At 44.6% G+C, this 72,089-nt stretch overlaps 3 non-coding genes across 3 annotated transcripts; 1 reads left to right on the top strand and 2 right to left on the bottom strand.

Annotated features, from left to right (window-relative positions):
* Window positions 1-19,912: 19,912 nt before the first annotated feature.
* trnae-cuc (transfer RNA glutamic acid (anticodon CUC)) lies at window positions 19,913-19,984 on the top strand. Its single transcript has one exon. It is a non-coding gene; the product is annotated as a tRNA-Glu (tRNA).
* Window positions 19,985-34,075: 14,091 nt separating this feature from the next.
* Window positions 34,076-34,158, bottom strand: trnas-uga (transfer RNA serine (anticodon UGA)). The gene has a single exon. It is a non-coding gene; the product is annotated as a tRNA-Ser (tRNA).
* Window positions 34,159-39,659: 5,501 nt separating this feature from the next.
* Window positions 39,660-39,749, bottom strand: trnap-cgg (transfer RNA proline (anticodon CGG)). Its single transcript is given in 2 exon segments — window positions 39,660-39,695; window positions 39,714-39,749. It is a non-coding gene; the product is annotated as a tRNA-Pro (tRNA).
* Window positions 39,750-72,089: the final 32,340 nt, after the last annotated feature.

Raw genomic sequence — 72,089 nt, 5'->3', positions numbered from 1 at the left:
TTTCCTCCAATTACCTTACAATTATACCCCCATAATGTCAGCTACTTCCCCTTGTAGAAAAATCTCTGGCTATCCAGTCGTTCTTCTTATCATCTCTTATCATCTTGTATACTTCTATCAAGTCAGCTCTCATCCTCTGCTCCAAGGCGAGGAGCCCAAGCTTGCTCAACCTACCCTCATAAGACAAGCTCTCTAATCCAGGTAGCATCCCGGTAAACCTCCTCTGCACTTGCTCCAAAGCTTCCACATACTTCCTATAATGAGACGCTCAGAACTGAATACAATATTGCAAGTGTGGTGTAACCAGGATTTTTAAATTTACATTACCTCGTGGCTCTTGAACTCAAGCCCCTGACATATGAAGGCTGACATCCCATAAGCCTTTTTAGCTAACATTTCAACTTGTGAAGAAACTTTGAGTGACATAAGGATGCAGATCCTATTTTCTATCTGTTCCTATCCTGCCATTATTCTGCCTCCAAATTCATCCTTCAAGAGTGAATCACTTTGCACCTTTCAGTGTTGAAGTCCATCTGCCACTTCTCATCTTGTAACCTACAACAATCTTCCGAACAATCCATAACTTCAACAACCCCCATATCATTTGCAAACTTACTGACTCATCCCTTCCACTTCCTCATCCAAATCATATATGAAACTCACAAAAATCAGGAGATCCCACAGCATATCTCTGCAGATCACCACCAGTCACCAACCTCCATGGAGAAAGTACATCAAACACAACTACCCTTTGCCTTCTATGGGCAAACCCGTTCTGAATCCACCCACCAAATTTCCCTGGATACCATGCCAACTGACGTTCTGAAAAATCCTCCCATGGTGAACCTTATTAAATGCCTCACCAAAATGCATTTACACCATATCAACTTCTCTACCTTTTATCAATGTGCTTTGTCACATCTTCAGCCAGACTCGTGAAACAAAGACATGCTGACCATCCCCAATCAGGTTCTGCTTCCCCAAATTCTCGTAAATCCCATCTCTAAGAATCTTCCCCAACAGTTTGTCCACCAATGAAGTAAGGCTCACTGGACTATGATTTTCAGAGTTATCCCTGCTCCCTTTCTTGGATAAAAGAATAATATTTTTCCATGGTTCAATCCTCTGGCACTACTGTGGCCGGTGATAATGCAAAGGCCATCACCAAGGGTGCAGCAATCTGTTCCCCTGCTTCCCGCAGTAACCTGGGGTATATCCTAATCACGTAGAAGGACATAGCTAGAATAATATTTTTCAGAAGATCCAGCACATCCTCCGTCTTAACATTGAAATGTTCTAGCACACCAATGTGTTTAACGCTGCCCTCCCAAATGCTGAGATTCCTCTCACTGGCGAATACTGAAATAATGTCTTCATTAAGGACCTACTTCACCTCCTGTAACTCCAGGGGCATTTTTCATTTTCTGTCCCTGACCAGTCCTACCCTCATTCTCGTTATCCTCTCCCTCACGTAGATCTAGAACGCCTTGGGGTTCTCCTTAATCCTACTCGCCAAGGCTTCTGAACACCTTCTAGCTGTCCTAATTACATTTTTCAGTTTCTTCCCCTCTTGTAGCTCTCTACAGCCCTGTCTGATCATAAACATTAAGTCAGCTTCTTTCTTCCTCTTGACCAGATTTTCCAAGTCACTTATCAGCCAGGGCTCCTTCACCCTACCAGCCTTTCTCTGCCGCAGTTGGACAAACCTATCCAGAACCATGCAAGTGCTGTTTAAAATACCTCCTCGTTTCTGTTGTGTATTTTCCAGAGCAAAATCCGCTCCCGATTTATGCTCCGAGGTTCCAGCCTAATGGCATCATAATTCCACTTCTCCCAATTAATTACTTCGGGGGCCGTGCAGAGAGAGCACAGCAGAAGAATTGTAAATGGTTTTCAATCCAGATAAATAGGATGTACCACCCATGTCCTTTTGGAATTACTATCACCGTCTCTACATCGGAGCCTGTCTTTTCTTTGCACTTGGATTCCGATATTGTCAGCGCGCATCGTGACATAGATGCTGCAAGTAATGAAATCAAACCTGAGTAGGGCTTGTGAACGCAACCAGGTCTCTCTCACGAACCAGCCTCCCAACCATTGACTCTGTCTGACTTCCCTGCTGCTTTGGACAGCAGTCAACGTAATTAAGACCCAGCCCACTCCAGTGATTCTCTCCTCTCTCCAGTCTCTCCCCTCTTCCAATGGGAAGAACACGTACCACCAAGTTCTTGAATGATGTTCGTGTCTGACAAAGATGACCTTTTGATCTCCCAGACTCCGTTATCATGGCCCTTGTACCTTATGTGTTTGCATAGACTACAGACCGCAGTACAGTGCAGGAGCAGGCCTTTTGGCCCATGATATTGTGTTGAAGTAATCAAATACATATCTAAATACTGAATGAAACTAATCAAATCTGCCTACACATGGTCCATACGTCTACAGTCTCTGCACGTCCAAGTGCCAGTCTGAGAGCCCGTAGCGCATTTTCTCCCTAACACCCCTGACAGAATATCCCACACATCTGCCACTATATGCAAAAAACTTCCCCGTACATCATCTTTGAACTTACCCGCTCAAGCTTGCAGTGAATGGTAGAAACTTCATCTATTTATGTTTTGATTGAAATGCCTGCATGTTATGCAAGCAAACCTTTTCACTGCATTTTAGTACATTTGAAAATTTTATACTGTGCCAATGACAGCAAGCAGTGTGGGGCCAGGAGCATCGCAGAACAGAGAGACCTCGGAATGATTGTCTGAAAATGGCTTCACTCCAATACAATTGAGCAATGGGTCCGTGAATCTCGGGTTGGGAACCTCTGGGTTAGAGAAATATGGGCCAAATGCAGTCAAATGGGACCAGCACATAAAACGTCGGTCAGCATTTATGGGCTGAGACTGTTATCACATAATGTTCCATTAATACCCCTTCAGATTCACTGTGCATATCACCACTCTCCACTTTCAATATTGTTCAGAAATCAGTTTACACATATTTACACTTCTTTCACATGCAGCATGTGGAAGTTCGGATAAATACACAGAGAAATAAAACTGATCTCTTTCAAGTTATTAGTGAACAGCAAACTTCGCTCTACATCACTCCCCACACTTTGTCTCCCAGCCTCACTTAATCCCAGGTCTGTGCGCTGAGCGCTCACGGGGCACGGGCACACACAGGGTGGAGCTCTCTCTACTGCCAGCTTTATCCCGAATGTGGGCGCCGAACGCTCCCAGGGCACAGCTTAGATACATATGCGACTGAGTATTATATGTCGCATGTGCTCTTTGTTACCACGCCCTTATACCGTTCTCCTCTTTTCTTCCCTCCCGTATCACTATCTCTTCCCACTCCTCCCCCTAAAACACTCTCCCTGCTCTCTCTCTCACAAACCCCCTCTCGATACCGCACTCTCTCCCTGTCCTCCCCAATAATCTCCATCCTCTGTCCTCCCCCACCCTCTCTATCCACTCAGCTCTCGGTCCCTCTCTCCCCCTCTCTATCTCGCCTCCTCTTTCCCACATCCCCCTCTGCAATCTCTCTCCATTTTCCCTGCCCCCACACTTTCTCCCGCAGTCGGGGGTAGTGTGGAAGTTGACGACTTTGTGGAACCGATGGTGCCGAAACCCCAGGTGGAAACGGTGGACATGATCTGAGAGAAGGAACTACGGCAGGCTGTCCTAAAGATCAGAGAGGATGAGGAAGAGGTTTATGGTCGTATAAACGTCTGTCCGGTCTCCCCTCAGTCTCTGCGCTCCAAGAGAAAACAGTCCCAGCCCATTTAATCTTCCCTTGTAACTCAAGCATTCCGACACAGGCAACCTTCCTGTGATCCTTTCCAGCCGTTTTCCAGTTTAATCACATCCACGCAGTCGTGTGGTGACCATAAAGACACAGGATACTCGGTCCGTGCCCTAACTGGTGAGTTGTGCAACTGTAATGTGGCTTTGCAACTCCTCCTCTCAGTGTCTTTGCTGACACTGTGACTTACTGCCGTAAGAAACAGTCTCTGAAAACTCCATAAATTCTTCCCCCACCGTAGATTGCTAGGTTTCTTTAAACCACTGTTGCTAATTCTTGTTGGTTTGATGTGTGACACGCCGAATAAACGCGCTAGCCCGAGGGTGCCAAGCGACTCCAGCCGCCTTCTCTTCGGTCAAATTATACGGACGGAACAACCTTCATGTATCGATTTCTGCCCGGATCATACCTCTGTAACATTTTACAGCTGAAATAAACCAGATTAAAATGACGTTTCGTCTCGGCGTTTCTTTGTCCCCAGAACTAAACCGAAATATAGCGGCGAAGAATTAATATCAGAACAATACTATCGCACTGGTCACACACACACACACACACACACACACACACACACACACAGAGATGTTGGTCGAAGGCAGCGGGTCCGGGACCATCCGGGAAATGGAAAGTTGACGTTTCGGGCCATTAAGACTGGAGAGGAAGAAGGGGGAGGGCAGAATAGAAATGTATGATGTCGGGAAATATGAAAGTGAGCAGCGGGGAGCACAAGTCCGCAAGTATACTCCTGGCATCCACGCAATCAAATGTTACGGATGTGTAATGCCTTGTCAGAAATGCAGTCACCACGGTGAAGCGTGAAATGAGTTAAGCCTCTTCTCTCACAAGCGAGGGCGATGTTATGGCCTCATTCTAAAAAAAAGTAAAGATAAAAGTTTCCCATTGCTCTGTTAAACCGAGTGAATGCCGAGTGGTAAAACAGAAATTGGTGAATCGGGGTTTATATACGCGGACTTCACATTGTGATAGTCGTTAGTAAAGATTACAGTGATCATCGCAGCTACAAATTGTGCTGCTCTCTATCCCTCGACAGTTTATTCTGGTTGTCCTGAACACGTTAGAGAAACTCTATCCCATCTGGTTATTTTACAGTATGGGAGTCCCAGCCAATCTGTGGAAAGTTAAATTCAAACAGTTTTGACGGGCAAGATTTCCCCCTGAGTAGAGGAATCGAATGAAGGCGTTCAACAGAACAAGAAATTATGGAGGGAAAACTTTTCCCGTACACATATAAGCGGCGAGGTTCGGGAATTGACTGCATGGACAGTCATGAAGGAAGTGCGACAACGGTGTTCCATGAAACAGCAACGCGCATGCCTGTAGGGTAAGGGCAAAGGAGTGAGACAAGTTGTTTGCTGCGGAACGCGGTCGGAACTGATTCAGCGGGCCGAATGGCCCACGAACCTGTGACCCCGCGAACAGCGAACAGCTCAGCAGCATCACTAATCACAAAAGACAATTGTAGAGAACGACAGGCCACGCCAAACTCACGGAAGTTCAGAGCTGTCCATGGACATGGCATCGGTTTGCTCTATGGGACACGGCTGCTTGGGTCATCTGTTGCGTCATGGCGTCGGCAGGGATGAAGCACGAAAGCTGAGGGTGAATGCAAGGGGCGGGCTGCGGATGTGAGTTGAGAGGTATCGATGCAACGGAGGCTGTGCTCACAGTGAAATAGATTTTTTCCCCTTTTATTATTTCAATTTACATTTTCCACTGGAGCAGAACGCAGTTCCAGAACCGCAACCCAGTGCATAAGCGGGTTTATCCCGGGACAGACTGCTTCAGTGGTTGCATTTGTTTCACCAACGTCGGGATGAGAGTTAAAGGAAGTTTCAGCACAGCTTTCAGCTGCTCCCGAAATTTAGACTGGGTCGCTACGTAAACGCAGGCGTTGCTGCAGCAGCTCAGGTACATGAGCATGTATCCGGTTTCAGCGGCGACGACTTCCCGGGAGTTGTAGTCCTCTCGCCGGTACACCGACAAACTGCCGAATACACCTGCGCCCACCCATAGAATTACGTAGCTGCCCGAGACAGCGAAAAGTAGAGTAATTGACTTCTTCCTGTTTTTAATCTCTGGGTCGCCCCCATTCGCACCGTCCTTACACCGCAGAGCCCTCCGGGATTTATTGGCCACGATGATGTATTTGACCGTCAGACAGTTACTCAGCAATATCGCAGCAACGCTAACCCAGGAGAGTAAAATGGACTTGGCCTTCATGTACACGGCACCAATCGGCGAGGAATAAAACTCCAGTCTGGGGCGGGTACCGAACCACGTATCGTTGATCACAACTCTCGGTTCATATGCAAACAGATTTGGAACGAACCATAGGAAGACCAAAATGGAAACAATTATTAGAACAGTTTTCGCAGTGCGCTCTGTGCAGTACTTGGATTTAAATTTCAGACCACTGATGGCTACAAATCGGTCGAACGTGAAGAAAACGGTATAATACACCGACAGTCCCACACTGGCGCTACTGATATACAGAGCGACTATACGAACGTAAGTGTGCGATAAGATCTGAACTCCAAGACTTTGCATGAAAATCTGATATAACATTACGTTGTAAATCATGACCAGCAGGTCCGCCGCCGCCATGGCCACCATGTAGACAGAGATGCATTTTGAGAGAGCGCAGTTTCCCCTGGAGAGAACCACGATGGTGAGGAGATTCGCTGAAAGGAAAACCGCTAAGAATTAGTAATGGCCGAAACCGGGAGGAACGGTGGTCAGATATTTGCATAAATTACCTCGCTAAAAAAAAGAGCCTCCTTTCCATACTTAATATTCAAACGAAGACATGAAAAACGAATGTATGAGACATGTCGAGTGGAAAGTCTTTCAAAAGATGTCGCTGAAATATATCAGTTAGCCATCGAACATGAAAACTAATTGCGCGCAATTTCAAACACTGAGGCAAAACAAGCATTTCCGCTCAACCCAGTACTGTTACTTCTGAATATTCCCGAACACTTTTGGATTCTGCCCGTTAACAGAGTGAAACGGTGACAGTGTTTGCAGCCGAGGGAAGGGGAAGAGTGAGACGTGGTTCTGGTCGTTTCTCTGCTTGCATTTATGACTTGACTTTCTGATAATCCAAATGAATTATTGGCCGAAATTCAGCAGGGAGTATAATCTGGTACCCCTGCCACGGAAAGGGTTTTAATCTTTCTCATATATATTCCTATCACGTCTCTCATCAACCCTGTTTCCAGAGAGATAACAAACACAGACTGCATCCCGATAACACGCTATACAACGAGCTGGTGATTCGCCACGTCTGTCTCCCATTCCAACCACCTCCTTCCTTTTACGTGGTGACCGAAACTGCGCACAGTTAGGTTAATCCCACTGATTCACAACTCTTTATCATAATCTCCCTTCGTGGTTTCTGCGGACGAAATTTAATAGTGTTTAATCCACGAGTCTCCCTTGCACCACCAGAATAAAAAATACTGGAGGCCCACGTTAAAAATATACCCAGGAGGAAGTGGAAAACTACTGATAGGTAAGAATAAATAAACTCCTTGACCATCATGCTCGGCCAGCCATCGGATAGGACTTTAAGGGTTATTCCAGGGAGACCGAGATAGATGTGCAGATTACGTAATCAGCCGCTTCGATATCACACCAATTGCTTAACACCAACTGTTGTGATCGATACGAGCGTTAGTGACGGAGTTCTGGTGACTCATACGCATTGGGTGCGAGGAGCTGAAGGTGGGCGATAGTAGTTTGTATTGCCGGGGTAGGAAGCATGGATCGTAACTCAGCCGCCCTGGCACTCAGCTTAGAAAACATTACTGACCTGTCGCATTCGCCGTCTCACAGAATCACTGCAGTACTCCTGTGGGGGGGGGGGGGGGGGGCTAAAACGGGAGACAAGGATATCTGCGATGAAAACGTGTTAATCAATTTGTTACACTACGAATAACAAAAAAACCCTCTATACCATATGAACAAATCCGAACCATAACTTACCGGGAATGCAAAATGCTGCCAGGAAGGGATAGTAAACATCTTTAATCTTGTGAATTAGGGCACGTCCCATTTCCTACAATTGCGCGCAACTGTCTTCTAGTTTAACACCGCAGTCAAGTGTGCGCCTGAGATGAATATTAAATGCACCGGTTTTGGAGAAGAATTGCACTCGCGGTCAGAGAATGTAAAAAGCAGGTCCAAAGTCAACGTCGTTTGAACAATACTCGATGTAGTGAGGTATTTTTGTCCAAACCTCTGATCCGCTACATCTATAAATGTTCCCCAAAGCACAAACTACTCAGAGGAAGATGTCACTAAGCGTTTGCCTTCAACCCGATGTACCCGACCGTTGTGTAACTGCTAATTTGTCCATTTATATAAGGAAGACGATGCATGATGCAAGCAAATTAAAACAAAAACAAAATGGATTGCAACAACACGTGACGTTATTTCCAACCTCTTAACAAACAAGGAGTAAAATTGCACTTCAGTGCACCGCCCCCACCAGAGGGACGGTTCCAATCTGTATACTAATATCGATTAACGCGCGTTGATTATCGATAATCTCGGAGGCAGAGCCTCACCTGAGCATTATGTTAGTGCCTCGGTGTTGACAAGATGTTTAGGGGCATTATTACGGGCGGAGTTTCGGGGACCTAAAGAGGCATTCGGCATGATAAACTAGGGCGAAGTCAGCATGGCTTTCCTAAGGGTTGAAATATCATTTTGAGTAGTTTGTGAAAACAGCAGAGACAAAGGATAGTCAGCCGAAGCTGCTTTCTTGGTTTTTCAAAAGTTCCCTGACGGCCAGCCGCACGCGAGGCCGCTAAACGGTGGCATTACAGGAAAGATTCCTAGCATGGGTGTAAATTTGGCAGCCTGGCTCGAGGCAAAGGGTGGGTATTAAAGGGACCTTTTCTGGTTGGCTGACGGTGATTAGAGGTGTTCCACCGGGGTCGGTGTTGCGATCGTTACTTTTCACATTCTCTGCCAATGATATATGTGACGGAATTTAATGGCATTGTCGCCAGGTTTGCGGTCGATACGAAGATAAGTGGAAGAGCAGATAGTGTTGAGAAAGGAGGGGTACTGCAGAGGGCCGTGGACACATTAGAATAATGGGCAAATAGGTAGCAGATGAAACGTAGTAGAAGGGAAGGGGTGGTGATGCATATTGGTAGAAGGAATAAAGGCGCAAACTATTTTCGAAAAGTGGAGCAATTTCCGAAAACAGAAGTACAAGGTACTTGGGAGTCTTCATGCATGTTTCCCTAAAGGTTAACATCCAGGGTCAGTCTCCGGTAAGTCAGGCAAATGCAATGTTATGGAGACGTTGTTACATAACTCTGCAGCACAGAAACAATTCCTTCTGCTCGGCCAGTCCGCGCTGATCTTTCAAACGTCGTGGTACCATCGACCTGCACTCATAACCCCCTCCCCCATTGCCTTCACATCATGTACCTATCCAAATCTCTCATTTAAACCTACATCCAACACTTCGGCTGGCAGCACATTACACACTCTGACCAAATTCTTATTGAAGATGTTTCCCCCACCCCCCCCCCCCCATGTTCCCCTTCACCCAAACTTAACCCATAAAATCTTCTTTTAATGTCACCCGAACTCATAGGAATCGCCCGCTTGTATTTGCCATACTTATACCCCTCATATTTCTATACACCTGCAACAAATCTCTCATTTTGTTATGCTCCAGTGAATAAAGTAGGAGCCTATCTAACCTTTTCCTAGAACTTTTCAAGAATCAGTAGATTATAGAATAGTTCCAGAAGACTGGAAAATTACACTCCACTCTTCAAGAAGGGAGATATTCGGAAGAAAGGAAACTATAAGCCAATTAGTCTGGCCTCAGTGGTTCGAAAGATGTTGGAGTCGATTATTAAGGATACTTGGGGATCCTTGGGATACTCAGGGTAATTGGAGGCACGTGATAAGATAGGACGTAGTCATCATGGGTTTCTTAAGGGAAAATCTTGCCTGACAAAACTGTTTGAATACATTGAAGAAATAACAAGCAGGATAGACGAAGGAAATTCGATGGATGTTGTGCACTTGGAATTTCAGAAGGCCTCTGAGAAGGTGTCATACATGAGGCTGCTTAGTGAGCTACAAGCCCATGATATTACAGGGAAGATTTTAAGATGGACAAAGCAATGGCTGATTGGCAAGAAGCAAAGAGTGGGAATAAAGAGGGCCTTTTCTGGTTGGCTGCCGGTGACTAAAGGTTTGTGCTGTGACCGACTTTTTTTTTAGCTTTATATGTCAATGATTTAGATAACGAAATTGATGGTGTGTTGCTATGTTTACAGAAGATTTGAAGATAGGTGCGGGCAGTTAGTTTTGAAGAAGTAGAAAATCTACGTAAGAATTTAGACAGATTAGGAGAATAGAAGAGGAAATGGCAGATGGAATACTGTGTCCGGAAGTGTCTGATCATGCACTTTGCTAGTGGAATTGAAACAAACTGAGCTGCAAAGGGACTTTCGAGACCTTGTGCAGGATTCCTTAAAAATTAAATTGCAGGTTGAATCTGTGGCGAGGAATTCAAATGCAATGTTAGCATTCATTCTGAGAGGAAGGCAAGGATTTGTAACGTTGAGACTTTGGAAAGCACTTGTGAGGCCTCACTTGGAGTATTGGGAGCAGCTTTGGGCCCCTTATGTTGGAAAGGATATGGTGAAACTGGAGACGGTTCATAGGAGGCTCACAAAAATGATTACAGGATTGGCTGGCTTGTCATATGAAGAACGTTTGATGGCTCTGGGCCTGTATTCGTTGGAATTCAGAAGAATGAGCGGTGAACTAATTGAAGCCTAACGAATGGTAAAAGACCTTGATAGAGTGGTGAAGATGTTTCCTATGGTGAAAGAGTCTAAGACCAGAAGAGATGAGGAAGAGATAAGATGACCAACCTCAGAAGAGATGAGCGTCCCTTCAGATCGGAGATGAGGAGGGATTTCTGTAGCCAGAGAGTTGTGAATCTGTGGAATTCCTTGCCACGGGCAGATGTGGAGGCCAATGATTTACGTATATTTAAGGCAGTGGTTGATAATTTTTTAATTGGTCAGGGCCAATTAAAGGGATTCGGGGAGAAGGTAGGAGATTGGGACTGAAAGGAAAATTGGGTCAGTTGTGATAAAGTGGCGGAGCAGTCTCGATGGGCCAAATGGCCTAATTCTGCTCCTATATCTAATGGCCTTATGGTCTATCTCAGGTCAATTCCAAGCAACAGAGTTGTAAAGTTTCTCTGCGCTCTATATCTTATCTTTCCAGTAGGACGATTACCAGAACAACATACAATTCTCCAAATTCGGCCAACCAAACATCTTATACAACTTTATCATAACAACCCAACCCCTGTATTCAATACTTTGCTTCAGGAAGGACACCGTCCTCTCTTTACCACATTACGTTCTGTCCTGACCCTTTCAAGGAATTGTGGATCCTTGTTCCCAGAACTCTCTGTTCTACTGTACTCCTTAGTGCCCCACTGGCCACTGTGTAAGCCTCACCCTGATTTGTCGCCCAAAATGCAACACCCTACATTTGTCTGCAGTAAATTCCGTTTGCCATTTTCATCCCATTTTGCCAGTTTGTCCAAATATCCCTTTGTGTTCTGATAACTTAACTCTCTGTCCACTATGCACTGTTAGATGCAAATTTGATCATCCAGTTTACCACATTATCTTCCAAGTGGTTGATATACGTTTGTAGATGATTAAAAAAAAACAACGGCTCAGCATCAGTTTCTGTGACAGACAGTTTCTTGCTCCTTCGTCCTGACTGCCAAGGGGCTGAACTTCCGTGAGCAAGATCCAATGAGTGACCTTGTCTAAGTCCTTGCTCTGTGTTGACGCCATCTACTACCGCTAAAGTTCTGTAATGTTGGTCAGACACGACCTGCCATCATAGAATTATGTTGAGTATCCGCATCTGTATGTACAGATACTTATGTATCCAGTCCCATAGAATATCTTCTCATAACTTACTCGGTGCTGACTTCTGATTCACCCAACTATAATTTCAAGGTTTATTCTTAAGGAATTATTCTTAGAGAAACTCGGCTTCCTTGGCACCGTCAGTACCAGCAACACACCAAAACCACACAACCCACCCTCCCCTTACTTGTTGTGGAGTGGCATCGCAGACGCGTTTATGGTGCCGCTGTTTCAGCTGTCGTTCAGAACCTACCTCCTCTGAGAGTTTCCGTTAGCGGTTGGATATGACTTCTTACAATTTCATCCAAGAAAGGCTTTAATGAAGAATGAAATCGCCGTGAATTCGGCTTCATCCCTGAACCCTGCCAGCATGGATTGATTGGAATGGATGACTATCAAGTTGCATTCAGAGGGGCAGGGAATGGTATTAAATTGTGAAATCGTAAAAGAGCAACTGGTGACGTCACAGGGGGTTCATTTGTCTCTAGTGCCCGCCTATTATTTTGAATGGCGGTGAATATATCAGTTCTCTTCAACATTTGATACAATGGGCTCGAAAAACTAAATGTTTCTCTCTCCTCTAATCTTCCCATCAAATACTTCAATTTTTCTCATTCCTCTTTATTGTCTTATTAAGAAAATGAGTATATCTCACTTTCTCACTCATTGTCATTCATAATTTTAATCTTTGTGCCCACTCCGTTCATTTTCCCCCTAAGACAACCACCTTTGATTATCTAGTACTAATTTATCCGGGTAAAACCGTAGTCATAGCAACTTAGTCGGTCAATTCCTCTATTCCCTCTCCATCTGGATGACATCTCCTTTGTACACCATCCAACCCACCCCGCACCCCGTGGAGCCACCTCTTTCTGATAAATTAATGGAGAGAGATGTGTGCAAACATGAAATTGCCATTAATGCAACTAGTTCTGGCATCATATGTCTGGTGAGATGTTCCGTTTCATGTTTATAAATGGGAACACCTTACGTATTTTAATCATCTCACTGTATCAAGGTGCACGCATGAACCAAAGTAAACGTTGTTGGTATCGATGGGTCCAAATTCAAACCCATTGGGATTGTTTGAGAGAAAACCCGAGATCGAAACATCTGCTGAAGATCAATCCCAGTTCTTACTATCCGTTAATTATATACTGTGTATAATATAATACAAAATGGTTCTTTTTCAATTTTGACCTGTTTTGTCGAATCTTCGTCATGAAATAAAAATCCATTTAACGCAAATTAGTCTGTGCAATGTACCGACAATTCCAGAGTGAAACTACTACGGAAAGTGGCTGCATGGAAATAATTTTGGTGCTGAAATAGATCCGAGCACTTTATTTAAAATTATAGGTAAAGTAACGTTGAGGATCATGCTCGGGTGATCTGTTGATTCCATTACCACCATAAGGAAAGATATACATCTGAAGGTCCCGCGTTCCTCAGGAGAGAAGCTCAATTGCTAGTAGAATAGACCATAAGACATAAGAACACACTTAGGTTAGTTGGTCCATCGAATCTGCTTAGTAATTTCAACATGGCTGATTTATTAACGTTCTGAACCCCATTCTCCTGCCTGACCCCGTAATCTTTGACGCCTTGATTAGTCAAGAGCCTATTAACATTCTCTTTAAATGCACTCACCAACATGGCTCCGTTCGTCTCCTGTATTTGCTCTACATGACCTTATCTCTTTCGCTACCCTCTGGATAAAGAAATTCCTCCTCATCTTTGTTCTAAGTGGATGCCCCTCTATTCTGAGGTTATTCTCCTACAATAGGAAACATCCCCTCCACATCCATACTATCTAGTAGTAGGGAGCTACTAAGCCCAGCTGGATTTCACCGTCGACACTGACGGAATAGTTTTTCCCAGTCTCTTGTTTATCCGTTATTAACTGAGTCAGATTTTTATTATTTATTCTGCCACTCTAAAGTTGTCTAGGACAACCAAATGATTTCTAGGGTCATGAGACCTCGGGAAAAGTTTTATTTACTTGTGTACTCACATAGAGGCTAGTGCAGCACCGGCTGACAACCCTTCCTCCATAAATGACGGTACCGAACCTGGTGGATGCAGGTAACGTCAGACATCTTAAAATACGTAGTGGATCTAATAACTCCACGGAATTTGACTAAAAACTCTGATGGGATGCGAAGCGGACTTGAGATTCAACAGTCCAGATATACAGCCACTGCACTCACAACTCCACACTAAATACAGCGAATGTGAGGGGAAAAGATTGCCGGAATCAGCATTTCCCAGTGATGTCCACCTCAGTCCGGTTTACAGCTGACGCCAGGGCTGTTGGACACATGTCATAAATCAAAGTCTCCGTTGCAGTGTGGAACTCTGTGAACGTGAGGGAGGTTAATCACTGACGCCGACGGAAAGAAAAGGTTCTAGGATGGATATGGGAAAAAGCGCAGGAAAATGGGACACACTGCGGCAGACATTTTGGTCGGCACCATTGAGCTGTGTCGAAGGTCCTTTTCTACACTGCATAACTCTGACTCCACTCACTCGGGTCTCGCAGTTGAGCACAATGCATACTGCAGAAGGAGACTCTTGGATGGTGGTATCCAACATCAGTCCTGGGAACCTAAATCAATGCAATCAGTAAATAATCCCGGCGCAAAACTCCAGTAACTGCAGTGGCAAGAATGATATCAAAACAGTGTTGGAAATCTTATTTCCCCTCCTTCCTGACACCTCTTACTTTTTACATCGCCTGGCCCCTCCACTTACACTGCAGTGTTGTGTGGATTTGTAAAATATACTCATATTTCTTCCCGATGTGTATTATCGGTGAGGGCAGAGCCCTCTGTAAGTTTTTCCGTTTCCATGAGCCCACTTCCGCCCCTCGCTTTCCCACACGCTCACTTCAACCTCTGGAAAGTAAAAAGCGTGTAATGGACAGCCCAGATCCTCCATTTTCACCGGTGGAGAGACAAGGAGATTATATTTTCCCCGTTCCCTCCCCCAGGGCAAGGGCACACAGAACGTGGCGTAATATAGGTAAGGGTAAAAAAAAGCTGTCGTTTAACTCAGCGCAGACCTCGCTTTCGACGGCAAATGAGAATTGAGTTCTGTGGCAACATCAATGCGGGAGGACGGAGATCCATTCCTTAATCGCTGTTTTAGAAGAGCTGGTGACTCCATTCCAGATATTATTGACCTTAACGTCTAATATTTAGCACAAATTTACTGTAATCATTTGAATATTTCACCTGCGTTGGCCATATAGGAAACATGGAGTTTTACAGCACGGAAACCGGCCGTTCGGCCCAACTCAAGCCTGGCATGTGGTCGACATTTGACCGCGTCTACCGCTCATCTCTCTGAACCACGACACATAGGAGTATGCAAGGCATTCGGCCTATCGAGTCTGTTCCGCCCACCCTGTCTGCTCCATCTGCTAAATCTTTCCAACCCACGCAACTTCCTGACTCTATTTAACACAATATAATCGATTTTGCCTCGATCCCCTTGCGATCCATTCCATATGCTCCCCCTCTTCTGTGAGAAGTTGCTCTTTAGATTCATTTTCTACCTTTTCTCCATCTCACTTTAAACTTGTGCACGCTCATTTTAGACCCCCCCCCCCCACACACACACACACACTCACAATACAAAAAGACAGTGATCTTCACCCTATTTATACGCCTCCCCTCCTGATATCATACACCTCGTGAATGTCACCCCTCAGCGTCCTCTGCAGCGGGCAGAAACCTCTCAGCTTACATATTATAGTCCCAGGCCACAGACTCCTGGTATCATCCTCATTAAAACTTCTTCGGCACGCTTTCCCGTTTAGTGACATCCTCCCTCTGCATTGTCTACGTGTATAACTAGCTCCAGCGAGCATGCATTGGCAGCCTTGGTTCTTCCAGTTTTACAAGACTTTGCAGTGTCACACCATTTACTATGCAGGCCTTGCCCGCCTTAAGACTACAAAGTGCAGAACCTTGTCAAGCTAAGTTCAATCTCCCATTCCTTGAGTCAGTCTCTAAATTGGACTAGATCACCTTGGAAACCAATCTTCTACCTTGACCACTGCAACACCAATATTGATGTCCTCTGTTACCCTAGGAACTTTTATTTTATTTACTTAGCCTTCTAAATGCTGATATATCGAACCCTCGCGTCCCGTCCTGTAGCGCTTGCTCCAGCGATGGTAGACTCTGTGACAGATCATTTTAAATCATGATGTTCGAGGAGGTGCATTTCGTAGGCTCAGAGTGGGATGGTTAAATTATTGATAACGCTATAGAACGTATTGAGGTTTGTGTATAAATCCACAGCTCCAAGGTGGCACTGGCGACACACGTGATGTATTGCCGACAGCTCGCAAAACGTCGAGGTGTAATTTTTTTTTTCCTGGACCACTGTTGCTGAAACCTGCAGCCTGTGACCTTCCTTTAAGAAACGTTATCTTACACTGTCTAAACGAACACTGTGAACGCTCTCCGGAAGGACCAGGTGGACGTGACTGTCAGGAATGCCGGTGCGTCAAGTTTAAGCAATGGACGAAGGTCAGCCATCACCACTGCAGAAAAGGAGGTCGGTATGGAGGACTTCAAATCACACTAATGCAACGGGGTATGAAGCCTCCTGTACCCCGCATCTTTTTAACAAAGGCACCGTTACTAGAGGCACTGATAAATGGAATAAGTACAAGATTGCTGTTTCGGAGGGAAATGAGGGATTGATGTCTTCTCTGTCTCACGACACACGGCTCACTTCTAGTGGAGCAGCTGGAGGTCTTCTGAATCCACCGCTGGAGAAGGCAAGAAGCGGTTGTGGTTGTTGGGGAGTGTTCTTACATTATAAAGGACTTGCCGCACCCTTGTTCTCCCGACCTGGAACACCCAGAGATTAAGTACCGTCCGTGCTACTTACCCAGAGTTCACTCCGTGATCCTAACCGGACCTATCATACTGGCAAAGCAGATAGTAAGCAAGCATACGATGCATTGAGTGTCGTGATAAACAAAAAAAACAGCCCTACACCGAAGATTTTCAAGTCATTTCAGAGATCTTTGTTAGGCTTATTTAAAGAAATAAGCCAATTATCATCAGCGCGCCCGCCGGAGTAACGGGTCTCCAGCACACCCAACCACTGTTACACTACGAGGAGGAATGCCTTTCGTTCCATCCCGAGACCATTCCGAACATCTAGCAGATGAGCTCGATGCATTTATCGCTTATTTTGACCGACGGAACGTTGACACAACTTCGCAAGATTCCACACTTACCAACGACCCTGAGATTTCAGACTCTGAGGCCGGCGGACAACGTCTCTTCGGTCTCTGAACCTTACATAAGCACTTTCCTTCAGAACACTGCTGGCCTAGACGGCGAACCTGGTCCAGTACTGAAGACCTGTGTGCAGTATCTGGCTGGAGTGCTGACTGATGTCCCGAACGGCTCGCCTCGACAGATTGAAGTACCCACCTGCGTTAAGCGGTGCCCAGGAAGGACGTGGTAACCTACCGCAATGACGAGCGCCCGGAAGCGCTTACATCCATCGTGTTGGATTGTTCTGAGTGCCTGGTGATGAAACTTACCAGCTCTCGGCTGAGGGGCGACTTGCATTCGCTACAAGTTGCCTGCCGTCTCGATTGGTCAACAACAGATGCTATTTCATTGGCGTTTCAGTCATCTAGGCAGTGAAGATCCAGGTACAATGATGCACACCGTTGACTCTATCTCTGCATTCCTCGATTTCCGGTCAGTTCGCACTGGAAACAAGTTATGAAGGCGCTAAACGGAGACTCCTTTGCTTTCTGCTGTTTCCATCTTTAACATCTTAATTTTTTCCCCTTTCGGGGATCCTTTGAAGACTCTGACCCGGAGTTACACGCTGACTTCGGTTCTTTGCGGAAATGAGATCCGTATTCGGGTTTTCAGGACAGGCCCTTGTTGTTCGGCCTGCCAAGGGTTCGGCCTGAGAGTTTCGCTCGTATCTGGAAGCCTAAGATCTCGGGGCTCTGGAGGCGGGAGGATCTAGGGTCAGTGTCACGAGAGGAGACCCGGGTGTCGGCGGGAGAGTTTGGATATCTGCTATGCGCCCGAGGACGCGGGATCTTTGCGATTTTCAGGCACAGAGCACGGGAAAAAAACGGCATAACGGACTCTTAACATCGAAACACAGCGAGTTTTTTTATTATGCCTCCTCGCTCGCTGGGTAAATGGAGTCATCACTTTCTCCCCTACCAGGGATAGAGACTGCGGTATGTCGAATACCGGATGAAACGCGAAGTCTTTGGGGCATGTTTGTGTCTTTGCTATTGCCTTGCTCACGCTTGTGCTCGGTAGCGGGTACCCTTTTTTCCGGTGTGGGGAGGGGGGATTGCGGCTGCCGTTTACGTGCGGAAGGGAGGGAGGGGAGCTGGGGGGGCACTTTGGGGTTCTTACATTTAACTGTCGTTGATTCTTGGGGCACTTCTCTGTTTTAGTGGACGTTTGCGAGGGAAAATTATTTCAGGATGTATATTGTATACATTTCTCTGATATTAAATTGGACTTCTGAATCTTCGAACATCTCCTCCACAATCTCCATCAGCATGGGTCACCGAAGGGTGCTCTGCACGCTTTATACCAATGAGTGAGGCATAGTAATTCCCTAATGCCACATTTAACTTTGTTGACGACATCACTATTGCTTCCTGTACCAAAGGTGAGGGGTGAATCAGCAAAAAAAAAGCAGCGAGATCGAAAGTCTGCCTGAATCTGTTCCTGGGTGTCAAGATCTCTGAGGACCTAACCTGGTCCCAACATATTGATGTAGTTATAAATAAGGCAAGACCGCGGCTATGCTTCATTAGGAGTCTGAAGAGCTTTGGAATGTCAACAAATACACCCAGAAACTTCTATTCTAAGAGCATTCTGACTGGCTGCATCACTTTCTGGTATTGGGGGGTGGGGGCGGGGGGAGGAAATTACTGCACAGGACCGAACGAAGCTGCAGAGAGTCGTAAATTTAATCGGCTCCACTTTGGGTGCTAGCCTACAGGACATCTTCAAGGTGTGGATTGTCAGTAAGGCAGCGACCATTATTAAAGACCTCCAGCGCTCAGAGCATGCCCTTTTCTCACTGTTACCATCAGGTAGGAGGTACAGAAGCCTGAACGCACACACTCAGCGATTCAGGAACAGCTTCATCCCCTCTGCCATCCGATTCCTAAATGGACATTGAAAACGTGAACGCCACCTGACTTTTTTTTACGATATATTGTTTCTGGTTTTTGCAACAATTTTTAAGCTATTCAATATACGTATACTGTAATTTATTTATTGATTATTATTTTCTTCTTCTTGTATTAAACTGCTGCTGCTAATTTAACAAATTGCACGACACATGCCGTTGATAATAAACCTGATCGCTCCAACATAACAACCTCTCATTCACTTTCACAGCACTAGAGAGCTGATTATTGACCTCAGGAGGAGGAAACCGGAGGTGCATGAACTAGTTCGCATTATAGTACCGGAAGTGGAGAGGGTCGATACTTTGAAGTTATCATTATCAGAGCATCTCTGCTGGAATTAGCACGAAGGTGCCATTACAAAGGAGACACGCCTGCCAGTTCCCCTCCTGACTTAGACGTTTACGAATGTTCGGCTTTTGATCTAACTTCTATGGATGTGCCGTGGCGAATATGTAGAGTATTGCATCACGGCCTGATATAGAAACACCATGACCCTGAAAGCAAAAGTAAGGGATGCGGGCCATTTCATCACAGCTAATTCTCTTCCCTCCAGAGAGTACGTCTACTAGGAGCGCTGACTTATGGAACAGCATCAATCATTCAGCACACCCACCGTTCAGACCATGCTTTCTTATCGCTGCTGCTATCAGGAATTGGGGGTGGGGGGCAGAAGCTACAGGTCGCCCACGACTGGGGCCAGGAAAACAGTCATTCCCTCTCAACCATCAAGCTGCTGACCCAGAGTGGGATAACCGCTCACTTCAGCGACTTCATAACGTAGAGTTGCAGTCTTAAGAATCTCACAACTCACGGACGCAACATTTATTGCTTCTTTACCGGCTGTTATACTGCCACAAACTTCTCATTGCGCTCGTACAACTTTCTGTCGATTAGTTATCACTTTGTTCTAAAGTATGCAGCAATTTCCCTGGTGGTCTAGTGGTTAGGATTCGGCGCTCTCACCGCCGCGGCCCGGGTTCGATTCCCGGTCAGGGAATTACTTTTTTACTGTGCTTTATAGTATTTATTGCTAGGTATTACAATGACCTGCTGCCACAAGACCACGAACCTGACGACAGATTTCGATTATGTTAAAACTCTTGCTGATGCTCATTCATTGCTTCAGTCTTTTTTTCTTTTGCTTTTACTCTGAATGTCGGCAAGAAAATGAATCAGGCTGAAATACGTTGAAAAGTATGCCCTGTTATGATAAATTTACTTTTGAACTTTTGTACATTTGAAGATCACTGCAAGTGGCAGCATATGTAGACCACGAGGAAAAGGCGACAAAATACAAATACAGGGAAGCTTGTTACAACTTCGTGAGATTTTTTTAGTCAGTTAGACGAGCGTCTGTCGTTCTGCTGATAATAATGCAGAAACAACGTAATTGTACCGCATAAGGTGAAGGGGTGTTTTTTGGGATTAAGTTTTCAGTTACAGAAGACTAAATTGGATGATTTTTTTTTTGTTGAGAATTTCTACCTGACTCGTTGCGTGTTCATTTCCCTCCATAGATGCTGCCTGTCCTGCACTGCTCCAGCATTTTGCGTGTTAATGTCTCTGGCTATCCTCGTGTTAGAATATATTACCCCAGTCGTCAAGGACGTTTCCATACACCATTTTTTCCCTTTGAAGTTGTCCATAAGTCTATAAGATATAGCAGCAGAAACAGGCCATTCGGCCCATCGAGTCTGTTCCGCCATTCAATCATGGACTGATCCAATTCTTCCAGTCATCCCTACTCCTCTGCCTTTACCCCATATCCTTTGATGCCCTGGCTAATCAAGAACGTATCTATCTTTGCCTTAAATGCACCCCACGACTTGGCCTCCACAGTCACTCGTGGCAACAAATTCCACAGATTTACCATCCTCTGACTAAAGTAATTTCTCCGCATCTGTTCTAAATGGACGTCCTTCAATCTTGAAGTTGTCCCTCTTGTCCTAGACTTCCCAGCCATGGGAAATAACTTTGCCATATCTATTCTGTTCAGGTCTTTTAACATTTGCAATCCAGCCCAAAAGCTGCCAGACTTTCCTCATACAATAACCCTTTCATTCCTGGAATTATTCTCATGAATCTTCTCTGAACACTCTCCAATGTTAGTATATCATTTCTAAAATGCCCAAAATTACACACAATAATCCAAGTGTGGTCTCACGAGTGCCTTATAGAGCCTCAACATCTCATCCGTGCTTTTATATTCTATATCTCTAGAAACGAGTGCCAACACAGCATTTGCCTTCTTCACCATCGACTCAATCTGAAGGTTAACCTTTAAGGTATCCTGCACAAGGACTCCCAAGACCCTTTGCATCTCTGCATTTTGAATTCTCTCCTCGTCTGAGTAATAGTCTGCCTGTTTATTTCTTTCAAAACCTGCATGACCATACGCCTTCTTTATGTTTATCAAAGGTCCCGTCCCATTTCAGCGTCGAAAGATCAGAGAAATATTTTCAGAAACCATTTTCACCATTGGTCCCAAGACCAGATATTTATTATTGCGATAACACGTCGGAACAGACCACAGATCTATGTACAATGTGTTGCACACTGCTTCTCGGGGATTTCCACCACTGGAAATAATTTTGTTCAGCGCTGAAAACTGTGCAAACCCTCAGACAATCAGCGGGAATTTGACTGCTGTCCTTTCAATATATAAACTGTACCCATGTCATGCAATATCCTCACTCCCGAAATGCTCCAGTAATCTGGCGCTGCTTGTTATACATGGGATTTCAAGGAGTCCTCCACATCCGGGCGGCCACGGAGTGAAAGAAACCCTGCCTATTCCCTGGTCTGTCTCATCACCCACGACAACCGTTTCCGTATCCCCGTCGGTCTATAAGTAACGAACAACTAATGTCCCGCTCCCGAACTCTGTGGCAGAACACAAGTCTCCAGTATCCAGCTGCCTGCTACACCTCCCTACTTACACTCGCCAGTTTCTTCACAACTCCTGCTCCACAAACCCCCTCCCATACTGACCACCTACAGTGCGCCGACCCGAAATGAGTACGATCCATTTCCATCCACAGATGCTGCCTGACCCGCTCTCCCCTGTTCTGACAGTTTGTTCTTTGCATTACATGACCTTTATTAAACCGGGAGAGCAAGACTTCGCACAATGTCCCAGCAGCAGTCTCAATAAAGCCCGACAAAATCGTGCGAGATCATAGTAACTCTTGCATTTACCTTTGATCTTCCTCACTATTCACTGCACCTCACTCCCTCACCATTTAAAAAGACAAGCGATGTCTCTTCTGCAGAACCGTGTGCCCTCTCGTTTCCCACATTGAACTCCAGTTCCCACGCAGCTTTTCCACGTCAACTTCGACCCCTCTTGCCAGAAATGTCAGCAGCATCATAACAGACACGTAGGTTTAGACAGTACGCAGAACATAAAGTAACAACTCTGCATCATTAACAAATGTTAGCTACACATTTTGTGCCATTTTCAGACTTTAAAATGCTTCCTCGGCCAAACTGATGGCAAAGATCGTGAACAACAGGGCTGCAAGCACGGGTCCCTATTACATCCACTGATGTAGCGTGCCGGTCCAAGTAGGGTCTGTTATTTATTTTCTGTAAAAAGAAACAGACAACGGAATGAGGAGCAAACTACTTGCTTTCTCCTGTCCGGCCTGATATTCAATAAGATCTCGGCTGGATTAAACTTGCTCTCAATAGTAAAGCCCACGCCACAGTTGACGGTCAACAGAAAGTCCATGTCCTTCACCAATGCTTTTTCCTTCCCCCTAGGTGAGAAGAGATAAACTCTTGTCCTCCGCCTTTAATACGTCGCGCCGACAATGCTCCCAACTTCCCTCAGAGGTATGTCGAAATAATTTTAAGAAAACAGGACATTCAGAATCAGAATCAGAATAAGAATCAGGTTTGCTATCTGAGGCATGTGATGTGAAATTCGTTAACTTAGCAGCAGCAGTTCAATGCGATACATAACCTAGTAGAGAAATAATTATAGGTGTATAATAATGATAAACAATAAGTAATAATAAATAAACAAACAAGTAAAACAATTTGATTTGTTTTGTTCAGGTTTGGACGCTCTTTTGGAAGACAGAAGAAGGCGGGATCTGCGGCAGGTAACAACCCTTCGGTGAAAACCTTTTCGCCATTGTTTAACACGTTAGATCTTGTCACACCAACTGGATCGAGGAACGCCATCTTATCCGTCATTTGACGACGGTTGACTGATGACGATCGCGTGGGCGGCCGTTAAACCGCGTCTGTGACAACAGGCGGGGTTGATGGCTGGACGGAGAGTGTGGAGCAGGCGGTAATCGTGCGCTCTGGGTGGAAGTGAAGGGCTGGTGCATACATGAATGTGGTTTGGAACGTTGAGGGAAAGAGAGTGGAGAAGGAGCGGGATAGGGATTTGGGATCAGAGGTAGGTAGCTGGGGAGAAATGGATTATTGTGAAAGGAGAAATAAAGGGAATAAGGAGATAGTGAGGGGATGGATGAATGAAAACACGGACAAAGGGAATAAAAGAATAAGAAATGACAGTGGAGAGACTTCTGAAAGTGAGGAAGATGAACAAGTTCAGAGAGAAGGTGCTATAATTAGGTTTAATGCGAAGACTCAAGGACACATGAAGAAAATTAACCCGTTTGTGCTAGCAACAACTCTGGGAAATAGTATTTGCAAAAGTCCTTAATGATGGCAATCTATTGGTAAGATGTGCGAATGAGGAACAACTTGACGAAGCACTCAAGCTAAAAGAGATAGGAAAATGCAAGGTGGAATATACAGGCAGGGCGGGACCACGAAATGGTGGTTGTTAAGGAGTGATCACGGGTGTACCAATGAGTATAAACATGGAGGAGTTAAAGAGGAATATCAAAGGGGGGAAAGTAATTAAGGTTCTAAGACTGAAAACAACAAAGGAGGGAATGAAAAAGGAAAGTGAATCAGTATTGATTAAATTTGAAGAAGAAAGAGTGCCAAGGAAAGTGTTCCTGGGTTTAATGAGTTATCCTGTAAGGGTATATGTGCCAAAGCCATTGAGGTGCTATAACTGTCAAAGGTTTGGACACATAGCTAAAAACTGTAAAAGGCAGAGGAGATGTGCTAGATGTGGGGATGATCGTGAATATGGAAAGTGCGGAACAGGAGTGCAACCAAAATGCTGTAATTATGGAGGTGCTCATAATGTGGCATATAGTGAGTTATGAGACGGGAGAATAAAATTCAAGAAATAAGACTGAAAACAAAAATCACTTATGCAGAAGCTGTAAGAATGTCAAGAGAACAGAGTAATGCAAATAATGAACAGGGAGCAATAGGGATGCGAGAGATGCAGCAAAGAAGAAATGACAGGATTTATGTAGACAAAAAGGCTCTGGTAACATTCTTTGCAGGAATGATTAATAGTACGGCTGAGGTAAAGTCAAAAAGTGACAAAATTCAGCTGGTGGTCAAAGCAGCAGTAAACCATTTAGGGTTTAGGGATTGACATGGGAAGAAGTGAGGGAGAACCTCACTAATCAGTCAAGCCAGGAAGTGTCATAGGTTGGTTAGTACTCATTATGGTGATTCTTTTGCAATGGAATATAAGGAGCTTACTGGTCAATGGCCAGGAATTCAAGCACTTTATTATGGAAATGGTTGTAAAACCGGATGTAGTGTGTATCCAGGAAACTTGGTTGAAAGCTGTTTTAGAATTTGTAGTATATGGGTATACAATGTTAAGGAAAGATAGAAATCTAGGGGGAGGAGAGGGTTGTGCTATGTTAATCAAGCAAGGTATACCATATAGGGTACTGGAAAAAGGAGATGATCAGGAATACATAGTGGTGGAAATGTGGGAGAGAAGAGAGGGAGTGGTGATAATTAACTACTACAATCCATGTAAAAGGTTGGATTTGGACAGCCTATTAAGGATACAAGGACAAAACAGACATAAAGTAGTGTGGTGTGCAGATTTCAATGCTCACAGCACAATATGGGGGATCCGATTCAAACGGAAAGGTAATTGAAGATTTGATGGAAGAAAGGGAGTTGGTGTGTATGAATGATGGCAGAGGAACAAGGATAAACACAACAGCAGGAACTGAAATTACGTAAGTGTCTAATGTCTTGGCTGGCATTAGTATCTGGGGAGTTTGGACTGCTTCAACAGTAGGCAGTGATCACTACCCAGTTTTATGTTCAGTGGGTGAAAGTGTTGAAGTAAGACCAGGTGGTGGAATCCCAAAGTGGGTGTTTGGAAAAGCAGATTGGGGTAAGTTCTAGAAGTTAAGTGAAGAAGCATTGACAAAGATTGACATTTCTGGAAATATAGATGAATTAAAGAGTCAGGTGACTTCAGCTATTATTATGGCAGCAGAAGGATCTATACCCAGGAGTGAAAATAGAATGAATAGAAAACTGGTACCATGGTGGGCAGAAGAATGTTGTCAGGCTGTAAAAAACAGAAATAGAGCATTCAGACTAGTTAAAAGAACCCATAATATGCAGCATTTGATTCAATATAAGAAGGCACAGGCTGTGGTGAGAAGCTAAAAGGGCAAGTTGGAGGAGTTTTTGCATCAAAATAGGAAGAACATCGCCTGTGGGAGAGGTATGGGGAATGATTAAGAGGATGGGGGGAGATAGAAGGGAATGGGAATATCCAGTAATGATATCTGAGGAGGAAACAGCAGTCTCCAGCAGGGATAAGGCTGAGATCATGGCCATTTGTAAAGATACATAGTTCAGAAAATTTGTCTGAAGAAAGGAGAAGGAGAAGGGAAAGAACAATGAGTCAATACCCAGGTGTGTTAAACAGGAGGGAAGAAACAGATGATATAACTGATGATCCATTTACTTTGGCAGAAATGGTGAGAGCAACAAAGAGATCGAGACCATCCTCCCCAGGGAAGGATCTAATATGCTATGTTATGTTAACAAATCTAGGAGGAGGAACGCTCTTGAAGTTACTGCATTTTTACAGCAGAGTGTGGGAGGAGGGAAGATTACCAAGTGCATGGAAAGAAGCAGTAGTAATTCCAATAAGGAAACCTGGCAAGGATCCGTCAAAACCCACTAGCTACAGGCCAATAGCACTAACATCAAATATATGTAAGGTAACGGAAAGGATGATAACAGACAGGTTATCATATGATCTTGAGAAGAGAGGAATGCTGGCAAGTTATCAGAGTGGTTTTAGGAAGGGAAGGAATTCCATGGACTCAGTGAGAAGGTTAGAGACTGAAATAAGAAAGGCCCAGGCAAATAAAGAATCAGTAGTTGCAGTGTTTTTTGACATTGAAAAAGCCTATGATATGATGTGGAAGGAAGGATTATTAGTTAAACTGCACAAAATGGGGGCTGGGAGAAGAGATTTTAATTGGATTAAATATTTTTTGTTTGGTAAAAAAAATACAAGTGCGGATTGGATCAGAATTATCAAAACAGTACACAGTGGAAAACGGCACACCTCAGGGTAGTGTGATTAGCCCGTTGCTTTTCATCATTATGACCAATGATGTCTTCACAAAGGTACCAGTGGATATAGGTAGGTAACTGTTTGCAGATGATGGGGCCTCGTGGAAAAGAGGCAGGAACATGGAGCATATTATCAGGAAACTACAAGGAGCAATTGATGAAATGGGAGAGTGAGGTTATGATTGGGGATGTAGATTTTCAGTAGAAAAAACTCAAACTGTATTTTTCACCAGGAAAAGAATTGAGATAGGGAAGAAGTTAAGGATGCATGGGATTGAATTCGAAAGGGTTGGATCATTTAAATTTGTGGGAGTTATATTTGATTCAGGATTAACATGAGCAAATCATATCAGAAAACTTGAGGAGAAATATAAAAAAGTACTACATGTGATGAGATTTTCGACTGCAAGGGAATGGGGAGCAAGTTGTTCAGCATTGAAGAGAATGTGTGTGACTTTAGTAAGAGCTGTGTTGGATATGGAAGTGTAGCACATGGATCAGCAGCTAGGTCTCTCATAAGGAAACTGATGTGATTCAGGCTCAGGTTTTGAGAGTGTGCAGTGGGGCTTTTAAAACATCACCAGTATCAGCCCTGCAGGTAGAAATGGGAATATTGCCTTTGGAATTAAGAAGGATGCAATTGATGGCAAACTACTGAGTTAATTTGCAGGGACACAATGATTCTCACCCTGCTAAAGGAGTATTGCAGGAGTCCAGGGAAAATGGGAGGTTTCAGAGGGAAAACTTTAGTCGGGTAGGGAATGATATTGCTGGATCATGTGGAGTGTTTGATCTAAGGATAAGTCCTTCAGTAGTTTATCCGGTTGTAGCTCCATGGAAGCTGGTATGGCCTGACGTAGACTGGCATTAAGTGCATTTAACTGTCATGTGATGGAAAAGTATAGCGATTATACTCAGGTCTATACAGATGATGCTAAGGAACCTGAGACAGGAATGACAGGGTTTGGGGTGGATATACCAGCAAAAGCAATTGCAATCAGCAGAAGAACATCTGATAAGTTAGTGGTGTATACAGTGGAGATGATGGCAGTGTTGGTTGCGTTGCGTTGGGTGGAGAAAACTAAACTAATGAAAGTGTTGCTTAAACTAACAAGTTTAAGGTCTTCTCACTCAAACAGACGGCAAGATGTACTTCATGAAGTCCTTCAGTCAGTCACAAGAGTTGCAAATCAGGGAGGTCAGGTTAAACTTCTATGGGTTCCAGCTCATGTAGGGGTGAAGGGGAATTAAAGGTTGGATGAGTTGGCAAATAGGGCATTAAAGAAAGGAAATATAGAAATGCACATTAGTATTAGTAAAGAGGTTATGTGTGTAATCTGTGAAAAAATCAACCAAATGTGGCAAGAAAGATGGGACAGGGAGGGGAAAGGGGGGCATTTATATCAAATACAAAAAAGTGTTGCAGGTACTAGGGAAGGTAGTAGATACAGAAGAGAGGAAATTGTGTGGACTAGGTTAAGGCTGGGGCATTGTGCACTAAACCAATCACTGAAATTGATAGGGAAACGGCAGACAGGACTGTGTGAGGAATGTCAGGAAGAGGACTCAGTAGAACATGTAGTTCTGAGTTGCAGGAAGTATGGGGTACACAGAGAGATGATGAGAATTAATCTAAAGGAATTGGGGGTGCAGGAATTCACATTAAAAGGATGGCTGAGCATGGGTTAGGGTATTTTCAGCTTTCTTAAGGGTTGCAGTTTTTTATTATAGGATATGATGGATAAACAGGAATAGAGTACTTGGATGGCTGAAGTTGGGAGCATAAATTGTAGGTTAGGGATTGTGTGTGTGGGATTGGGTGAAGGGATTTAGAATGCGAGTCTATCGCACACTGCGGAACAGAGGGTGGCGGTAATGCACCATTAAGCTGGGTGCCAACCGCCGCAAAACAAGACGGAAAGAGAGAGAGAGGGGCGGGGTTGAAGTTTATGGAGCTCTGAGAACTGGACTGTTTAGAGCAATAGACGGGGTCGTTTTCTGGTTAGGGAAGCAATGGGGAGTCTGTAGAGTGAGGGAAAAGAAAAGGCGAGAGATTCTACCGTGTGTGGACCGTGCTGCCCAGTTCAGCGATTGACTCCCAAGCTGAATGTTTAGGGGGTATGTTCGTGCTCGGGTGAATATTGAAAAGGAACACGCGCAGACCACGGCGATCTTATAGGCGTTCCGGGACCGCGGGATGTAAATGCCATCATTGCTAGAGATGGGAACATTTTGGTTTAATGTGTATTGCCTGTACGTAGAGAAGTATTTGTGTTAGTCACTGTTTTGTATGTATTGTATAGCACCGATATTTGTAATAAAGGAATTCTGTAAAAAAAAAGATCAATCCCCTGTCCCAGCTGGAAAAGGCTGGTTGCAATTATGTAATTAGTTCAAAATTTAATTTAGTTAAGCTGGCTAAATATCCTCATGGTAGTCATGTCTTAACGGAGCACGGAATCGAAATGCTGGGAACAGATATATTGGAAAATCGCCATTCCTTCCTGTTACCTGTTACCTGTACAACACATCCCAGCTGAGTTATTTATATATCTATAACACCCCCTCCTCCAAATCACTCAGTGCCCATCTCTGGACATGACCATTGATTGGTAACTGTTTGCTTCAGCCTTGTGTGCAAAGTGGGGGAAGTGATGAAGGGAGGGTGTGAAGGGAGAGAGACAGACAGAGAGTGACTATGTGTGTGCGTTTGTGAGAGCGAGAGGGGTAGGAAGAGATCGAGAGAGTGAGAAAAAGGGAGACAGAGAAAGAGGGAGAGTGCGTGTATGTTAGGGAAGAGAGACATTGAGAGCAGGAGACAGGGGACATGGAGATGTGGGGTAGCGATACAGTGAGAGACAGACGGGGCAGAGTGGAGATAGGTAGAGAGAGCGAGATAAACTGGGGCGGTAGAAAGATAGAGGAAGAGGGGGATAAAGATAGAGTTAGAAAAAGGGGAGAGATATAAAGAGATAAAGAGTGATAGAGACAAAGAGACGGGGGAGATAAAGAGACAGAAAGAGAGAGCAAGAGAGAGACAGAGAGAGCGAGAAAAAATGAGAAAGGGAGAGTGAAAGAGAGAGACACACACACAGAGAGACAGAAAGAGTGAGACAGAAAAAGAGAGAGCTAATGTGTGTTTTAGGGGAGAGAGATTGAGAGCGGGAGATAGGGGAATAGTGAGAAAGAGACGGGGCATAGTGGAGACGGAGAGAGAGCGAGGTAGACGGGGGCGGGAGAAAGACAGGGGAAGAGAGAGAGATAAAAAGCAGAGAGAAAACGATAAGGGACAGAAAGAGGAAGAGGCGTAGGGAGAGAGGTATATAAAGGGACAGAGAAAGTATGAGAGAGGGAGAGAGAGAGAGAGAGAGAGCGAGAGAGAGCGCGCTCACGAGTGAGAGAGAGAGAGAGAGAGAGAAAGGGAGAGAGAGAGAGAGAGAGAGAGAGAGAGAGAGAGAGAGAAAGGGAGAAAGAACGATAGACAGAGAGGCGCGGGGGAGAGAGGGGCCGAGAAAGAGTGTTACAAGCATTTTCTGGATTTCTTATTCGCTTGCTTGCTTCGGGCCCTCGTTTTCCTCACAGTGTTGTGTTGACCATCGGAGAGCAGTATTTCACCGCACGGACATGACCAAGAGAATCGCTCCGTCCCTTCATTTAAACTCGGAAGCTGGAGGGCTCTGGGGTATTATCACCGTTCGTACTGAGCAGGAGAAATAGTTCACGTGTTTGTTCATGGCCCTTCCACAGAGGGCGGCAAGAGAAGGCGCTCCGTTTAGACTTATTGACGCCAATTCTCCAAATCTCTTTAATTACAAAGACAATCAACATGAAATCATTCCTTCCATTTCCAACAAATTGTCTCGCCCTGTGGTTTGCAAATCGGTCGGTGAAGATTAACCACACAGCCCTCAACTACCTCTGATCAATGGGCCCTTGTCACATATCTGCGGTCATAATCAGAGGGACTACCCAATCAATAATGACAGCACTGTACGAAGGATTTGACAGCCACGTACGGGGAAGAATGCGGCTCCTGCTGAGCGAAGCTCTTTTGTAGGAATCAGAACTGGAACTCCTCCGTTCCATTTTCAAAGGAGGTGACTCTCTCCACACGTTTTGCGGGCAAGAATGCCCCCTCACCGACTGTGCGGAGGATACATCCCACCGTTATTTAATATAAGAATATACTGAATACATTATCGTGCATTATCTATTTCATCAAAAATACAAAAGACAGGGAAATGGGCAACAGCTGATATTGTACTGACTTACCGGTCAGCCGGTAATTGGGCGATATACCTCGCCCCTACGTGATAGTTGTTCGACTATTTTGTTTTGCCTGTCTGTTACTCGTATGCGACTGGGATCCGCTTTACTGAAAGAAAAAATACAGGTAGGGGGAAACAAGTTGCGCCAAAAACGGGGATAGTCACAACCATTTAACGACAAGGAGCGATGTTCCGATTCAATGCTAACGGGAATCGAGAGCAATCAGCCCCAGTTTCCTTGAACAGAGGGAGAATGCAGAGACGCACAAATATTCGAGGGAGAAAGCTTTCCCGGCTTCGTATGAGCAGTGCACTTGGTCTCAAGCGATGCCCGTTAGATGCAGGGAGGCCGTTAAGGAGAAGCGTCCTTTCAGTATGGGACTTCTGACAGTCACTCAGAATCTTGTCTGTTTATGCATTAGGTTTGTTCTTCTACAGAGTACATGCACGATGAGATTAATTTACCATCGTAATCATATATCAGTTCAATGAGCCGACCTTCCCGGAACCACTTTACATTCGGTGCGATCGCATTGGTACTCTGTATGCCGGATTTACCGTTTAACAAAAACAAAACCTTGCTCGGCGGACACCGTTTCCGCTGCGAGCATCCTCGTTCATCTACGACACAGGGATCACTCTGACAAACACCACCCCATTATCTTTATCCTGAAGAGGCCTCCCAACTTCTCGGTCATCACCACAGCACTGGCTTACCTCGCACAATATTCCTGTGGAAGCATCCCTCTCTCTTACCCGCCTCTGCTTCATCACCGACACTATGTGCCCCTCCCCACAGCGCACTTCCTCATTTACCAAGGCAAGGCTGGCTGTACAGTGACCGTTTCCGTGATCAAACTGGTTTATGCATTCTTGGCCCCGCATTGTGCATTCGACAATTCAGCAGCTACACTTTGCTAGCCTAAAAATGATCCGGTTTCTGAAGTTTGGCATTCTATTCGGCTGCAAAGAAAATCTTATCCTTGTTCACATGTAACTCGCAGCGTCATTAACCCTTCAAGTTCCAAAGCCAGAGCTGATTTCGATGGAAGAGTCCATCGCAGTTCGTTAAATTGCCGCTGAGGAAGTACGTCGGTGAGGGAAGCGAAGCGCTCTATATCCGTACAGCCGTGGATAACATCGCCATTATGATACAAAGGCTCCGAAGGAACAAAGGCCCAGCTAAACTAACCGGGAGGATTCGGCTGGCTTCTGTACATTTCCGTGATATTTCTTACAGGCTTGACAGTATCAGAGGTAGGACTTTCGTCCGCTCTATTCCTCATTGCCTGACTCAAGTTATCCGTTTTTATTTCTCTCCCCTTGCCATGCCAGATGTAGAGTTTTCGACATGAAAGCCACTCTTTCCCTATTTCAACAGATGCTGCACGGACGTCAGAGTATTTCCAGTAATTTACATTGACGAGCGAGTTTTGAACAGGTAGTGGTACTGCGTCATCCGTGTCTTAGAATGTAGAACATAGAAACTGCCTAGATTTCCCAAGCACATAGTCCTCTACTTTTCTGAGCTCTTCGTACCTACCCAAGAGGCTCTTAAAAACTCTATTGTATCCGCCTCCGCCACCGCCACCGGCAGGGCATTCCTCGCACCCACCACTCTCTGTGTGAAAAACTTACCCCTGACATCACCTCAGTACCTATTTCCAAGCACCTTAAACTATGCGCCCCACCCGTTGTTAGCCATTTAATCCCTGGGAAAAAGCCTCTAGCTATCCACACAATCAATATTCTCATCATCTTACACACCTCTATCAGCTCACCTCTCATCCTCCGTCGTTCCAAGGAGAAAAGGCCGAGTTCACACAACCTATTCTCATAAGCTACGCCCTCCAATCGTGCCCTTGCAGTGATTTCCTCTGAAGCTTGGGCCGTATGGCATGCCGGGTAACGTTGCATTCAAATCGACATCAGCAAAGATAGGTTGGACTTTTTAATTCCATAACCAATGGGCATACTCATTCTCATTAGTATTCACTTAATACGATGACCGCTTTGAATATTTTGCACTCATTTGGATTTTTATGTTCTAACTGTGCTGTTTCCCGAAGAATATTTGGATATTTTACTTCTGATCAGTGGCTGGTGCAATTGTGGGTACACAGAAAGGTGTATATGGCTGGATATTCCACTTTCAGTTTGAGGTAATCGCCAGTAGCTCCGTTGGCCCGCCACTAGATGTAGGTCAATTGAATCACCGTCAGTTATGCCAGTGCAGGAGAAGCTCAGCGGGGCACCAGCGTCTATGGGGGCTGTTGGTGGGGGCCAGAGGGGGAGACATTGTTAATGTTTTTGGTCGAAAGTCTGCTTCGGGAGCTCCAGAATCTCGTGTTTATTCACACCTAGAAATGCGGCCATCATTGGACTCGTGGAAATATCAGCTCCACAGCTTATCGAACTGTCCCCCGCTGAACGAGCGGGAATTATTGACGAACACGTTACTGGCTTCAGCGTTCTTTTGGACACGGGACGAGAACTCAGCAAATCAAAATGCAGCCGGTGAGTGGAACCCAAATTGGACAAAGCGCTCCAGTCAAAATGGCGCCGGCGAACAACGATTCCCCGGATGCAGGGCTCTGAGGTTGAGGCTGGTGCGGTGACGGGTGACGGTCATTTTACTCTGATTATTTGCTAAAGGGTACCGCAGCATCGGAGAAGCCCAGAACAACTTGACTGACTTACCTCTTGTTATAAGTGTAGGAGCTCTATTAAACAACTGAAATTAAAACCGTACAATGTTACATATAGAAACTGCTGTCGATCTAAGGCCACTCCTCAAACGTGTAGTCCAGGAAACGTAGCTGCAGGATGAGGAATTATCGTTTAAAACCGAGTTAAACAGGACTATCTGCCCACTCGTTCCTGATACAATAGACTAATTCACGACTCAGGGCTGTGGATGTTACAAGACAGCTAATTTAAATAGGATATAGGTGCATTTCTGAAACATGAAGGAAATCAGGGATTGTGAAGCATATGGGGCAACCGAAATGCAACGATCTGTCCCCCCAGACTGGAAGGAACGTTTCCAAATTTTCAAATTCAGCAAGTCTTTAAAGCCAAGGAACTGGCTGATGTGTTGTTAGGACGGCGACTTACATAGCAAAGACCTGATTACAAATTATACAGTGGCAGGCTGAATTGTTGGGAGGAGCTGTACATCTCGAGTCAATGACTTTCGGTCGCTTAACCTGTCTGTCGTAGAGCGAAAATATGGAGTCCACTTCTTGTCCGCGTGCTTGATTCATTTAGATGAAGCTTTCTCAAGGGAATACAAATGAACTTCACATAATACGGGTAAAAACCTGAGCATGTGGAGTACAGGTCCCCAAGGCCTGTAGTGAGAGCGCTGCGAGCAGGGTTCGAACCTGCGCGGGAGATTTCCCATTGGATTTCAAGTCCAACGCCTTAACCACTCGGCCACCGCAGCTGTGCCAAGACTGTACTCCATGGGGCACTACAGCTGAGGAGAGGGCTGAATATCAGTTGTTTTCAGTAACGAAACTGGTGAATCATCTTTCCGATACAAAAGTATGATTAGACTACTTTTGGATTTGTTTCTGCACCGTTAGGACAAAACGTGAGTTCGGAGGGTTCACCTTGGCATGTATATCGTAAATGCTACGGATATTGTACCGTAGCTAATTTATTTACCTCTCAACCGGATTCTACGTCTTTTTTTCCAGCAGACATTGACGTCTTTACTAATCAAGAAATTTTCACCTTCAGCTTCAAATACACCCAACTACTTGGCCTCCATAGCCGCTTGTGAAAACGAATTCCGCAGACAACACCCTGCAGCTAAAGATATTCCGCCTCATCTCTGTTCTAAACGGTCATCTTTCTACTCTGAGTCCCAGGTTCCCCCACTATAGGAAACATCCAACTTACATTCCAACTAGGCCTTTCAATATTCGTTAGGTTTCAATGAGATGCCCCTGCCGGGTGCACAGACACAGAGCTATCAAACGCCCCTCGTAAGTTAACTCATTCGTTCCCAGCATCATTCTCGTGAATCTCCTCTGGACCTCCTAAGTATGGTTTGACCAATGCTTTCTGTTCGTCAGCATTGCGTCTTGCTTTTAGATTCTAGTCCTTTTGAAATGAATGCTAATATTGCAGTTAACTTCCTTACCACCGACTAAACTTGCAAGAAAGCCATAGGGAATGTTATACAAGGTCCCTTTGCACCTCTGATTTCTGAAAATTTACCTCATTTAGAGACGCCTTTATCCCTTCCAAGGTGCATGACCATTAACCTCCCTACGCTATATTGTATTTGACAACTATTTGCCCAATCTCCTCGACTGTCCAATTCCTTCTGCAGAATCTCCGCTTCCTCAACGCTGCCTGCCCCTGCGCATATCTTCTTACCCTCTGCATGTTGGCAACAAATCCGTCAATTCCGTTATACAGACCTGCACATAACGTGAAAGAAACGTTTCCAATGCGGAACTCTGCGGAACGCAGCTGGTCACGGGCAGCCAACCAGAAAATGCCCGCTTTCTTCCACACTGAGCCTCCCGCCACTCGGCCAATTTTCGATCCATGTTAGTATCTTTTGTGTAGTAACATTTAACAGCCCCCTCGCGCGGCACGATGTCAAACGCCTCCTGGCGATATAAGCAAAGAAACTTACCTGACTCTCCTTTTCTACCCTGCCGTTATAATCAACAAATTTGACGGGGAAGAATTTCGCTTAAGGAAACCATACTTCATCCGCCTATTTTATTGCATGCCTCCAAGTTCCCCGATGCCACAAAAATTAAAATAACTTGATAACCATTGAGCAAACACGAGGAAATCTGCAGATGCTGGAAATTCAAACAACACACACAAAATGCTGGTGGAACACAGCAGACCAGGCAGCATCTATAAGGAGAAGCACTGTCGACGTTTCAAGCCGAGACCTTTCGTCAGTGCTTCTCCTTATAGATGCTGCCTGTCCTGCTGTGTTCCACCAGCATTTTGTGTGTATTGCTAACCATTGAGGTCAAACTAACTGCCCTATAATTTCTTACCTCTACCTCCCTCTTTTTTTGAACTGTGGAGTGACATTTGCAATTTTCCGTTCTTCTGGAACTATTCCAGAGTCTAGTGCTAGAGGAAGGAGTACTACAAATGCCTCCAGGATCTCCTCAGCTGCCAATTTCACAACCCCGGGGTGTAGTCCACCTACTCCAGGTGACATCTATTTTCAGCACCTTTTACCTTCACAAGCAGCTTGTCCTTAGTCATAACACCTACACTTCTGGCCTCTGGTACATTTTAATCGTTGTCAACAGAGCAGACGGACGCAAAACTATCATTCAACCTGCTGTTGTTTTTTTTTTGTCCCCCAATGCTTCCTCCCCAGTGTAATTGTCCAATTGTTTGATATGCACCCTCGCCTCTCTTTCACAGTGGTATTTTCGTCTCTAATATCACCCTTCTTATCGTCCCATACCACCATGACTTTTTAGGTGCTTTTTTTCGGTTTTTGAAAGCACCCCACCACTACAGATTTCTGCTAATTCATGCTGTATTCTCTGTCCTCACTTTGGCTCTTATAGTGCCTTTGATTACCATTACCAGCCACGATTGCCTCATCCTCCCTTTACAGCCATTCTTCTTTGCTCCCAGAAACACCAGTCATTTTTGATCTGCCCTCGTTCCTGCTACTGGTCCTCTTCCAATTTTGGCCAGCTCCTCTCTGATGCCCTTGTAATTCCATTTACTCCACTATGATACGGATACACCTGACTTCAGCTCCCCTTTATCTAACTGCAGGGTGAATTCTTTCTTATCTGTCACTTTTGCCAGCTCCTCCCTTGTGCCTCTGCAGTTCCATTTGCTGCATGCAATACTGAGATGACCGGTTTTAGCTTCTCGCTCTCAATCATATTCTATTCACTGCCTCTTCAGCATTCCTGTATCTTACGCTTCCTCGTCAAATCAGAGCACAACACACAATCCAGAACTGCGTTTTCCCTAATGAGCTCAACCATAACGTAGTCCAAAAAGCCACCTAGCTGACATTATGCAAATTCCTTCAGTTGGACTCCAGCACCAACTTGATTTTCCCAAGCTACTTTCACATTGAAATCCTACAAAGCCCATCATAATATTATCAGTTTTACATGCCTTTGCATATTTCCCGTTGTCATTTGTACTCTACTGTTCGAAGGCTTGACTATAACTCCCATCAGGTTCGGCTGCTGGAGGTCCGTTTATAACTCCTATCTTCTTTTATTTTGCTATCTCTTTCTAAAGATTTGATTTATTTTCTATCTGTCACTGTAAATGAGAGTAAAATACAATAACTAGATATTAAAAGAGGGAATTGTCATGTGTTGAGAAATGTCTAAGCAGATAGGAAGAAGCTCTCACTAAATATCAGAGTGTCCACTTTCAGTCTCCTCTACACCCCCCCCCCCCCCCACGCCAAGCCTGATAGTACGGCCTGAATGATGCCTGCAGCCATCCTTTGACACCGTATTTTGAACATGTCCTCGACGGTGGCGAGGCGTGTGCCCGGGATAGAACTAGCTGAGCCTACAGCACTCCCTAGATTCTATCTCAGGCTATGATGCAACTACTCACAATGCTCTCCACGTTCGTCCATACAGATTCACAAGAATATGATTTTTTCACAACAGTCTTTATCTCTTCATTGAGCACGTGGCGCGCCTGCATAGTGAATACATCAACGTGTTGGGCTCAGAATGGATCTCCTGAGATGTTGACACCCAGGAAGCTGAGCATGCTCACCCTACTCAACTCTCAGTAAGGTGTTTGTTCTCCTGACATACACAATCCATTCCTTGGTCTTACTAACATTGGCCACAAGGTTGTCGCTATGACTCCACTCAGTCAGCATACTTATCTCATGCTTGTATGCCAACCAGCTCTATTAGACACTGGGCTGAGTTCACAGGAATATAATGGACAGAGAGGGTGACAGAGGGACAGTTCACAGGATAAATCCCCCCGCACAAGCAATGTGTCAATTTTGGACACTGGGCTGAGTTTACAGGAATATAATGGACAGAGGGGGTGAGAGAGGAACAGTTCAGCGGATAAGTCCCCCCACACCAGCAATATGTCAGTGTTGGATACAGTTTTAAAGTTCTTGGAAGTAGGTACAGAGGGATGCCAAGGATAAGTTTTTTTACACAGAGAGTGGTGAGTGCGTGTAATTGGCTACCAGCGACGGTGGTGGAGGTCGATACGATAGGGTCTTTTAAGAGACTCCTGGATTCGTACATGGAGCTTAGAAAAATAGAGGGTTATGGGTAACCCTAGGTAATTCCTAAGGTAAGGACATGTTCGGCACAGCTTTATGGGCCGAAGGGCCTGTATTATGTTGTAGTTTCCTATGTTTCTATGTTTCACTGTGATACCGAACCCATGTGTTCCTTCAAGTTACGAGTGCAGTATTGTTCGCAGGGAAAGTTGCCGCTTCCCTCAGTTCTTCGTCCGTCCCAGTCATTCCTCAGCAGTCCAGTCAACGCTTTGGCTGTTCCTTTGGACCATTCGATGTTTGTGACTGTGAACAATTCGCTCTTGGTCATTGCTGAAATGCTTCTGTACGTACAGAATGGAGTAACAAGTGGCGTCACAAGGAATCACAGGCTTTAAAAAGCGTTTGTACCTTTCGTTGCAAACAAAAAGCTGGGCTAGCATTGCCATTTTCACGTGAATAAAGCCCAATAGTGTTAGCTCATTAAGTTGTCAGATATCCCTGATATCATGCCCTGCGTCGCATTATAATTAATTATCATATCCGTCTCCAAATTGACCACAACCTTGTCGTGGTATTGAGGCTTGCGTGCCTCAGTGAACCGGAAAGAAAAGCCGACTGGAGTTAAGAGTTTATGCTTTGGCTCTTGGCAGGGTCACACATGTCAAATAGGTCAAAGCGTAGAGGGCAGGCTAAGAATGGCCCATCGGTCCTCCAGGTTCGAGGGTTCAACTCAGGGCTAAAAACCCGACAGGTCAATCAAAACCTGATTTTTTTGATCAAAATCAAATCGAAACGGCAATGAAATGTCGGTCTACATATGCGTGCGTCGGCATTTCTGCGTCTCGACCCGGACGCTGCATGGCCGACAGCTGTGAAAACCGAGAGGAAGGTACTCTGACACGACGAATGGATGCCTGAACGTCGCCGACAGGCAGAGAGGGGGGACTTCAATTTTGCCCGAAACGCAAACGGCGAAACGGGCGGCAAGTGAGTTATATTCGTAGGACTGGTGGTGGGGAAAGGGGTGAAGGTCAGAGATAAGACTCACAACCTGGACTGGTAAAAAATGAATTCAATGTTAAAATCGCAGGTCTCCAAGTCCAAAGGGTTTAGCACAATACAGTGACCGGTGTGAACGAGGCCGTTGTTCTTTGGTTTGTAACCCAATTTCGTTCCTCCCCGGTTCGAAAGTTGCAATTTACATATCAAACTTCTATTAAATTGAAACCTAGAGCCACTTATGTACTATTCTGAAAAGAGGAAGAGGTTACGCAATATAAGTTCGGTTGTCGGTTTCTTGTTCTGCCACATTAATGCTTACAGAGCTCATGGACAAGCAGACCCAGCATTTTCCATAGTCTTACTGTGTAAACAAAGGCTCTTTTCAGTTTCCACGTATTTCCCCATAATAGAGTGTAACAGCTACACAATATCCCTACTCCAACACTCCATGCTTAGACCACTGAAGGCCTGAGTGCTGAACACCTTTTGCACAGCCTCTCTCTGCGGATGACACGGCTTCAGCGAGCGATGATCGCGCTGTTGAGTCGCACTCCCCAGCGTTCTAGCGCTCATAGTATTACTACTCCGCTGGTTTGACACGCGCCACTTCACACTTACGTGGGGTTTTTTTTCTTGATATAACGGATTATTCCCAGCGTCGATGTAAAAACTGAGAAACAAATCGATGATAATATCCACTAACGGGGCTCGTCCGGGATTTGAACCCGGGACCTCTCGCATATCCAGTTCTTTTTCCACCCGAAGCGAGAATCATACCACTAGACCAACGAGCCCACACATACATACTGCATCACAATTAAATTTTGAATCCGTTCAAAGTTAATTGTCGGAAGACCAATGTAATCTTCGTGGCTGAGAGGAGAGGTTGATGTCCATAACACTATAGGACAATGAAGAGCGGAATTAGGCTATTTAATTCATCGGGTCTGCTCCGCCATTCCATCATGGCTGATCCCAGATCCCAGATCCTAGTGCGGCCTGACTAGTGTTTTATAAAGGCTCAGAACTACCTCCTTGCTTTTATATTCTATTCCCCTTGAAATAAATGCCAACATTGCATTTTCTTTCTTTACCAGAAACTCAACCTGTGAATTAACATTCTTGGAGTCCTGCACGAGGACTCATAAGTCCCTCCGCATCAAGGATGATTGAATTTTCTCCCCATTTAGATAATAGTCCACACTATTGTTCCTTTTACCAAAACGAATAATCATACATTTCCCAACACTATATTCCATCTGCCACTATTTTGCCCAATCTTTCAGTTTGATTAAGTCCTACTGCAATCTTATTGCTTCCTCAGCACTACCTACCTTTCCACCCATCTTCGCATCATCTGTAAACGTTGCTACAAAGCCTTGAATTCCATTATGTAAATCATTGACAAGCAATGAGAAAGTAACGCTCCCAACACTGACTACTGAGGTAAACCACTAGTCACTGGCTGTCAAGCAGAAAAGGCCCCTTTTATTCCAACTCGCTGAGTCCTGCCTGTCAGCCATTCCACTATCCATGCCAGCATCTTTCTTGTAGCGCCATAGGATTTTATCTTGTGACGCAGCCTCATGTGTGACACCTTATCAAATGCCTTCTGAAAATCCAAGTAAATGACATCCACTACCTCTCTTTGTCCATTCTGCTTGTTCCATCCTCGGTGAACTGCAGAAGATTTGTCAGGCAAAATTTTCCTACACAGATACCACGCCGACTTTGTCTTTATTTTACCAGTAGTCTCCGGTTACTTCAGAATGTTATCCTTTATAATAGACTCCAACACTTTCCCAACCATTGAGTTAGGCTAATAGGCCTGTAATTTCCTTATACTTGTCCACATTCAGACCTTTGAGTTTGCCTTGCAATTTTTCCTTTGAAATAACAATGGCATTCACTCCTGCTTCCTGAAGCTCACGGACCACTGGCATACTGCTCGTGTCTTTCACAGTGAAGACAGATGCAAAATATCCATTAAGTTCATCTGCCATTTCTTTGTTCGCCATTGCTACCTCACCAACACCATTTCCAGATGTCCAATAACAACTCTCATCTCTCTTTCACTCTTTCATTAACTGAGAAAACCTTTTTGTATCCTACTTTATTTTATTGGTTTGTCTGCCCTCCTGTTTCCCATGTTATCTTTTGTTGGATTTTAAAACTTCCCTATCATCCAACTTGCCACACACTTTTGCCATTTTGCCTGGCTTTTATGCAGTGGTTAACCTCATTTTTCAGGTAGGGTTGCCCCCCCCCCCCCACTGCCATTTGAGAACTTCTTCCTCTGTGGGGCATATCTACGCTAGCCTAGTGAGCTACTTCCCAAAACTTCAGTCATCTTTACACTGTCGTTATTTCCGCCAGTATCATTTTCCAATCGGGCAAGCTCCTCTCTCATGCCTCTGCAATTCCCTTTATTCCATTGCGATACGATACATGGAATCTCAACCCCACATCTTGGCTACTGTTCGAAGGCGTATATATGATTCCCATAATGATTTTTCTTAACCGTTGAAATTCCTTAATCCACCCACAGAGATTCAATATTCTCTGAAACTATGTCACCTCTTTCTCTAGAAATATGTCAGGCCTGTATTCCTTTTAAGATTAGAAGATTAGAAAACAGCAAGGGACCCCGAATCGTTACGTTAGAACGAGTTTGTCAATTGGACAGTCTCAAACAAGGAAAGCTTACTTAACACTGAACTTCCCATTGCACAGGAATATGAATCTCAGGAATTCTCTGCCCTGGTGGCTGGTGGAAGTTGGGTAATTGGAATTAAGTAATGAATTAATCTGCGAGTATACATATATTTGTGCTATCAACAGCGGAGGCTTTTGATAAATGGTACACAATAAGATCGGAGACGAGGACGAATTTACTCAAATCCATTTCATATTCTGCGCTGTTACTTCGATTGTCCTCTCACTGAAGTTCCGTCACGTGGCTAGCCAGCTCATGCCTCGTCACTTTCCGACTTCACTCTCTATATTTACCTCTTTTTAGTATCTATATCGCAATTCTCCCAAATTCTCATTCCCAACTGTACAGGACTTTACCGATGTCACCGTTACCATCAGCAGGTATCTGGGAATCAACCGGAATGCAGCAGGGATGAGAGATAGTGGAATGGATGATGCTTACATATCTTGCTGACAGTTGAGGGGAAAATGAGAAGATCGCGAAAGACAGCAGGTTGGAGATATACGTTCAATGATCGAAACGGTCATTCAGCAAAACTGGGGTAAAGTGAAGTAAACAAGGAAACGAACAGGAGGAAGATTGCCGAACTCTCAGAAGTGGAATTGGAAACCACCTCTACAATAAATATTGCGACCTAAACACAACCTTAGACGATTAGACTATCCTGGCCATGATGGGTAAATTTGTGGTTAACTTTATTGCTGCAGTCAATGAAACGATTAACGTGCGTTCAAGTCTCCGACTATGGGATTGGGAGAAAATAAACTTATTTTTTTCCAGTTTGTTGCTACAGCTCAGGAGGAGACGTTGTTTGTTTTGACAGAGAAGACGAGAATAGAAGCAAATGGAGTAGGTGCGACCAGATAGGATTAGTCTAATTTTGGATTGCGGTCAGAGAAGAAGAGATGATTTGAAAGCTCCCGCGGGCTAACTACTGTGTTTTACACAAGTAGTCCCCGCATCAGGTGTAATCATTGGATACATCTCTGTTGTGTGAAATACGCCCAACTAACTTATACTTCTCACAGTTTCATAACGGGACTGGGTAAGCTGTAGGACAACAGCACTGCGGCCAGCGCTCGGATTGAAACCTGACGTATCAATCCTTATCAGTCCGTAGTCGTTTATCATTCTTCCTTCAAACGTAGCCATGCGTCCAAATTCTGATGAAAGTCCTTTGAGTCACAATCTGGACCCTCCCCGTGTCCGTTTCTGACGCAAGGGAAACCTGTTTGATGTGCTGTCCCAATGGTTACGCAGTTCAATTGCGGTTATCCTAACTGTAGCCCGATCCATTGAATGGTAAGCACACTTAACCTTCCTGTCGACAGGTGAGGATTTTAAACACATTGTTTATGAACATAGTTGCATAAAAACATTACAGACAAGATGTATTAAATTAAATGTTGCGTCTTTGAAATCGATGTCTGGATCCACTAAGTTCAGGTTAGCAGTATGACCGTAACAGGACTCGAACCTGCTAACTTCTGATGACTTCACATGAAGAACCCAAGTCAGACGCCTTATCCATTAAACCACATGATCGAATTTTCTAGAGATTGTCAAGCGACTTTAGTTATCGGGATATCGCGATTGCCCAGTCCACGAATCGTCGTAATTTTTTCATTTATTAGGTGATAACTTCCTATAATATCCGTTTACTTGAAATAAGAAAGCAACTGGACGTTAATCAATTCAATATGGTTTTAGCTTATCCAAGTAGACAACGTACTCACAGGTTCTCAGACGAGAAAATCTGCAGATGCTGGAAATCCGTGCGACACACACAGAAAGCCGAGGGCACTCAGCTGGCCAGGCAGCAGCGAGGAAAAGAGTGAACAGTTGCCGTTTCGGGCCGAGACCCTCCAGCAGGTCCTCATACTCCCTCAATCTGCTGAATTCGTTTTCCTGCAAACACTTTCCGAGATTGGGCTTGAGCAGATCCAAGCGTGAGCGACCCACGGCCGGAGAGTTGCATTACGATATGCGTTGAGGACATTGACTAGCTTCAGTTTTAGTGTTAACGCAGCGTGTTGCTCGCGGTGTGCTCGCTAGAAGCAGAACAAACCCACCCTCTACGCTATTTGGTCCCTTTTGCCCATTATCACTGACCAAGTGCCCTGCAACACTCGTCCTGGCGAAGAGGCTCCTCAACCCATCAGCAGTGTGCAAGGCAGTAGTGGATGCTAATGGGAACACTTAGTAGCTTCATCCACTACCGCCATGAGATTTGTGCGCACGAACGATCAGGCAAAATCCACAGAGATCCTCTGCCAGGGCAATGCAGGCCACTCCCAGGGATGGAGAGGCGCTGCTTCTCAGCAACTTCTAAACACGTTGGCAGCTGCTCAATCTGATGATCTATTCCAGGCCACCAGACAAAGCTTCGAGCCAGCCCCCCCATTTTAAGCACACTCAGATGGCCTTCTCTTAGCTCTTCCAACAGCCTGATCGTCCAAAGTCCCCGTCAACGGCAAGTTCATCTCGGCGCTGGTAAACTGGGGGAGACAGGAATTTGTGCTGTACGTTCCAGCCATTTTGGTTGACCATGTAGACCCGCGGAAGAGTGGGGTCTTTTCTGCGTTCCCTTTGTATAATTTCTGACATCAATGGAACCGTTTCGATTTCCCTTATGAAAAAATTCGTGAAGGAGTGTCGTTATTTTTATAATTCTCCTCCCCCCCCCCGGTATTTCCTTTTCCGAGGGTAAACGGGAAATCACATCACCATTTCCAATATTGGTCGTTCTTTTGAATTTAATCTTGTCATTGAGTCCTCCGAGAAACAGGTCCTGTCTCTGCATTGGTGGTGCTGCTGACAGTGGAATACCCTTCAGTGCATTAAAATTGGACACTCGTGGTTGGCAAGCAGAAACGATGGCAAGCTCTCTCCCATACAAGTGCTGGTTAACCATACTCAAAGCCTCTCTGTCAACCTTCGCGTACTTTATCTCTGCAGCCGTGAGGGAACATGACACAAAAGCCCTCATAACACGTGACATCACTGTACCTATAATAAAAAGCGGGGCGTCGCAGGTTGGCTTCACTGGACGGCGAGGATCACAATGAGTCAGTGCGGGGTCTGATGCTACCATGTCCTTTACTTCTTTGAAAGCCACCACACACTGCTTTGCCCGGTGTAATTCCTTCCCGATCTGTAGTAATGAGTTCAAGGGGTGAAGAACAGTAGCCAGGTTTGGCAGCAGACTGTTGTAGTCGTTGACAAATCCTAAAAAAAAAACCACCTTAACTGTGACACGTCATTTTGGACCTGGGGGATCGACCACTGCTCGAATTTTCTCAATATACTTGCTTAAATCCTTGTGCGTCAGTCGTAAGTGATGCTTGTTTTATAGAATTCACACTTGGTCATTTAGTTAACAATTGGAGCCTGGGCAGCCTTGCTGCCCCTGGTTCATAGTTTTCTGCGAGAGTGCAGCTGTACTCAAAAACTTCTATAGATGTACCGTGTCGAGCATTCTGACAGTCTGCATCACTGTCTAGTATGGACGGTGCGGTGTGGTCGAGGGGGGTCTACTGCACAGGAACGAAAGAAGCTGCAGAAGGTTGTGAATCTAGTCGGCTCCATCCTGGGTACTGGCCTACAAAGCGTCCATTATTAAAGACCCCCAGCACCCAGGGCATGCCCTTTTCTCACAGTTACCATCAGGTAGGAGGTACAGACGCCTGAAGGCACGCACAGTGATTCCGTAACAGCTTCTTCCCCTCTGCCGTCCGGTTCCTAAATGGACATTGAACCCATGAACACCACCTCACTTTTTAACTATATATTCTTACTGTTTTGTTGCACGATTTTTATTATACTCAATATACGCATACTGATATTTATTTACTTACGATTATTTTCTTCTTCTTTTTATATATTATGTACTGCATTTGAACCGCTGCGGCTGTTAACAAATTTCACGACAGGAGTGACCGCACAAAGGTTCTTTCCACCTGCGCAGCAGGGGATTTATCCTGAGGATCGGTGCGCACAGAACAGACCGTTTCCACACTGCAGGGCGGCGGGACGTTCCGCAATGGCACAGTAAGCTGCGACGACTGCGACAACCGCAAGGCTGTCAGTTGAACATCTGTTTTCTTCTGGACAGACTGTATCGCAAGGGTAATGGGTCCCATGTTACCCAGGTTTGGAATCGGAGTTGTCCTTCTCTTAGCCTGGCTGCCAAACAAGGTTAATCAGCTCAGCCTGCCCCGCCAGCTATACCGCTGGCCACTCGACGGCGCCATAACATAACAAACTCAGTAGGTACAGGGACGCCACGGGAAGGCTTTGCTATGGGCACAGTCGTGTAGGTGAGGCCATACGCAGGTGACCTCCTGCATGGTAAGCTAAACCGTGGTCAACGGAGATCTCGACAACTGGAAAGGAGAGGCTATGGAGACAGCCCAGCAATAAACAGGGAGCATGAAAGTACAAGATTAAAATGTTCTCAAGGTGATAGCATCGGTTGTGGGAACACCAGGAATAGACTGAGTGCAGCTATCGCCTTTTGTTCAAGAGCTTGATGGTTGAGTGATAGCAACTGTTCTTTAATCTGGTGGTGCGAGCCCTGACGCACCTGTACCTTATACCTGATGGCAGCGGCGAGAAAAGAGCACGAACTGGGTGGTGAGGATCTTTGATGATGGATGCTGCTTTTCTACGGCAACGTTACCTGTAGATGTGCTCAACGTTTGTAAGGGAATTACCTATGATTAATTGGTACAAATACACTGCTTTTTGTAGGGTGTTCCGCTCAAACGCATTGGTGTCCCCATACATGGCCATTAAAGAGCTATAGCCATTATACATTGCCAATACACATCTATAGATGTTTGGTAAGGCTTTTGATGACACGCCGAAGCTCCCGAGCAAGTCGACGAGCTGCGGTGCTTTCCTCGCAATAATATTTATATGATGGGTCCAGGACAGGCCATCCGAGATGGAGACACCCAGGAATTTAAAGTTATTGACCCTCTCCACTGTGATCCTTCGTTGAGCACTGGCTCATGGACCTTCCCTCTCCTGTAGTCTACAATCTGAACAGTCTCGATGGGGCTCCGGTAGAACGTGGTTAGAATAAGGGCAGGGAATCTCGCTCACTTCAGTCACTTGAGGGCGTGGAGGTACCACTGTGCTTTCTTCACTAAAGAAGTTGCGTTGAGTGACTTGTTGAGATAATGCATGGTGTGCACACCAAGAATCTTGTTGCTCCTGATCCTCTCCTCGGAGGCAAAGCTGATGTTCAAAAGTGTGTGGTCGCCCTGCCTCTTCTGACGTCCCCAATCATCCCTTTAGTCTAGCCCACATTGAGACTCAAGTTGGTGTGTTCACACCAATGGAAAAGACGCTCTGTCACCTCTCTGTATGTTGACTCATCATTGTTGCCTATGGGGCCAACCACTGTTGTGTCACGAACGAACATAATGACGTGGTTGGCTCCTGATCTATCAGCACTGTCGCGCGGCAGCAAAGTGAACAGTAGCAAAATGACCTCGCAGCCCAGGTGGGAGGGGTGGGCTGGGAGCACCGGTGCTCAGCATGATAGAGTGAGCGATCTTACTGCCAACGCGGTCTGTCTGAGGTCTATCCGGCAAGAAGTCCAAGATGTAGTTAGAGAAGAAGGTGTTTAGACCCAGCAAGCACAGGCTTCCCACTCACTTCTGAAAACAATCGCATTGAATGCCGAACCGAAGTTGGTGAATAGTATTCTGCCGGAGGAATCCAAACACCTAAAGCACTTCATTATTATTGAGGCCCGTGCCACTGGACGGTAGTGGTCCGGCAGTTTACCACCGGCCTCTTGGGCACCGGGATGACGTTAACAGCCTTCCAGTCTGCAAAGATAAAGGGCTGATTCAGACAGAATCAGATTCAGAGTGAGGATTAGGGTTATTATCACCAGCGTATGAAGCTCAATGCAATACACAATATAGAAAAAACAAAATAAATATTAGTAATAAATAAATAAATCAATTGGAGTATACATAGATTGCAAGGATTACGATCGTGCAAAAACAGAAATAATATATTTTTTAAAAAGTGACGTTGGAAAACCTACAGCACAAGACAGTCCATTCGGTCCTCAATGCTGTGCCGAACATGTCCTTTCTTTAGAAATTACCCAGGGTTACCCATAGAGCTCTATTTTTTCTGAGCTCCATGTACCTGTCCAGGAGTCTCTTAAAAGACCCTATTGTATCCAGCTCCACCACCATAGCGGGCAGCCCATTCCATGCATTCACCACTCTCTATGTAAAAAACTTACCCCTAACATCTTCACTGTACCTACTACCAAGCACCTTAGTGCGGGTAGGTGGGACTAGGTGAGATTAAGAGTTCGGCACGGACTAGGAGGGCCGAGATGGCCTGTTTCCGTGCTGTGATTGTTATATGGTTATGGTTTAAACCGTGCCTTCTTGTATTAGTCATTTCAGCCCTGGGAAAAGCCTCTGACTATCCATACAATCAATGCATCTCATCATCTTATACACCTCTATCAGGACACCTCTCATCCTCAGTCGATCCAAGGGGAAAAGGCCATTTTCACTCAACCTATTCTCATAAGGCATGCTCTCAAATCCAGGCAACATCCTTGTAAATCTCCTCTGCACCCTTTCTATGGCTTCCACATCCTTCCTGTAGTGAGGCAACCAGAACTGAGCACAGTCCTCCAAGTGGGGTTTGACCAGGGTCTTATGTAGCTGCAACATTATTTCTCAGCTCTTAAACTCAATTGCACAATTGATGAAGGCCAATGCACCGTATGCCTTCTTAACCACAGAGTCAACCTGCACTGCAGCTTTAAGTGTCCTATGGACTCGGACCCCAAGATCCCTCTGACTACCCACATGATCAATGCCTCTCATCATCTTATACACTCTCATCCTCCGTCACTCCAAGGAGAAAAGGCCGAGTTCACTCAACCTATTCTCATAAGGCCTGCTCCCCAATCCAGGTAACATCCTTGTAAATCTCCTCTGCACGCTTTCTATAGTTTCCACATCCTTCCTGCAGTGAGACGACCAGAACTGAGCACAATGTTCTGTGGGGTCCGACCAGGGTCCTATAGAGCTGCAACATATCCTCCCGGGTCCTAAACTCAATCCCACGATTGATGAAGGCCAATGCACCGTATGTCTTCTTAACCACAAAGTCAATTTGCGTAGCAGCTTTGAGTGTCCTAGGGACTCCGACCCCAAGATCCTTCTGATCCTCCACACTGGCAAGAGTTTTACCATTAATACTATATTCTGCCATCATATTTGTCCTACCAAAATGAACTACCTCACACTCATTTGCGTTGAACTACATTTGTCACTTCTCAGCCCAGTTTTGTATCCTATCAATGTCCCGCTGTAACCTCTGACAGCACTCCACACTATCCAGTACACCGTCTACATTTGTGTCATGATGGCGATGTCCGTGGGAACATCTGCCAGCTGCGTAGAACCGTCCCCTACCCAAGCCAGTATGTTGACAGGCCGCACAGCCTTGCATTGGGCGATCTTATTTTCTCAGCCGGCACGTCACTCAATGCATCAAACAGTGCGTAGAAGGCATAGAGTCTATCAGGAAGCGGGGCGTCGCTGTCATTAACCCACAAGGGCTGGGGTCTTATGTTGATGATGTTTAAGACTTTAGTGAGACCATATTTGGAGTAGTGTGCAGTTCTTGTCACCTCCCTACAAGAAAGACATCAGTAAGGTTAAAAGCGTACAGATAAATATCACAGGGACGTTGCCAGGATTTGAGGACTTGACTTATAATACAAGCTAGAATAGATAAGAGACTTTTCTTTGGTTTGCAGAAGAACGAGGAGAAATTTTATAGGCATACAAAATACTTATGTTTTTCCGCTGAGGATGGGTCAGAATACATCTAGAGGTAAATGGCGAAAAGAGACCCCGAGCTCAGGCGGTGGTGGGAGTACGGAACTAGTGAATTTTAATATAATGTATTTACGTATGAATAGTCACGTGGTTTGCAAAAGGTATCAATTACACTGCTGCTGCTTAAACTACTGCTTAAGTTTTTTTTTCAAAGTGCAACAGACTTTGAGAGTTGAATTCGGTACTTTAACTGAGCCGGGATACCGAAGCAAAATATTCTAAATATTTATGACAAACTAAAAGTAGGGATAATCGCATTTGCATTACACGTGCAGAGCTGCCCATTCAGTGTAAACAGATATTTCGCCCCGTTTTTCAGCTCCGCCCTGAGTTCCATCGATACAAGCGCTGGTACAAGGACTGGGCAATATCAAAGTGCCCCCAAGCGGCTCTAGGACATAGGTAGGTGTGCTGTAATATTTATCCAAGTAAAACGATGTCTGCAGCTGCCCAGGTCATGCAAACCACAACACTGGTTATCCACAATAACATGAAATTGTCTGATACAGCAGACAACAAAATCATTGACTTTCTGTGGTTCTACACCTCCGGATCGTTTTGGTTCACACTGCGGATCCGATGTCCACGATGGAGCAACGGATATTCGTTGCTATAATGTGGCCGGTGGTTAAAATACTGAACAGCAAAATTAAACCAAATGGTAATAGTGGTGTCATGATTTAGAGTAGAAGCCTAGGAAGGTTAATGACGCCTAATGGTGACTCGTTTAGTGGCATCTTCGGAAACAGCTCTTCCGTCGTTAATATCTCTATTTTTCCCGTATGGTGACTCCTTTGATTGCATCTTCGGAAACGGCTTTACTTCCATCGTTAATCTCTCTATTTTTCCCTTTCAGGGTTAGTTTGATAACCCTGACTTGGAGTTACACGTTGACTACAATTCTTTTGCGGGAATGGAACCTGCTCTCGGCTTCACGACTGGCCATTATTGGGCACACCAAGCGCTCGGTCTAAGAGCTCAGCCCGTCTTCGGAGGCCGAGATCCCGTAGCTCTGGGGATGGGCGGATCAAAGGTCGGTGTGCCGTGGGAGATGGAAGATCTAAGGCTGTGTTCCCGAGATCTTCGGGCACAGAGCTCGAAACAGGAGACGCAACCGCCTTTTACCTGTAAAGCCGCGAGTTGCTTGCTAGGTCTCCCTTCTCGCTGTGAAACGGAGACATCTCTTCCTCCGGAGGGGTGGGGGGGAGAGGTAGAGATGGAAATAGAGAGAGAGAGAGAGAGAGAGAGAGAGAGAGAGAGAGAGAGAGAGAGAGAGAGAGAGAGAGAGAGAGAGAGAGAGAGAGAGAGAGAGAGAGGGAGACTGTGGTATATCAAACACTGGGTCTTTGGAGTACTGCAGGTCTGTGTCTTTGCTGTTGCTTTGCTACACGCTTCAGTGATCGGTGGCGGGTACGGATGATTTTTTTTTAACAGAGAGGGGAGGGGGATTTTTGCTTGCTGCAGCTTACGCACGGGAGGGAGGGTAGCTGGGGGGAGCTTTGAAGCTCTAACATTTAACTGTCATTCATTCTTTGTGGGCACTCCTCTGTTTTCATGGATAGTTGCGATGAAAAAGCATTCCAGGACGTATCTCTGACATTAAATGTATCTTTGAAATCTTTGAAATCTCATAACCTCTCAGAAGGGACGACAGACAGCATTCAGGTTTGGGAATGCACTGTTTTAAATCTCCTGCAAGGTAAAATGGAAATGATTGAACACAGCTCCCCACTCACAAACACCAGAGTCGCTGTTCTATCCGTGCTATGTCGTGTCCGCAGCTTTTGAAGGAAGATAGCGACATGGCGATTAAAAGTGAAAGCGACAGACAGACAGACGGAACAATCCACGGCTGCAATCAACAGGATCGGTCCAACACCACACAGCGGATATTTGACCAGGAAATCAGCATAGGCTAGAGAGCATTGATTTTATCCAATACAACACCAAAGGCGACGACCATCAGGTCTGCTGCCGCCATCGCCACGAGCGAAAAAGAGACGGGGTACTTCAGAGTGAATATTGGAAGCCGGGGAAGAAGTTAAAACCTTCTAGAAAGGTTAAGAGTTGGAGTTCACGAAAAATAAACCCATGGCTGAAAATAAGTGCAACGTACAACGACTCAGAGTTTTGAAATACTGAGATTCTCTTTCTTGTAGAGGTGACGTACACCCAAACGACTGTTTGCACCTGCACTGGAGCGATAACATCGCAGACAGGTGTCACTGCTACAAGGAGACGCTTAACTTAAATTGGCATGGGATGGCTTCTCCAGTACCAGGATAGCAAATGAGAGCCAAAATGAAATGAAGCTGAAAATGATACAGAAGTCAGAAAGATCAAGGTCAGTAGACAAGCAAGACAACAGCAAGGCAAGGGCAGGGACAAAGTCTGTGGAATGTATTCAGGGCATCCTCTCCATGTCCACTCTGTCCAGCCGTTTCAGTATTCGACAGGTTTCAATGCAACCTTCCCTTATTTTCCTATACAGTCCCAGAGCCATCAAACTTTCATCGCATGTCAGCCCTTCCTTTTCTAGGATAATTCTCGTGAAACTCCCCTGGATCCCCCCCCCCCCACCCCCATACCAACACATTGTTTCTTAGGTAAGGTGCACAACATTACCTACAGTACTCCAAGTGCGGCCTTGCCAATGCATTAAAAAATAGGGCTCACATGAAATGTATGACCACGTTCTATTTGCCTTCCTTAACACTGACTCATCCTAAAAGTTAACCTTCACAGAATCCTGCAGGAGAACTGCTCGGTCCCTGTGCATCCTTGCTTTTGAATTTTCTCCCTTTGTAGAAAATATTCTATGCCATGTTCCATCCACGAATGTGTCTGGCCATATATTTCTCCGCATTTTATTTCATCTGCCATTTCCTTGCATAATCCCCCAATCTGTCTAATTTCTTCCGTAGACACCATGCTTCCTCAGCAATACCTGCCCCTTCACCTATCCTCTTAAACCGCTAACGTGACTGGACCACAAAACCATCAATTCTTTTATCCAAATCATTGACTTATAACAAGAAAAGAATCGGTCCCACATCTGCAACTGCAGAACACCTCTAGACACTGGTAGGCAACCAGAAAAGCCGCCCCTTTATTCCCAATTTTGTCTCCCAAATTCTCGACAAGTTGCTGGAAGAAATTATGCATTCTTCATAAGTCATACGTGCAGCTGGAACTTCAGGGGTTGCTGACACAGCTTCCTTCGTAGGAAGAAGTGTCTAAAGAAATTGATTGACCTTTGCTTGACATCACAATGAAGAAGGCGAATGACAGAAGATTGGTAGACTTGATCCGTGTGGACGCGACTAAAGCTTTTGATAAGCTCCCACATAGTTACCCGCACTGAGATGACAATAAAATAGTTGGAATATTCGATAACGAGCTAAGTTAACAAAAATTACATAGGGATCTCTGTAAGTTGGCCAAGGAGTGTAATATGGAGTTTAATTGAGATACATGTGAGCGTTTCATTTTGTAAAGTTAATCAAGATGAGAATTCCTCAGTGCACGTCTGGCAGCTCTTGGGCTGTATTCCCTGGAATTCAGGAGAATGAGGTAGGATCTCATAGAAACATTCCCAGTGTTAAAATGCCTGAACAGATTAGATATGGTAAAGTTATTTCCCATGGTAGGGGATTCTAGGACAAGGGGGCACGATTTCAGGATTGAATGATGTCTTTTTAGAACTGTGGTAAATCTGTGGAATTTGTTGCCACCAGCAGATGTGAAGGACGTCATTTGGTGCATTTAAGGCAGAGATAGATAGGTTCCGGATTAGCCGGGGCATCAAAGGGTGAAAGCAGGCGAGTGGGGACTTGGATCAGTCCATGATTGAATGGCAGAGTAGACTCGATGGGCCAAATGGCCTACTTCTGCTCCTATATCTCTTGATCTTTCGGTCACATTAGCGGCTTGGAGATTTGTAGATAAGAAGTGTCTTGCTTCATATTTTGTAGATAACAGTGTCTTCACTTGAGTAGAAGATAGACAGGGTGGTGAAGAAGCTAGGACCTCTAGGCTTCATCAGTGTGGGTGCCATATGGGATGTTGTATCAGGACCCAAATGCAAGGCGCAGATGTTGCAGTGCTAGGAACAGGGCAGGACGAGGGATTAGGAACAAGGAGCATGGGGTGGACTCCGAGCCCGAGACTGGACAAGGACCCAGCACCTGGGTCTTGCCTCGGGCTCGGACCTCCAAAACCAGGTGAGGATGTGACGAGGCTTGGCTAGAGACTCCGGGTCTTGAGGCTTGGCTGGCTACTCCGGATCTTGGGGCTTGGCTAGAGACTCCGGGGCTTGAGGCTTGGCTAGATACTCCAGGTCTTGGGGCTTGGCTTGAGACTCTGGGTCTTGGGGCTTGGCTCGAGACTCCGGGTCTTGGGGCTTGGCTAGATACTCCGGGTCTTGAGGCTTGGCTAGAGACTTGGGGTTGGGGTCAAGGCTTGGCTGAAGCTTGGGGGCAGACTCAGAACTGTACATAAACATAGAGCCGGGACTTCTCCTTCGACAAGCCGGGACTCAACTTTCACTCCACACCAAGGTGGGGCAGGACCGTCCGTTGGGTAATGGCAGAACTGCCGGACTTACCCCACAGAGGCGAGGACAAGGCAAGACAGACTCCCCCCCGGCAGGGTAACGGCAGAACGGTCTGACTTACCCCACGGGGTGAGGACAGGAAGAGACAAACACCAAAGAACGACAGACAGTTCCATCTCTGCATCGGGGTTGCTCCGAGAAGCCGTTACATCCAGCAGCCTTGGCTGGCTAAGGAAACAACTGGATCCCTATCTGGCTCGGAGTGGCTGATGGCCATCCAGCTGGCCCGTGAAACGGCCGAATCAATATCACAATGACAGCTCTGACTACTGACATCAAGGCTCCAAGAAGCAATGGTTCTCCAACGCAGCCTAAAGATGGCAAGTGGCCGTTCTAACCTCCCGCCGGCCGTTTGCTCGATGAGAATCTTGCCAAAGAAGCTTGACAATATGACCCCCCAAACACACTCAATCCCAGGGCCACTTAAATTCCCAGCCAACAAGATGAGCATCAGGGGTTTATGATTTCGTCCAACCAAAACAAGGGACAGCCGGAGGACCCGGAGTCCGGAGCCCACGGACCATGAACCGGAACGCGAATCCCGGACCGGACCACAACAGTGGGAACAGAGTAGAAAATTTGGATAATGATACAAATGTCCCTGGTCCTGCCGCACGTAGAGAACTTCATGTTGTCTTGATGTTGGAAAATGACGCACCGTGAATTAGTTCCGAAAATAAGTATCAAAGTATTACCAGAATTTTAGGAACTGCATTACACACTGCAGGATCACTGCAGGATATTATGGTTGCAGTACAGGAAGATGGGAGTTGATTTTACAGAAACACATAGAACCACAACGGGCTTAGGAAGGATAAACTCACTCATTGTGCTTCCCAGGTTTGAGCAATGTCGAACCAGAGAGCATGGGTACAAATTGAGAAGAAGAGATTAAATGGGTAATTGATGGGCAACGATTATACAAAGGATGGCACGTAGGTGCAATACCCTGCTAGATTATGTGGTTGCGGCAGATGCAGTAGTAAAATGCAGATCTACGAGGAAATGGATACAAAACGCTTGAAAGATTGTGAGGCAAATGTGGGAAAACTGTTTTAGATGCACGAGCATTTATTTGGCATGGAATTTTGTAGGTACGGGGGGGGGGTCTAATTCCTCTTTATCGCGCTGTGTAACGTTATCTCTCTAAAGGAATTTAAGATCCTTGTTAATCCTGTTGATCAGAGTAATTCCAAGGACCTGATATCTTTATTGATTTACTTTCTTTTAAATGCCCTATAAACGTCCGATGAACCTTCTGATAACAATTTACAATGCACTGACAGCCAAGACAGCAGGTGATATCGGGCAGATACTACAGACTGTGCACTTTCAGCCAGCATAAATATTCTGGCTGATATGGCATGAGGACATCAGCCAACAAGCCCATTCAATTTGCATTAGAACCAGAATCAAATCAGGTTTAATATTATTGGCAAATGCCATAAAATTCATTAGATAAGAAACATAAATTTGTAAAAGTATGATAAAGCTCATTCAAAACTCCCAAGACAAGGCCATAAATCATATTTAAAAAACTTAATAACCTGTTTCTATTTCAAAATATTTACTGAGTTGATATGATAAAATTGGCTAGCAAAACACAGCTCCTGTAAGTTACATTGCATAGTTTAAAGACAATTTCACAATCTATGCATTTCCACCACCTTACCCGGAATACAGACGGCTGCAAGTACAGGATAGTAAGTACAGATGATATAATAAATTGCTGAATGCCCCATCTTTTTCCAGAAGCAGCGATCAGTTGTAAAAGTGCCAGCTGCCCAGATACGCTGTTTCAATGAGCCTTTATACACTGATCGTAATATTGCTTATGCCTGAGTTACATTAGGTGCTGGACACTGAACAATTGGATAGCGCAAGCCCTCTAAATCAGACATTATCTGGAAAGCATCATCTGTACCGTTACCAGAGCCTCCCTATCCTTTCTGAAATGGAACGACTAGACATAATGCAATAGACCAAAGTGGAATTTTACAAAAATACATAGCAAATTCTCGATTCTTGTGTCGCCAATTCATCGAACAATAAAGGCAAATATCCCACATGGCTTCTCTACCACCCCACCAACAGGCGTAGTCATTTACTAGAGCGGTGTGAACTTAGATCACAAGATCCGTGTCCTCGTGATCATTGCTAAGTGTCTCGAGATTACCCGTACACTGTTCCTTTACATTTAATCCCCCGAAGGTCAAAACCTGCATTTGGTCTGATTAAACCCCGTCCCCTATTTCTCCACCCATATCTGCAACTAATATATATCCTGCTATTTCCTTTACTATGCTATCCGTCAGATCCACGTTGATGTGACACACCAAATCATCACTGGTACAGCCAATTGGTTTCTCAAGACACATAATTCATTAAATGGAGATTACCATGTGCAGTCAAGGTGTTTCAAAGGATTATAGTAAAAATACACCCATATCTGGAAGGTCCAACTGCTGATGAGTCAGTATCCCGGCAAATAAACTACACCATGAAGTCAAAATAACAGTCCAATTAACTCTGCGATAAGGCTATTGAAAAGCTCAAGTCAGGAGATGGATTCGAGAAAATTTCCATGTCACTGAGTCGATGATTAAGAAATGGAAGGAATATGGTACACTGTAAATCTGCCGAGAGCAGGCCAATCTAAAAACAGAGTGACTGCGCAAGAAGGGAACTAGTGATGAAGGCCACCAAGAGACCTATGACAACTCTGGAGGAGTTACAAGCTTCAGTGGCTGATATGGGAGGAACTGCGCATACAACAATTGCTGCCCGGGTGCTTCAGCAGTCGCAGCTTTATGGCAGGAAGCGACTGTTGAATATAACTCACATGACTTCTCAGCTAGAGTTTGCCAGAAGGAACGTGGGAGACGTGAAGGTCAGCTGGAAGATGATTCTATGTTCTGATTAAAACAAAATTAAGCATTGCCACCAGACAATAGACAATAGGTGCAGAAGTAGACCATTCAGCCCTTCGAGCCTGCACCACCATTCTGAGATCATGGCTGATCATCTACTATCAATAACCGGTTCCTGCCTTGTCCCCATATCCCTTGATTCCCCAATCCAAAAGATACCTATCTAGCTCCTTCTTGAAAGCATCCAGAGAATTGGCCTCCACTACCTTCTGAGGCAGTGCATTCCAGACCCCCACAACTCTCCAGGAGAAGAAGTTTTTCCTTAACTCTGTCCTAAATGACCTAAACCGGGGGTCGACAACCCGCGGCTCCGGAGCCACATGTGGCTCTTTTACGTCTGTGTTGCGGCTCCCTGTTGCTTTGGGAAATAATTGGTCAGTATTTAATTAAAATGTATTTTATGTTAGTTTGTTAGTTTTTGAAATGTAATTCTAAATTTGAAGATTATGGTGATCTTGTTCAATCTAAATAAGACGTTGTGGCGAACTTTTCCTGACACATCCGAACCGGCTCACAATTAGCCAGCGTTCAGGCTAAGGGAGATAGCCTACGGGGGTTTGTGAGTACGTGTCTTTTGCAGCATCCGCGCCCATGGGGGGGGGGGGCGGGTTGAGGGAAGCTTAAAAGCAAGGCTGTTTAGTTCGAATAAAGCTATCTTTGACTGCAGTTTACTGACTGCGTGTAGCACACCGCTAGAACGTGTTTTTATCGCTGGCTGTCCAGAGGGGAGGTGCTGAAACGCTTTGTCGCGTGTCTGGAAGAAGTGAAAACTTTCCTGGGCAGCAAAGGGCTCACCTTTCCTGAGCTGGAACAGCCAGAGTGGCTGGAAAAGCTACACTTCATGGTAGACATGACAGCGCACCTGAACACGCTGAACACAGCTCTTCAGGGGTAAGGACGCACAGCCCTGCACATGTTGGAGGATGTTTTGGCATTCAAGCGCAAGTTGACAGTGCTTGCCAGAGATTTACAGAAAGGCACATTGTCTCACTTCCCCAATTTGAGAGAGTTCAAACAAGGTCACGACATTATAAATTCGGAGTATTTACATTCTGCAATCATCGCAATGCAAACATCGTTTGGGAACCGCTTCTGTGAGTTCAGAGAGGAAAAAAAACACATTATCCTTCCCGGTCACTCCCCTAAGCATCGATCCATCCCTACTGAAAACGACTGCATTGTCAGGTGTGAGTCAACCTGACCAAGTATGATAAATATTTTAATTGCCTATTATTTTACATATATTCATATGTTTTCATTGTTCAGTGAAATAGTCCTTTTATTTTTCAGGTTGACAGCTGGCTGACATTATTTTTGGTTTGCTGCTGGCGGCAAATTTAAGTTTGGCGTTTTACATAAATACAAGAAGGACTCAAATAGACGTTGAGTATTTTACTTAAAAGTAACCTTCAACCCAACGTCTTTTTTTCGGAGTTCAAAATGTTTTTGTTGCATGCAGAAATGTAATTTCGTTTTCTCTGCAGGAGTTCATCAATTTCATAAATGCAACACAATATAGTTTGTTTATACATAGCATAAAGGCAAAACAAAACGTTGTATGCAGTGTTATTTCATTTTAAATGTCAAACGGGTTTTGCGGCTCCCAGTGTTTTCTTTTCTGTGGGAAACGGGTCCAAGTGGCTCTTTCAGTGGTAAAGGTTGCTGACCCCTAAACCCTTATTCTCAAACCATGCCCTCTGGTACTGGAATCTCCCAGCATCCGGAACATATTTCCTGCCTCTATCTTGTCCAATCCCTTAATAATCTTATATGTTTCAATCAGATCCCCTCTCAATCTCTTTAATTCTAGTGTGTACAAGCTCAGTCTCTCTAATCTCTCTGCGTTAGACAGTCCAGACATCCCAGGAATTAAAACTAAAAACTAAAAACTAGGACTAAAAACTATTTTTAGCGAAAGCCAAACAATGCAAATCATCAATAACACACCACCCCTACGAAGAAGCATGTGGATGGCTGCATTATGTTGTGGGGATGCATCATTGCAGTAGGCCCTGGAAGGCTCATGAAGGTGGAGGATAAAATGAATACAGAAAAATACAGGGCAATCATGGAGGACAACCTGATTCAGTCAGCAAAAAACTGCAAATTGGGCGATGATTTGTTTTTAGCATGACAATGATCACAAGCATAATGCCAAAATCAGAGAGGAATGGCTTAAATCAACAAATTTATTGTCCTGGAGTGGCCAAGTCAGGGCCCAGACCTCAATCTAATTGAGAATTTGTAGCTGGACTTGAAAAGCGTTGTTCACTCATGATCCCCATGTAATCTGACCTCGCTTCAGCAGTTTTGTAAAGATGAACGGGGAAGAATTGCAGTGTTCAGATGTGCAAAGTTGATGTAAAGCTATACACAGAGACTCAAGACTGTAATTGCCGCTATAGGCGCATCTACTAATTACTTGCTGGAATGGGGTGTATACGTATGCAATTCATTATTTTGAATTTTATATTTGTAATTAATTTAGATCACTTGTAGAAATCTATTTTCACTTTGACATGAACGAGTCTGTTTTGTTTGATTAATGTCAAAACACCCACTAATTATACATACTGAGATTTAAAGTTGTGAAACAATAAAACATGAAAACTTCCAAAGGAGTGAAAGCATTTTATAGGCACTATAGGAGCAGAATTGGGCCACTTGGCCCATCGAGTCAGCTGCGCCATTTCATCACCTCTGATCCAAACTTTCCTCTCAGTCCCAAACTTCTGCCTTCTCCCCATACCCCGACATGTCCTGAACAATCAGGAATCTATCATAAAGACGACCTCCACAGCTGGATGTGGCAAAGTTCCACAGATTAATCACTCTATGGCTAAAGAAATTCTCCCTCGTCTCTATTCTGAAACGATGCCCCCCATTCTGAGGCTGTGTCTTCTGGTCGTAGACAATCCCACAATAGAAAACATCCTCTCCACACCCATTCTATCAAATCCGTTCACAATTTGATCATTTTGAATGAGATCCCCCCCCCCATTCTGAATTCTATGAATACAAGCAAAGAGGGATCAAACGCTCTTCATATGACAAACCAATGTATCATGGTATCATTTTGGTGAACATTCTCCAGCTCAGCACAACTTTTCTAATAAATTAGCCCTAAACTGCTCAAAATACTCACAGCGAGGCTTCACCCGTGTTTCAAAGACTCTGCTATTATATTCTAATCTTCTTGAAATGAATGATAACATCGCATTTGACCTCAACACCACAGACTCAACCAGCACGTTACTCTTTGGAGAATCATGTGCAAGGATTTCAAAGCCCCTTTGCACCTCACTGTTTTGTGTTCTCTCCCCATTTTGAAAAATAGTCTGTCATTTCTTTTATTCTACCAGTGCATGACCACCCACTTCCGGAAGCTATATTCCATCTGTCATCTCTTTTCCCGTTCTTCTAATCTGTCTGAGTCCTTCTGTAGCTTCTCTACTTCCTCAAAACTACCCGTGCCTCCACCTATCTTTGTATTGTCTGCAAACTTTGCAATAAAATCTATCGATTCCATCATCCAAATCATTGACATATAACATAAAAAGACAAGTTAGGAAAGCATTTAACTGGAGTAAGGAGAAATTTGAGGCTACCAGGCAGGAACTCAGAAGCATAAATTGGGAACAGATGTTCTCAAGGAAATGTATGGAAGAAATGTAGCAAATGTACAGGGGATATTTGCGGGGAGTTCTGCATAGGTACGTTCCAATGAGACAGGGGAAGGAAAGTAAGGTATAGGAACCGTGATGTACAAATGGTGTTCTACATCTAGTCAAGAAGAAAAAAAGAGCTTAGGAAAGGTTAAAAACCTATATAATGATAGAGATCTAGAAGATTATAAGGCTATCTGGAAGGAGCTTAAGAACGAAATTAGGATTGCCAGCAGGGCCCATGAGAAGCCTGGGCAGACAGGATTAAGGAAAACCCCAAGATATTCAACAAGTATGTGAAGAGCAAGAGGATAAGATGTGAGAGAATAGCACAAATCAAGTGTGACAGTGGAAAAGTGTGTATGGAACCGGAGGAGATAGCACAATAACTTAATGAATATTTTGCTTTAGTAATCACTACGGAAAAGGATCTTGGCAATTGTAGGGGTGACTTAAAGTGGACTGAAAAGCTTGAACATGTAGATGTTAAGGAACAGGATGTGCTGGAGCTTTTGGAAAGCATCAAGTTGGATAAGTCGCCGGGACCGGATGAGATGTACCCCAGGTTACTGTGGGAGGCAGGGGAGGAGATTTTTGAGCCTCTGGCAATGTTTTTTGAATCATCAGTGGGGACTGGAAAGGTTCCTGAGGATTGGAGGGTTGCTGATGTTGTTCCTTATTCAAGAAAGGGAGTAGAGACAGCCCAGGAAATTACAGACCAGTGAGTCTTACCTCAGTGGTTAGTAAATTGATGGAGAATATCCTAAGCGGCAGGATTTATGAACATTTCAAGAAGCATATTAGGATTTGTCAGCATGGCTTTGTCAAAGGCACGTCGTACCTTACGAGCCTGATTTAATTTTTTGTGGATGTGATAAAGCACATTGATGAAGGAAGAGCAGCAGATGTAGTGTATATGGATTTCAGCAAGGCATTTGATATGGTACCCCATACGAGCTTATTGAGAAAGTAAGGTGGCATGGGATCCAAGGGAACATTGCTTTGTGGATCTAGAACTCACTTGCCCACAGAAGGTAAAGAGTGGTTGTAGACTGGTCATATTCTGCATGGAGGTCGGTCACCAGTGGAGTGCCTCAGGGATCTGTTCTGGGACCCCTACTGTTTGTGATTTTTATAAATGACCTGGATGAGGAAGTGGTTAGTAAATTTGCTGATGACACAAAGGTTGGAGGTGTTGTGGATAGTGTGGAGGGCTGTCGGAGGTTACAGCGGGACATTGATAGGATGCACAACTGGGCTAAGAAGTGGCAGATGGAGTTCAACCAGTTAAGTGTGAAGTGGTTCATTTTGGTAAGTTAAATATGATGACAGATTAGTGGTAAGACTCTTGGTGTCCTAATCCATAGGACACTCAAAGCTACTGCGCAGGTTGACTCTATGGTCCAGAAGACATATGGTTCATTGGCCTTCATCTATCGTGGGATGGAGATAAGGAGCCAAGAGATAATGTTGCAGCTATACAGGACCCTTGTCAGACACCATTTGGAGTACTGTGCTCAGTTCTGCTCGCGTCACTATAGGAAGGATGTGGAAATCATTGAAAGGGTACAGAGCAGATTTACAACGATGTTGCCTGGATTAGGGAGCATGTCTTGTGTGAATATTTTGAATGGACTCGGCCTTGTCTCCTTGGAGTGACGGAGGATGAGAGGTGACCTGATAGAGTTGTATAAGATGATGAGAGGCATTGATCGTGTGAATAGTCAGAGGCTTTATCCCAGGGCTGAAATAGCTATCACAAGAGGGCACAATTTTGCGGTGCTTGGAAGAAGGTACAGGGGAGATGTCAGTGCTAAGCTTTTCTTTTATGCAGAGAGTGGTGAGTGCGTGGAATGGGTTGCCGGTGACAGAGGCAGAGGCCGATATGATAGGGTCTTTTAAGAGACTCCTGGATGGCTACATAGAGCTTAGAAAAATAATGAGGTATGGGTAACCCTGGGTAATTTCTCAGGTAAGGACATTTCCGCACAGCTTTGTGGGCGGAAGAGCCGGTATTGTGCCATAGGTTTTCTCTGTTTCCATGTTTCTATGCCTCTCTTTATTTACCTGAAGTAACTTCTCTTTAACATTATTGGCTAGTTTACCGTTGTCTTCCATCGTTGCCTTCTTAATACTTTTAGGTTGTTTTCTGGTGGTGTTTAAAAGCTTCTCTATTCTCCAACTTCCCACTAATGTTTGTTCTATTATGTGTCCTCCCTTTGTTAGGCACGATCATTTGAGTTACTGTCGCCTTCCTGTCTGGCCTTTCACTTTCATCTCTCTTATTATCAAGGAGTTTCATCCACAGAGCTGCCGCTCATTGGATTTTTTTCCTTGCTTTTTCGCACCATTCTCTGTAACTCGACACATTTTATGTTAATATCCCTGGGGCTGACCAGTTCCAGAAATACTCAAACCAACCCCATTAGGCTCCATCAATTATTCCAGTGTCAAAGTGACTTAGACCGCAATTCTACCCCATCTGATACGTAGACTGAGCAACAATTTAACTTTTTGACTATTTCTGGATGTTTTTATGCCTAGTGCCGCTGTTACATGATTCGCTGATTCACATCAACGAACTGAAAACCTTTTCCTGAAAGGAAAAGAGAAGCAAGGTTTATTTCGGTGTGTTTAATTCCGCAGAGCACAGATTCTTTACAGGCAAGGGGGTGTAGTGTTGCAGGCGGTCGCGGAGTTGCCCCGCTGAGATCACAGTCCAGCTGTCTACACGCAGAATGATGCAACCGCGCTGAGGGGCCGAATGTCCTGTTACTATTGGAGTATAAAAGTTGCAACTTGCTATTTGCTAGAGAATGAAATCTTAGGAATGTAGAAGACAATGGTGTGTTAATAAGAGGAAGCTAAGAGACGTAGATTATGTAGTCTGAGTTTGCTATTTGCTATGCATGTATCCAATTTAGTAGGCGAATGAAATCTTAAAAATGTAGAAGATAATGGTGTGTTAATGAGAGGTAGCTAAGGGATGTAGATTAGAACACGATTAAGTCAACATGTAGAAACAATAGTGGCGGATGTACTTGTGATACTTGCGTATAGACCAATTGGATATGCTAATGCAACTAAACCAGGAGATTGCTATAAAAATGCTATGTACAAGGATCGGTGGGTAATCAGCGACTAGCTCACTGACTGTCTCAGCTTTGATTTGCAAATTAAAGTTTAGCCCTTCTTGAAGAATCTTCTGTGTCTCCTGGTCGTTTGTGGGGCACGATAAACCACGACATTACTAATTCTACATACCAGCGAACAAGAGACCCAGAGAACATTTATATAATGTCCGGGCTTGTTCCATTGATCTCTAACGAAGAACGCTAGATATTTGTGTAAAATAAATTCGACGTCAGGCAAATTCACCAGAGGGAAAAGGTCCCAATTCCACATGATTTCTGCTGTGACATGGTCTCTTGTTTCCAGTAAATGAGCAGTAAACTGAAGGAGAATGACTTTCTTATCTTGCCGTCGACTGTGACCTTTTCCTGCTGACCCCGGTGGCTATCTTGGAGAGACGGTAATCCCGGCATACTTGGCCCATTACTGCAATGGCCCACCAGCGGACAACTGCTGAAGATGAATTTATAAACGGGCTGATCTAGAAATCTCTGCATTTTCAGTCAATGGGCACGCAGTTAAACCTGGAGAATGTGAACGTCAAGGTTAAGTGCTGAATAAGGTGCTGTTCAGGTTTATGAGCGCGTTATCAGCTGAACGTCGCTCAGGGCGTGTTTCCTTCTGTTCGAGCCCATAAAACTCAGATGCTTCGTTCCACTGTAACCAGACCCTGGAGTTCAGCACCAGGTAAGGACAGAGACTATACGGGTAAAAAGTTATGGGTTTTCATTACGCCCACTTGTCACAGCGGTATTTCTGGTGTTTATCCGAGTTCAATGCTGTCTTTTAATTTGCGTGGCTTTCCCTATCTGTCCTTTTATTTTGCCTGTGTATATCTTTTTCTGCCGGTGATATTTACAGTAAAGCTTCCTGAAGTAAATTAACTGGCTGTTGATAAATATATCGAAGTGTACACAGAGTGGGCACTTTATTCTGTTCCTCCTGTACCTAATTCGGTGCTAACTGAGTGCACGTTCGGGGACTTCTGCTCTACATTGAAGACCTGAAGAGATGTCCTCCTTCTTCAAATAAAGGGTCTGCCCTTCCTCTCCCATCAACGCTGCCCTCAACCGCATCTCTTTTATTTCGCACATGTCTTCCCTCACGTTTATTTTCCACCACCCCACCACGGATAGGGTTCCTCTTGTCCTCAGATACCACCCCACCAGTTTTCTGCTGCAAGATCTGTAAGTGAGAGATCCCCGCAGCTCTGGTCCGTCCCGATGTCAATGTTTCCTGCAGCAAGAGGCGGACTTTAACACAGTCTGGGTTTTTAAAGATCCGGGACCGAGGGACAGAAGGATCGCTGGTGGTATCGACACTATCTGCCCATCCCCAGCTGCATTTCTGTAGGAAGGTTCTGGTGGTGGTTAATAAGGAACTCGACCTGCATTGCCCATAATAGTGAGGGGGAATGTAAAGAGGTAGTCCTACTATATAGACTGGTGCTGAGGCCGGAGACGGATCACCGCATGCAGTGTTCTTTCCCTGATTTCAGCAAGGATGTCGTTCCGTCCGTCGTAGTTCAAAGAAGGTTGAGGACGTTGATGTGAGTTCTCTTGTGAGAAATTACCCATGAGCCAAAGTTAGTCTTGATGAATAAAAGGCGTCTTTACCCGTTGGTGTTTAGATAAATGAGTTGAACACTTGCTAGGAATATTTAACATCGGGCTGAGTCTTGGCAAGAATGTGGAGAATATGTTTGGTGTCTTAGCAACCGCTGAAACAGATGTGTATAGATGAAAGGCTTATTATGACGCGGGGCTGATGTACTTTCGGAATTTTCTACTTTAAAGGAAAAGAGAATCACGGCTTTTTTTTTCAATGTGCTCAGTTGCGCAGATCATAAATGGCTCAGCTGTGATCATAAAGAATATCGGAATAGGACTGAGGGGACGAATGTCCTGCCACTAATTCCAAAAGCCAGCAGCACACGCTGACAAATTAGAGACCCAGCGATTTTAATGTTTAGAGATTTCTCTATCTCTTTTAGACGAGGAGCGGTTGATGAATTTGAAAAATAAATCCATCATATTTTATATGATTTCATATAATTTCACATGATTTCATATATGAGGATTTCATATGATGGTGCTGTGATGTGGCAACTTGTTTCCAGCAATAAATTTTCTGCAATAAATTCAAGGATAATGGGCGCTGTTATCTTGCTGTTGACTTTGACTGGTAGGCATCTCTGGGAGATGGTAATCACGGTAATGTTGCGACCTTGCCCATTACTATAATGGTCCAAGTGGGTACAACTATCGAAGATGGCTTTATCATCGGGCTGACCCTGAGCTCAGATCGGCTCCAGACATCTGAGACACAGTTACACCAGGAGAAAGGGAATGTCCAGCAATCAAATTGAAAGATTATTCCAAATGCATATTTGATCACAGTTCACAGAGACGTTTATTCTGCTATCTCTATGCAATAAAGCAATGGTGAACTTTACGCTGAGTTTACGCTGGAATTTATAATCAGGGTTAATTCCCTTACTGTTAGGGCCCATAAAATTCAGATGCTCCGATTCGCTGTGAGATAAGAACAGAAACTGTGCTGGGTGGGCAACGTCGTGGTATTTCAAAACGCCCACTTGTCACGGCAGTGTTTCTAGTGTTTCTATCGGTTCAATATTGCCCCCAAAATTGCTCAGCTTTCTGCATATGCTATGTTATTTTTAATCAGGCGTGTGTCATTTTAGTAAAAGACGGGCCATGATATTGAAAATAAAACTTACTGAAATAAATGTCACTGGCTGTTGATAAAATGAACAACTGAACTTCAACACCATGTTTTTACGGATTTAAACCATATACGCTGCTGTTAGATAAAGACGGGGAGTTGATTGCATTCGCAGATAAATAGGTGAATGAGAGGAGATTCTGTTGGTGTTTAGATAAATGAGTTGAGCGCTTGCTGGGAGCAAACAACATGACGTGGCTTCTTGACAGGAGTGTGGAGAACATGTCTGCCTGTTGTTGATTGAGCAGAAACAGATAAAGATCCATTAAATGTCCTTTTGTTTTGCACGGGCTGGGCTAGTTGTTCATCCAATTCTCCTCCTCAAAGGAAAAGAAAAGCAGAGAGTTTTTTCCCCCCAGACTATTCCAATAACTAAGCAGTAAACTGACGACATTAGTTATCTCTACTAGAGGGGAAAAGTCGGAATTACATATGATTTGGTAATTAGTTTCCAGTAAGAGAGCAGTAAACTGAAGGGAAGGGCGTTCGTATCTTTCTGTCGACTTTAACCTGTAGTTATCTCGGGGGTGGGGGGGATTTAAACCTCGATACAGCTGATCCCCAGCTGGCTCATCAACGTGATTGTTTAACCATATAACCATATAACAATTACAGTAGGGAGACAAGCCATCTGGGCCCCTCTAGTCGGTGCTTAGTATTACTCTCACCTAGTCCCGCCTACTTGAACTCAGCCCATAAACCCTCCATTCCTTTCCTGTCCATATACCTATCCACTTTTTTTTTAAATGACAAAATCGAACCTGCCTCTTCCACTTCTACTGGAAGCTCGTTCCACACAGCTACCACTCTCTGAGTAAAGAAGTTCACCCCGTGTTACCCCTTAACTTTTGCCCCTTAACACTCAAATCATTTCCTCCTGTTTGAATCTCCCCTACTATCAATGGGAAAAAACCTATCCACGTCAACTCTTATCTACGCCCCTCATAATATTAAATCCCTCTATCAAGTCCCCCCTCAGCCTTCTATGCTCCAAAGAATAAAGACCTAACTTGTTCAATCTTTCTCTGTAACTTAGGTACTGAAACGCAGGTACATTCTAGTAAATCTCCTCTGTACTCTCTCCATTTTGTTGACATCTTTCCTATAATTCGGGTGACCAGAACTGTACAGAATACTCCAAATTTGGCCTCACCAATGCCTCATACAATTTTAACATTACATCCAAACTCCTATACACAAGGGTCCAATTTATAAAGGCTAACATACCAAAAGCTTCCTTCATCACCCTATCCACATGAGATTCCACCTTCAGGGAACTATGCACCGTTATTCTTAGATCACTCCGTACTAACGCATTCCTCAATGCCCAACTATTTACCATGTATTCTGTTACATTTAACTGCGGACAATAGTTAAAGATGGCTTTATAAACAGGCTGACCTTGAAATCAGATGGGATCAGAGCTAAATCTGGAGAAAGCCAATGCTCAGTGTTGAAAGGATATGATTTTTCTAAATGCATAATACTTCATCAGAGTTCAGAGTGCCCTTCCCTCTGCTGTCTCTGTGCAGTAAACCCACAGCTGTCTCTGTCCTGAGCTGTCGCTGGGGCTTATAGTCTGACAATAAACTGCTCTCAAAGTAAAGAATAATTCAATGCGATAACACGAACGGAAATGAAGCAGGATGTGGGTCACTCCAAGGAACAAATAGAATGGAGACGATATACAGTATGTCATCTTTGTCACTGTACGCTGGTACAATATAAACCTGATTTGCTTGAACTAGTATTTATGTTGTTCAGTTCAAGGGCTGGGGAGCAGTGTGTGGAGTTATGGGATGATTAGAGTGAGGGTGTCCGCAACTGACCATTACATTGGGCGTGTTCACTTTCAGTTCAGGACCACAAAATCCAGGTGTTTCGATGAATCGAAACAGAATGAGGAGATCAGCGCAAAGTAAGGACAGAGACTGTACTGGGTGGAAAGCGTTACGGTGTTTTAAAATACGCACTTACAACAATACGATTAATGTTTCCAGTGAAATACTGTCTTTCCCATTATGCGGCTTTACGGATCTGTACCTTTTCCACTGTGCATGTGAAATTTGTGGTAAAGACGGTCACATCTGTTACTGAAATTTAGAATTTACTGAAATAAATGTCACTGGCTGTTGATAAAATATCTAAGTTTACACACAGAAGTCGCTGTACAATGTACAGTCCCTCTTGTACCTAATGATGTGGGCACTGAGAGCACGTTCGCGGTTTCTGCTGCTGTTGCCTGTCCTCTCCAATACTCGGCATGTTACGCGTTTAGTGATGCACTTTTGCAGACTATTAACGCGTGGTTACTTGACTTACTGTCGCCTTCCTGTCAGATTGAATCAGTCTGGACAATCTCCTTGATCTCTGTTGTTAACAAGGCATTTTCACCCGCAGAACTGTCTCTCACTGTGTTTTACGTCTGGTTCTTTGCTTCTTTCCTGCTCCAGTCTCTGTAAAACTACCCGCTTGTACGTGAGTATCAAAGGAGATCAGAAGTTTTCTGTGATACTCTGAATGCCCCGTCAGGCACCAACAATCATTCCACTGTCAAAGCCACTCAGGTGTCATTTCTTCCCCATTCTGATGTTTGATCTGAAGAACAACTGAACTTCATCACCATGTTTTTATGCATTGAATTGCTATCGCAGGATTAACTGATTCGCAGTGACGAGCTGGTACACGGGTGTACCTAATAAAGAGGTCACCGAGTGCATTTTCCATTTAGACACACTCTCCCTCATTGTAGGCATGAGCAAGGATGAGGTCTGGGCCGAATTCCAACAACAGGTTGTCGCTGACCAATCAGTGGACACATATACCCGTTATAAGGGAGGGGTAATCTAGAAAGAGAGAGAGATAGATGGTCGCTGCGCATCACCTAATGGGTGGCCGCACGCAGCTTTTGTCACTGCACAGATGGAAATGTACACAGCTAGGAAAGGTTTACGAAACGTGAGATCTTTTCCCTATTGTACTCTGTTCTACTATGCCCTTCAATTAATAAGTAGAATCAAAAATACGTGACTTTTCAATGTACATTCTAATTATTCATAGATGTATATAGACGCGATTTTATCCCCCGGTACCCGATGAATCGGTGGCTTTAAACTGTATACGCCGCTGTTAGATAAAGACGGGGAGTTGATTGCATTCGCAGATAAATAGGTGAATGAGAGGAGACTCTCTGTTGGTGTTTAGATAAATGAGTTGAGCGCTTGCTGGGAGCAAACAACATGACGTGACTTCTTGACAGGAATGTGGAGAACATGTCTGCCTGTTGTTGATTGAGCAGAAACAGATAAGATCTATTAAATGTCCTTTTGTTTTGCACGGGCTGGGCTAGCTGTTCATCCAATTCGCAAAGGGAAAGAGAAGCAGAGATTCCCCCCCCCTCAGACTATTCCAATAACTAAGCAGTAAACGGCCGATGTGGGCATTAATTATCTCTACTAGAGGGGAAAGGTCGGAATTACATATGATGCGGTAAATTGTTTCCAGCAAGTGAGCAGTAAACTGAAGGGAAGGGCGTTCTTATCTTGCTGTCGACTTTGACCGGTAGTTATCTCGGGGGGATTTAAACCTCGGCACAGCTGATCCGCAGCTGGCTCATCAACGTGATTGTTTAACCATATAACCATCTAGCAATTACAGTACAGAGTCAGGCTAACTCGGCCCCTCTAGTCCGTGCCGAACGCTTACTCTCAGCTCGTCCCACTGACCTGCACTCTGCCCATAAACCTCCATTCCTGTCCTGTCCATATACCTATCCAGTTTTTTTTAAATGACAAAGTCGAACCTGCCTGCACCACTTCTACTGGATGCTCGTTCCACACAGCTACCACTCTCTGAGTAAAGAAGTTCCCCCTCGTATTACCCCTTAACTTTTGCCCCTTAACTCTCAACTCATTTCCTCTTGTTTGAATCTGCCCTACTCTCAATGGAAAATGAAACCTATCGATGTCAACTCTATCTAAGCTCCTCATAATTTTAAGTCCCTCTGTCGTCCCCCCTCAACCTTCTATGCTCCAAAGAATAAAGACATAACCTGTTCAATCTTTCTCTGTAACTTAGGTTCTGTTATCAACTCTGAGTGAGGGTGTTATCAACTGACCATTACTCAGGGTGCACTCACTTACTGTTCAGGCCCAAAAAATCCAGGTGTTTGGATTCGCTGGAAACAGAATGAGGAGATCAGCACAAAGTAAAGATGGAGACTGTACTGGGTGGAAAGCTTTACGGTGTTTTAATATACGCACTTACAACAATACCAATAATGTTTCCAGTGAAATACTATCTTTCCCATTATGCAGATTTACAGATCTGTATGTTTATCCACTGTGCATGTGTAATTTTTGGTAAAGACGGGACACATCAGGCACTGATATTTAGAACTTACTGAAATAAATGTCTCTGGCTGTTGATAAAATATCTAAGTTTACACACAATAGTCACTGTATAACGTACAGTCCGTCCTGTACCTACTGATGTGGGCACTGAGTGCATGTTCACGGATTCTGCTGCTGTTGCCTGACCTCTCCAATATTCGGCATGCTACGCGGTTAGTGACACACTTTTGCAAACTATTATCGTAACGCGTGGTTACTTGACATACTGTCGCCTTCCTGTCAGATTGAATCAGTCTGGCCAATCTCCTTGATCTCTGTTGTTAACAAGGCATTTTCACCCGCAGAACTGCCTCTCACTGTGTTTTACATCTGGTTCTTTGCTTCTTTCCTGCTCCAGTCTCTGTAAAACGACCTGCTTGTGAGTATCAAAGGAGATCAGCAGTTTTCTGTGATACTCTGAATACCCCGTCAGGCACCAACAATCATTCCACTGTCAAAGCCACTTAGGTGTCATTTCTTCCCCATTCTGATGTTTGATCTGAAGAACAACTGAACTTCATTCACCAAGTTTTTATGAATTGAATTGCTATTGCAGGATTAATTGATATGCAGTGATGAGCTGGTACACGGGTGTACCTAATAAAGAGGTCACCGAGTGTATTTTCCATTTAACCACACTCTCCTTCATTGTAGGCATGAGCAAGGATGAGGTCTGGGCTGAATTCCAACAACTGATGGTTGCTGACTAATCAGTGGACACATATACCTGTTTTGAGGGAGGGGTAATCTAGAAAGAGAGAGAGATGGTTGTGTTGCCTTTATGGCATTTGTTTAGTTAATAATATTTTTACTTTAGTAATTCATTTGTTAGCACTTTTTAGTTAAAGTTAGGATTGTTTAAAGTAAATTCGTTGTCTGTGATATATCGCGGCATGCGATGACGTCACACCCCGTTTTGCCGCGTCTTGTGGGTAAACACCGGTTTGGAGAAATGGGAAGGAGGGGGCTCACATGTGCAGGATCAGCAAAAGAAAAGATTTCTTTCTACGCACTAGAAACATCCGTGAAGCAACACTGTAAG

Source organism: Hypanus sabinus, chromosome 32 (genome assembly GCF_030144855.1).
Source record: "Hypanus sabinus isolate sHypSab1 chromosome 32, sHypSab1.hap1, whole genome shotgun sequence".
Classification (NCBI taxonomy): domain Eukaryota; kingdom Metazoa; phylum Chordata; class Chondrichthyes; order Myliobatiformes; family Dasyatidae; genus Hypanus; species Hypanus sabinus.
The sequence above is the reverse complement of the archived record's forward strand: the minus strand, read 5'-3'. Positions and strand labels throughout refer to the sequence as shown.